The sequence below is a fragment of the Zingiber officinale genome, chromosome 6A (genome assembly GCF_018446385.1).
Source record: "Zingiber officinale cultivar Zhangliang chromosome 6A, Zo_v1.1, whole genome shotgun sequence".
NCBI lineage: Eukaryota > Viridiplantae > Streptophyta > Magnoliopsida > Zingiberales > Zingiberaceae > Zingiber > Zingiber officinale.
The window spans coordinates 112,333,287-112,403,854 of record NC_055997.1 but is presented as its reverse complement, the minus strand read 5'-3'; the positions used below and the strand labels follow the sequence as shown (position 1 = coordinate 112,403,854).

Genomic DNA, 70,568 nt, shown 5'->3' with positions numbered 1-70,568 from the left:
AATTTCTTTCTCTTTCTCAATGTTTATATTTATTGTAGTTTTAAATCATCTAACTAGAATATTTATTAATCATATAAATACATATTTATATTACCGACCTTTGGCCGCTTGACTCGATCTAAAACTATAATCTAAGTGGAAAGATGAACCGAAAAGATATCATAGCCAATTTTAACTTGATTCCGACTGCGATCCGATATTCAAATTACGGAAGGGACTAAGAAAAGATCAAAAATTATGGACCAAAGGATCTGGACTCTCGTAAATATATCTTTCAAAATTTTCTCTAATAAATAGACATCCAACTTTTCCTTTAATATTTTTATTTTTATTTTTATTTATCCTCCTATGTTTAGATATATTCATTTTTATGATTATCATTTGTGCTAAGTCATAGCCCACCTGTTGTTTTATAAAAATTCTTTTAAAATTGAAGTTATATTTTTTATTTATATATGTTAATTATTGACTAATAGTTTTTAATTTTTATACTAAAATAATTTAGTGGAAGCGATGAATAACTTAATAGAACTTCTTAATTGTGTAGTAGAATGCAAGTGCATGTGATGGAATGGTTCTTGATTTGGCCACCATGCATGTGATGGAATGGTTCAAATGGGTGGTTTAGCATAAAACCCTGTGCTGTGGAATCCTTGTTTTCTGTTGTTTAACTTTTCAAATTCCTTATCAGTTATTATAATTTATAATCTCCCTATTAATCCTTAATTTTAGAGTGGATTGATGAAAACGCGGGGATAAATATATTTATCTTTTTGTCACACTTGTTTATTTTCTGTTGTTTACAATAAATTATTTTTGTCGATCATAAATTAGTTCAATAATTCATCTCTGTAAGCTTCGATTGGATTAAGGAGCAATTGCATGTTTGAATATATCTTTTTCTATATCTTAATTATCTGTATTAATAGTTAGTAGTCATTCATAATTTATTTCCTCTATATTAATCTAGAAATAGATTAATAAAAATGTTAAGATAAATGAATCATCTTTTTACCATGTAAGAATTCATTGTGCACAAAAACTTTCATTAATTTTCAAATTAATCATCTCCCGGATTAAAGATTAGTCGGATTATTATAATCTGCAACATCGACAAAGGTGGCAATCTTAGATTAAAAAAATATCTAAAAATAAAATATTAAATAAATTTACGATAAAAGAAATTAATTAAATTCTTTAGGCATTAGAAGATCAATTGGTTTATTTGATACTCCTTATATTCAAGAAGATGGAAAAGAGGGGAAAGGAATACAAACTAGGTTTATAGAAATGGATAAGAGTTAATTTTTGATAGGTTAAGATGAAAAGAATTCATATGTGTCTTTATAATATATATATATGTTATTATCTACTTTATAATTAAATCCTCACAGATTTGCTCAACATCCTTGACGGTTACTATATATGATATTCGGTCTAGAGTATGACTTTGATACAATTTATTAGGATCAAAAAAATTCATATATCTCCATAATGATATAATATTATCTATTTTAGATTTAAATCCTTATAAATTTATTTTTGAGTTCTACCTAAAAGGAGTCATCCTAATAGAGATATCTTTCATCTTTTAAATCAATGATTTTTTTCATATATTTATAATGTGAGACTTTGATTATATTCATAATACATTAAAATCAGTGAAAATATACTCTCATATGATGGCCTACTCAGTTTATTTATTTATCTTTCTATACATGACTATGTGAGCTGTGTGGGACGGCCATGGTCACATTTGTAACACTAGAAAAATAATCCTAGGTAAAGAATAGAGAAAAAAAAATTCAAGAAAGAAAAAAATTCAAAAGAGAGAAAAAGATGGAAAAAAACATGAACGATGGATCCATCACTCATGGCTATGTGAGGTCTGCTGTCGTAGCCACACAAGGTGACCTCGTGTGCAAGGCCACCGCTTGTAGTCACGCAAGGTTCGTTGTATGTAGCGTGGCCATTGTCGGTGGCAACATGAGGCGGCCTCGTGGTCGTACGAGGTGTGTTCGTGGTTACGAAATGTACCATGAGCTCTTTGAGGGAAAAATTAGACTGTAGCTCTTGTCAGAAGGAAGGAAAGAAAGTTACTTTTTGTCCAATTTAGTTGGATGAAAAAACTATTAAAAATATAATTTGCATATTAAGTAAACGTGAGAAAAAATATAGTTCATTTTTTTTAAAAGTAAAGAGGATATTTTTTTTACAGTTAAAATATTTTCTATAATTTTTATTTCAATCCTCCCTCTCAAGTAAACATAAGCTTAGATTTTGTGGGTGTTGGGTTGGTACTCAATGGAAACATAAGCTTAGATCTTGTGGGCGTCGAGTTGGTACTCAATGGCAGAGTTGTTTTGCATATGTCGTGGTCACCACTAAGATTATCCTCGAGTTTCAACCAGACGATGACTCTAAGGAAGAAGTCTACGCTTTGCATTGCCATTGATCTTGTCCGAGAATGTTAATGAACGAACCACCAGTGAGTTGGTGGGGATGTTAACTTGGTCGTCAATTGCTTAGCGATAATGAGGATTGGCAAGGAGATTTATTGGAGCCTGAACAAAAGAAAATGAAAGAAAGAGGATTAAAATGATAGCTAGGGGTTTTCCGACACAGTCATTCTGACGCTCAAGTAAATTTTCAACGAAAGAATAAGAAGCGGAACAAAGAGGTGTTTAGGGTTTTAGATGCGTGTGTGCTCGTAACTGAGCCCATAGGGGCGAGCTACCTTTTATAGAGCGATGACTGATTCCTACGTTTTTTGTATGTCCTGTAATTCATGCGATTTATTATTTACTTCCTAAAATAGTTTAAAATTCTGAGATCCACATGATCGTTATCTTCTTCTATAATCTCGAGATCCACACGATCATTATCTTCTTGAAATAAACAACGACATTGTCTTCGACTAAGAACGCCATGGAGTCAGGGGGCACCATTGAGTGGAGAGGTGACTCTAAGACACTCAACCTAGGATGGGGAACATCATGAAGTCAAGATGTCGCCAAGTTGGGGGGTAACTCAAGGACGAACAACCCAGGGTTGGGGGCGCTATAGAGTTGGGGACTACTGGTATTTGAGGTCGTATAGATTCGAGGAACGACTCGGCTCTTCCTCTACTCTGCTTGCTACCTTAGCAGGATTGTTGACCTCCTTATCCATGTGGCACCTTCTAATTACCTCCTAGATCATAAGTCTTTCCTTCAAATCTAGTTAAAGGAGGTAAGAGTCTGACTGACTAAACTGTGATGTGTCTAGACAGAATCATTCTTATTATCTCAATTTCCCAAGTTATGTGGCAGATCCCTTGCGTATTTCTAAAGAGATTATGCATTTAATGCTAACACGCCTCCATCATTACACTTTAAATGTAGTCACTCCTTTTAAACACCCCGCATGTGTCATCTACTTAGATCTCCTAGACCAAAATATGCTAGTGTGTCTCCAAGTTAACATCACTTTAATGTGATGTGAAATGCCATAGAGAAGACTAAGCGTCCTCCACCAGACCATGATTACTTGGATTTGACTTATTCCATGTGCTTGATCCTACGATCGAAATTTCATCTTGCTCCCTTGATAACAGCAATCTGATAGCTCCAATCGAACCTGCTAAGATACATATAGGGTTGCAGAACAATGTCCTTACCCATAATCATGTAATCGCTGCTTCTAAGTTCGTCGTTCTTTATCTTTCTCATCTTTAAGTTGTTTGCGTCCTCTCATTTTGTAAGTTACTTTGCTCTTTTTGGTCGCTTTTTGTTTCTGTTAGGTATCAACTATAGGATTGAAAAGACACTAGAGGGAAAGTGAATAGCATTCATCACCTTTTATAGAATAATGAGTTAAAATAATGCATCAGAAAAAAAAAGAAATAAGAGAAAAACATAAAGACAATCACTAACACAAGTCTTTTTACTTGGTTTGGAGCCCTCGGCGACTCCTCCGAGTCTTGTACTCATGGAGTACTTTTCTTGGGCAATCATTATCAATTTAAAATGTTTACAAACTTTAAGTATAAGAACTATTAAATTAAAAAATATCAACAACAGAAAAAGAAATTGATTAAGTGTTAGTTGTCAGAGTAGCCTTTCGATATCATTGAAGTCTTCTCGAAGTAATGCGTGAGTACGAAAGGTGGAGTGAGTAATATTATAGAGTTGCTAGTCTAAGTCCTTTTTTTAGGCCATCTTCGGGCGCCTAGACCACCCCCGGGCGCTTGGAGTGCTAATGTGGTTACACCTCGTTGAAAGTTTGTCTCTGAAACTTGTATCCATCTCCAGACACCTAGATCGATCTGGCGCTTGGACCCTAATGTGTGTCGTCCACTCAATGTTTGCCACGTCAGTTGGTCGCCTGATACCTTCACTCCTTGCCCGGGTGCCCGGACAACCTCTGGTCACTCGGATCACCTCCGGACGGCTAGACCAAGTCCGGGCACCTGGAACCCTTTTTTCAACCTTTTGTTTTCCTGTATTATAAAATAGCATAACAAGAAATAATATGAAAATGAGTAATATATTTGACAGTCTTTGAATTGTCCTGTCCTGACTTTGAGTTTCGCTAAAATGCTAAATCGGACCAATGTCTATTGTTCCCTCAACTGGGAGCGTGTCCTCACTAGATCTCTCCTCTAATTACTTCCTTCCACTTACCAATCGCAGACTTCCTTGATATTAGGTCTCTTTAACCACTAGGACTTCTTACCAAATCTCAACCAATGTAGACTTTAGCCAATTATTAACCCAACTAGTCTTCCTCCTGCTAGATCTCAACCAATTTGAATTTCATACCAGCTATCAACCTAGCTGGACTTCAGCTTGGTGTTTTGGTCCTCTAGACCCATCAAGTTCATATCTTATACACTTGGTAAAAGGATTAGATTACGATATATCTAACATTAACTTTTGTCATACATCAAAATCTGAGATTGATTATTAGTGCAACTTACACTAACATCAACTAAGTGTTCTCTGGTTATAACCTCTATAACCCAGTAGTGTCCATATCACTAATGGGGGAATCCTCCTTTGCTCGATATAGGTTTATTGAGTCAAGTTTTACCAATGTAGCCTTGGATTGATTAAGAACCACCCATAGGATCCCAGCCAACCATCTGATAAGGTTACCAAATGGCAACGACCAGCCAGATCGTCCTCCTCTGGTTTGTGACCTTCTTTAGGAGTCATGTCTTGAGTGGGTTGTGTTTCCCTATCTCGACATTCTTGTCTAGAGTGTCTCGGTATTTTTACATTCCCTTATCTCAACTAGGTCCATATTCGTTCTAGATTCTAACTGGGGTAGTCATTCTAATCCGGAGGTATAAAATTCCCCTTTCTCCTCGCATATTCCATTTCTTTTTTATCCAAAGAAAATAGAGGATGAGATTTTCTTCTTTTCATCTAGGGTTGGGCTTAGCCTTATAAAAAGTCTCTCGTCCTTGCACAAGGGATAATATCCCAGTTTTTCTTTATCAAACCCCCGAGCCCTGTGTCTTGGTCGACTCAGTGGCAGCTCGAGTTATCCGCACCTCTGACTCTGAAAAATTACCACTTGGAGCGTGGTTACTTTGGCGCCTTCGAGAAGCTGCAAGATTTGTAATTTGATAGAAATCTTCTACTCAAGGAAGGACTACTCCAGTACTTTGGGTTAAGCCTTGTCTTAACTCCTCTTCGAACTTCATTTGGTAAGACTTGTCATTTACATCAATCTTGATTTCTAACTGAATATTTTTACTAATACATGCAGATAACACCATGATGAGAGTGTCAATGAACCAAGTGGTGAAGATAACAAGGGTCGAGTTAAAGGCATGTGTCACTGAGATCGTCGACTTAACTGTGGAAACGAGGCCTGATGAAGGGGCATCCCTCGCCTTGGTCCCGACTTCAACTAAGGCAGCACCTTGAATAACCATTACAAAGTCAACACCAGGGAGACTAAGGATGCCCTTGGCTCCACAACCTGCGAATGCAGAGTCTACGCTCTCAAGGGAATCAAAGAAACTCCTAAAGCTAACAAGCAAGAGGCATCATTCATCAAGGACTCCTCCTGGCCCGCCTTCTCCTCGACTAGCCCAAGTTCTAGTCTCTCCCCCCAAGAACTCAACTTCCATCCTCTCCTACTGGATCGAGATGTTCCCGCACCAAGGCCAGGACCCCTAGTGGCCCTTCTCCCGTGCCTGTTCAACTTCCGACATCTCACGCCGAGTCCAAAACCTACCAAGCTGAAGCTAGTTCCTCACACTAGCATGGTCTGATATCTCCACTTAAGGGCGAGACCCTGACTTCTTCAACCAGGCTAGAAGGCTTACGTATTAGGGCCAGTTCATCACACCCCCACCAGGGCCTCAGCTTCTAGTCCAGTCAAGGTGATGCCCTACAAGGGCTTTATTATGCTACCATAAGTGAATGATTACATTGTCAAATAATACAAATATTGATCCCAGAAGGACTATTGATTACACACTAGTTGCGTGTGCACGACTAATTATCTAAACAATTAGAAGTTGGTTAAGAACTTGTAAGCTAGAGATTGAGATAGAGAAGAGAGCTAGAGAGAGAGAGAGAGAGAGAGGAAAGAGAGCAAGAGAGAGAGAGGAAAGAAAGTGATCAAGAGAGAAGAGTTGGTTTAGGGAAATGATTCTAGGAGTCCAGTTTCATTATGATACTAGTTAATGTCCCTATGCATTGGTTATATCCTTACCTCTATACCTGCACTTTGTAGGATTTCTAACTAAAGTTCAGTCCAACCCTGTGAAGATTGCATTGAAGAGTTTACCCAAGTTCTAACATCATTAAATAAAGAAGTAATTTTAGAAAGTCCAGTTAAAAGATTATCCTAAGGCTCCCTGGGTATACAATTCTAGAGTTATCTGATTTACTTCCTAATGATAGATTAATGCAACTAAATAGAAAAGATAACTTAGAAAGTCCAGCTCAAGAGTTATCCTCTATTATAGGGCCCCCGGTTATACATTTGTAGATTACACAAGTCACTTCCTAATATTAATTTGGGAAAAACCTTCTAAACTCTAAGTAGATATTCCTTTGTAGAGAATTGGTCTCCTAACAAGAGGATCGTTCTAGAAAGCCCACTTAAAAGGTTACCCCTATCACAGGGCTCCACGGTTATACAATCTAGCACTTCTTCTCTGTAAAGTGAATTCGCCATAGTCCATATCCATACATCATACACACATTTTATCAAACATCTACAAGGCAAAATATATATAGAACATAGCATAAACACTTTATTAAATAAAAAAATAACATATACATAGTTTATACATCAACATCACATTATAAATACTCTCTATATCTTAAGAATTGGAGAATCTACTCCATTGCAAAGGATATACAGACCAAAGATATAAAATAAATCATTCTTACATTCAAAACATGAGATAGAGAAAAAGAAATGTTTATCGAGGAGATTGGTAGTGTCTTCAAGATGTTTTCTTACTTTGGAGGAGGGATGGTGCAGATCAACAAAGTAGGAGGTTCTAGGGTTTTCCCTTGAGGGGAAAACCCTTCCGGAAGGAAGGGAATGAAGCTCCAAACTAAAGATAATGCCACTCAACCCTCTTTGTTTTCTCCTCCATGGTCGTGCCTTTTGGCACAACCCCCTGGTTCTTCTATGGAGGAGAGGCATGGCCATGTGTGCTGGTGTAGTCTGCTCTTGGAAAGACGCATGGTTGTATCTCATGGCCTTGGTAAAAGACATAACCATGTCTCATTGCCTTGGTGAAGTAGACATGAGCCTGGGAAGTAGACATGGCCCTGATATGACAATGGTGGAGTAGAGGTAGCCATGTCTCATGGAAACATCTTTTATCCCATTTAAACGTGGTTTTCTCTAGTTGACATCTGAAGCAAAATTGTAGATCTTGAGGCTATCTATATTTTAATATCTGGAATAGCTCATAACTTCAACGGAGGAAAAAATTATGACTATTTTACTTTCAATTTGCAGTGTAGAAAAATCACACTATCGTGTTTGAAAAAAGACACGACTGTGCATGCCGTGTGAAACACTGGATTTTGTCATATTTTCACACAGTTATGCCTCAGAAGCATGACCTGGATATGTTGGAAGATCTAGACTCTGTTTTCTGTCAAATTTCTTTCATAGAAACATGCATATGTCAAAAAATATGGCTAAAGTGTATTCCTTGATTAAAACTCCAATTTGAATAGCTTTTGAAAACTTTTCCTTCATGTATGTTTTGTGTGTTTAGCTAGCCTGTGTTGAGCATTTTTTCGCTCCATTTTTCATTCCAAATTGCATCATATTAATCAAAACATGCAAAGAGCATATTTCTTAATAAATAGAATGGAAGTATGACATAAATAATAAAATATGGTACAACAAACATAGACTATATTCATAAGATTCAAATATATATGTGTCAAATAATGCCTAAAAATATATATAACCTACGCACATCAGGCTTCTTCCTTTGAATTAGGCAAAAACACTGTTCCGATTGCAATAGAGGCGACCCCTAAATTGGAGGATCCTGGAGGAAGTAAACTGAATCTTACTCTCTATGGACTAATGGCAGCTCGAAGGTCAAACAGTAAAGAAGCAACTGAGAGCATGCCATTCAAGGTGCTAGCAGATGAGATCTTGCTGAGTGGTGCCAATCATATGTGCAAGTTGGTGGTGTTAGGTCAGTGATTCCCTAAGTAATGGGAAGGTTGTCGAGCCTTGCAGGAGTGAGAAGTTGAGCTGGAGGCCTAATTCTTCCAAGCTCCTTCCGAGCAAGTTGTTACCATATTTCGGACGGAGGTGACCTTCACACGGGTGATAATTACCCGCTTGAAAAAGCTAAGGATTAACCCAACCACAACACAGACAGAAATCAACTAGCTAAGAGAAGTCTTAGCAGAAAAGATGGCGGAGAGACTCCAAGCTATGCATAACTTAGAGGTGATGAAAGAGAAGGTGAGGCTACTCAAAGCAGAGATCAATAAGCTAAATCGGGGAGGAAGAAACAACAAAAGGAGGTGGATCAATTAATGGATACGATAGGACCCAAAAGATGGAACTAGAGGCAACCCAGGTCAAGGCTGTAGCCACCCAAATCGAGCTAGAAGCCAGGTGGAACAAACTCAGGCTTTTGAAAATGGACCTAGGAGCTACTAGAACAGAAATCGAGCCCACCAAAGTCCTAGAGGAAGCTTAATTGCACAAATTGGAGTCCATCCACACTGAGATGGAGGTCATCAAACTTGAAGGCAAGATGTAGGTAACATGAAGAGTCGCCCACGAGGATGCTGAATGGGCCCAGGTTTTAGCAGAAAGTTGGCTACATAAATTAGAGTTAGTCCACATCATGATGGAAGCGACTAGAACTGAAATTGAGGTCGTGACAACTTCCAAATTCGAACTGCAAGCAATGCTAGAAGCTTAAAGAGGCCAACTTATGAACAAAATGATGAAGCTCCAAGAATATCAGTCTAAAAAGGATGAGTGTTGTGCTACTAAGAAGAAAGAGTTCCTGTTATCTAAGAAGTTCTATGATCTACTCGGCGCTAGTTTTGTCTAAATAAGTGTAGCATGAAATCTATGACACTCAAATAATTAGTAGAGAATGGGAATCTCTCTGCCAACTTGCCTCCTTCAGTCATCAGCCTATTGAAGATCAACCATAGTATCTATGATGAAGACACAACAAATTTTTAATATATATTGTATGTTGACGTAGGATCCTCCCTTCTGCAATAAACTTCTTGCATATAATGAAAAAGTTTGAGGTAGTCATGTTATTTCTTTGCCAACACCATAGCAACTCGACATCTCTTTAAATCATACATGAGCAACAAAGTCAAGGGGAATTCCTCACTCGAGTCTATCCCAAGGAGAAGTTGAGAGGTACAGCATTAACCATCGGGAGAGGGAATTGGGAAATCAACTACCTTCAAGTCAAGGGAGTTTGAGCCTTAAAAAGGATATAGTGATACAATACGAACTCGACATTTGTCCAAAGGTGAGGTTGCTATTGGAGTCGGGATTTCAATCCCGACTATATCCAAGTCATGAGAGTTTGAATTCTAAAAAGAACAGCAATATGATACACTTTCGACCCTTGTGTAAATGGGAGGTTGCTATCATAGTCGAGATTTCAACTCCGACTAGGTCTGAGTCTTGGAGAGTTTGGATCCTTTGAGAATAGGAGGTTGCTATTACAATCAGGATCTTAACCCTGACTATATCCATGTCGGAATAATTTAGGCCCTGAAAAGGACATGATGATATGGTACACGTTCAACTCTTGTGCGAAGGAGAGGTTACTACCGCATCCTGGATCTCAACCTTGATTATATCCGAGTTGGAGAAATTTGGACCCTGAAAATGACATGGCGATATGGTACATGCTTGACCCTTGTGCAAAGGAGAGGTTGTTATCGCAATCGAAATCTCAACCCTGACTATGTCTGACTCGGATGAATTTGGGTCCTGAAAAGGACATGACTATACAGTACATACTTGACCCTTGTGTGAAGGGGAGGTTGCTACCATAGCTAGGATCTTGACCCTAACTATGTTTGAATTAGAAGAATTCAGACCTTGAAAATGATATGACAATACGATATGTCTTTGACCCTTTTACGAAAAGGAGATTACTACCGTAACTAGGATCTCAACCCCAACTATGTGTAAGTCAAGAGAGTTTGAGTTCTGAAAAGAACATGGTGATATATTATGTGCTCGACCTTTGTGCGAAGGGGAGGTTGTTACTGTTGGTGCAACCTTAGGTCAAGGTTGACCTGGTTGACCCGACTCGAGGTGACTTGACTCGAGTTGTATTTTGATGTTTGACTTGGGAAGATTGTCGGTGCAACCTTAGGTCAAGGTTGACCTAGTTGAGTTGCATGTTGATGTTTGACACTTGTGAGAGAGTTCTATTCTTGATATGGGACGAGAATAGATGTTTGGGAGGTTGTTGGTGCAACCGTAGGTCAAGGTTGACCTGGTTGACCTGATTCGGGAAAAGTCCAAGTATGGAGACTTGGCACTGGAAAAGTCCAAGCAGGGAGCTTGGCACGCGAAAAGTCCAAGTATGGAGACTTGGCACGGAGAAGTCCTGGTGAGTGAAGCCAGGCAGTGGGAAAGTCCTAACTGGGAGGTTAGGCAGTTGGAAAGTCCTGGTGAGTGAAGTCAGGCAGTGGGAAAGTCCTAACTGGGATGTTAGGCAGTTGGAAAGTCCTGGTGAGTGAAGCCAGAAGGAAGTCCTAACTGATGTTAGGCGGTGGAAATCTGGTGAGTGAAGCCGGTGAAAGTCCCAGTAAGTAGCCGGGCGAGGAAAAATCCAGATGGATCGAGGGTGATCGGACATCCGGTGATGGGAAGTCCAACTAGGTCATAGGAGTGACCCGATACTTGGTAGGAGAGAAAGTCTAAGTGGGTCAAAGGATTGACCGGACACTTAGCGGGAGTCCTAGCAGGTCAAGGAGTGACCGGATGCTAGGCGCAATGTACCAACAGTCGGGATTGACCGGATGTTGGTTTGGACTTGGTTTGGGCGAAACCATGAGTGGATCGATCGGTGATCGATCCGGTGATACTGAAATATTCGATCGGTGACCGATCGTAATCACTGATCGATCAGAGGGGTCCTGATCGATCCGGTGACCGATCGAGCCTCGAACAGATCGAGGCGCAAGAGGGGCTGATCGGTCCGGGGACCGATCAGCCCGATCGGTCCCGGACCGATCAGAGGTTCCTGATCGGTCCATGGACTGATCGGGATGGAACAAGCGAAGCTTCTTTCCGATCGGTCTGCGACCGATCAGATGTTCTGATCGGTCCACGCATCGATCAGGTTCTAGCTGCGACGCAACGGCTAGTTTCTTCATTGTTTCTTCGCTTTCTTCTTCGCAGTATAAAGGGGTCGAGGGCTGATGCATCTTCTTCTTCCTCCTTTCCTCCCTTCTGCTGAAGATTTGTGGGCTGCGATAAGAGCTCTGTTGAGTTCTTCCGAAAGCTTCGCGTGAGCTTCCCCGACTGGAATAGCTGCTGCTGTTAGGGTTTCTTGAAGCTGCTGCTTCATCTGGACTCCAGTCGACGAGAAAGCAAGATTGGTAGAGTGCTTGTGTATTCTTATTGTATTTCTTGCTTATTCTTTGTACTTGTACTCCTGTTTGCTGTTGCAAATAAGTGTGGCGAGGTTTCTCCACCCAGAAGGAGTTTTTATTAGCCGGTTTTCCGGGGACTCATCCACCGACGGATTGATTGGGTTCGTCCACCTTACGGACACGCCGAGGAGTAGGAGCATCATCTCCGAACCTCGTACATAGCTGTGTTAAGGTTTGATATTCTTCCTTTTGTTTCTAGTTTATTTTTCCGCTGCGCTAACGAATTGTAGGAAGAAACGAGCGATTTGGGGCGGCTATTCACACCCCCCTCTCTAGCCGAGTACGAAGGATCCTAACAGTTACTGCGGCCGAGATCGCGACCCTGACTATGTCTGACTCAAGAGAGTTTCGACGCTAAAAGGGACATGATGATTAATTCTTGTTTGGGCCCTGCAAGGAGATTGATAGTTACTTGGGTGACTCCATCTGGACGGACTGGATGAGCTTGTACACTTTCATGATCTTCCACCAGTCAAGATATTAGCATTTCTTAGACAACCTAGACAGCAGTATCTTGAGTCTGACGGACCTTGTGTGATTCGATCCATACTACATCAGTGTAGCATTTTCTCGCTACTGATTGGTCACTTTTTACCTCTTTGACCTGTCTTCCCACTAGGAACTTAATTTTATAATGAAAAGCGGAGACTACTATTTGGAAGTTACTCAGTGTCGACCTTCCGAGTATGACATTGTAGGCAAATGTTGTGTTCCCAATGATAAAAGACGCTTGTCAAGTCTGCATTAGTGGTTTCTCCTCCAAGGAAAGGGAGAGGTTAATTTGACGTACTCTATGAATCCATATAGGGAGTGTGTATAGGATGAAGTTTTTCATCGTTTAGTTGCATTTACTCAAAAGCAATTTTGAAAAGGACGTTGGCATAACTGCCTATATCTATGAACACTCTTTTCACCTAGTAGTTAGCAATGAAAGCTTTAATCACTAAAGCATCATCATGGGAGGCCTCGATGCCTACAAAATCCTTTGGCACGAAACTAATTGTAAGTTCTTTTTCTCTTTCCCGATTCATGCTAACTGTATAATTCTCCAACCTTCTACCATGAGCTTTTAAAGTTCAAATGGAATCCCCATCTATAGGGCCTCCTGAGATCATGTTCACAGTCTCTCAAGGATCGATCATGTATTTTCATTTTTGGTCTTTGTACTCATCTATCTCTTGATGAAATCGGGAGGAGCTTTGGGAATCCTTTTAGAGAGGTGGAGGGACGAGATTGTCGACTCAATAAATGATTGGTATCAATATTGTGATCAGAATGATGACAACGCTTGTAAGGCTCAGGGAATCTTTTGTCAAGATAACTCTAATTGGCCTTCCTTCCGATCATCAACTACCCATCTCAATTCTCTCATATCTTATTGGCAATCCCGAAGAGAATGGATGTCTGATTGATGGTGGACACAATATTGAATTATCTCAGAAAACCCTTGACTAGATTTCAGAGCAAGAGTCAGGAACACATTCACTGCTTGCACCACCTTTCTCTTCTCCAATTTATGAACTCTCAATTCCGTAATGTTGGAGCAGGCAGTCTACGATCTGGCTGAGTAGAGATAGGAGTAGGAGTTGACACTTTTTTTCCCTTTTTACAGTTGAGCTTCATAGGCTTGAACATATTTAATCGTTCGGGCTTGTAAGTCATTAAAGTCAATTGGAAACATCTTCACTAGAGATCTATAAAAGTCTCCATCGATCAGGCCCTACGAGAAAGTACTGACCTGCATCTTGGAGGTGATCAGGGGAGCATCTAGGTCACTCGATTAAACCGTTGTAGATACTCCTTCAAAGGTTCCTTAAGTTTTTTCTTGAGGGCAAATAGATCATGAGGAGTTTTTTGATTCCTTCGACAGGGGTGAAGTGTTGCATGAATAGGGTCTTAAACTCCTCGAAAGTTCAAATGAAGGAGGTGGAAAGACGATTGAACCACCTTTGTGTCGAACCCGTGAGCGTAGTCAAGAAAATTTGACATTTTACGCCATATGTATATTGATGTAATGGGGAGACATTTTCAAATTTATAGATATGATCTTCAGGGCTGGTACTAACATTATATTCCCCGATATATAGTGCCCGAAAGTGTCTTAGCAATCCATCTTTGAGAATGCTTCCTGAGAACGGAGGGCCCTGAGTGGCCTTCATCTCGCTAGATATGAGAGTCTTTCTCTTCAAGGAACTTGATGGGGGTTTTCCCTTGAAGATTCTACAAAAGACTCTTTAGCAATCGATGTACCAACTTGCATCGACGATATTGTCAACTCAATAAATGATTGGTATCAGTATTGTGATCGGAATGATGACAACGCTTGTAAGGCTCAGGGAATCTTTTGTCAGGACAACTCTGATTGGCCTTCCTTCCGCTCATCAACTACTCGTCTAAATTCTCTCAAATCTTATTGGCAATCCCGAGTAGAATGGATGTATGATTGATGGTGGACACAATATTGAATTATCTCAGAAGCCCCCTGACTAGATTTCAGAGCAAGAGTCAGGAACACTTCCACTACCTGCACCACCTTTCTCTTCTCCGATTTGTGAACTTTCGATTCCGTAAAGCTGGAGCAGGGAGTCTACGATCTAGCTGAGTAGAGATAGGAGTAGGAGTTGACACTTTTTTTCTTTTTACAGCTGAGCTTCCTAGACTTTAACATATTTAATCATCCGGGCTTGTAAGCCATTAAAGGTAGTTGGAGACTTCTTCACTAGAGATCTATAAAAGTCTCCATCGATCAGGTCCTGCGAGAAAGTACTGACCTGAATCTCAAGGGTGACCAAGGGAGCATCCAGGTCACTCGATTAAACCGTTGTAGATACTCCTTCAAAGGTTCCTTAAGTTTTTTCTTGAGGGTAAATGGATCATGAGGAGTTTTTTGATTCCTTTGACGGGGTTGAAGTGTTGCATGAAATAGGGTCTTAAACTCCTCGAAAGTTCGAATGAAGGAGGTGGAAAGACGACTGAACCACCTTTGTGTCGAACCCGTGAGCGTAGTTAAGAAAATTTGACATTTTACGCCATCTATATATTGATGTAATAGGGGGACATTTTCAAATTTGTAGATATGATCTTTAGGGTTGGTATTACCATTATATTCCCCGATATATAGTGCCCGAAAGTGTCTTAGCAATCCATCTTTGAGAATGCTCCCTAAGATCGGAGGGCCCTTAGTGGCCTTCATCTCGCTAGATATGAGAGTCTTTCTCTTCAAGGAACTAGATGGGGGTTTCCCTTTGAAGATTCTACAAAAGACTTTTTAGCAACCGACGTACTGACTTGCATGGGAAATATAGCCAACGGTGTTTCTGTAGGCCAAGGCATCTTTTGATGAGACGCCAGTGTTATGTCTCAATTGGAGGACTGATCCCTGACAGGAGGGGTTGTTGGGACTACCATTACAATACCGCTTGCACTGTTGCGGCTACCAACATGTCGAAATTCTTCGTTGCGATGGCGATAACATTAGGTCTTTTGGTGCCTTCATCATAATGTCTAAGTTCAGGTCTTAACTCATTGTTCCATAGGCGATGTTAATTTGATCTTTCCTGAGAACGCTAATGAACGAACCATTGGTGAGTTGGCAGGGATGCTAACTTGATCCCCAATCGCCTAGAGACAACGAGGATTGACGGAGAGATTTGCTAGAGCCTAGATAGAAGAATGTGAAAGAAAGAGGTTAAAATGACAACAAGGGGTTGCCACTCCGACGCTCAAGTATGTTTTTAGTAGAGGAACAAGAAACAAAACAAATAGATGCTTAGGGTTTTAGATGCATGTGTGTGCGTACCTGAGCCCATAGGGGCGGGCTGCCTTTTATAGAGCGATGGTTGATTCCTACTTTCTCAATATGTCCTGAAATCTATGCAATTTATTATTACTTCCTGAAATAGTCTAAAATCCCAAGATCCATACGATGAGTATCTTCTTCTTAAAATAGTTAGAAATCCCGAGATCCACGTGATCATTATCTTCTTCTATAATATCGATATCCATGCGATCGTTATCTTCTTGACATAAATGGTGGCAGTATCTTCGACTGAGAATGCCATGGAGTTGGGGGTGTCATCGAGTCTAGAGGCTACTCGGAGACACTCAACCTAGGATTGGGATCATCATGAAGTCGAGATATCGTCAAATCGAGGAGCAACTCAAGGATGAACAACCTACGATCGAGAGCCCCATGGGGTCGAGGGCTACTGGTATTTGAGGTCGTACGGACTTGGAGAATGACTCAACTCTTCCTATTTTGCTCACCACCTCAGTAGAATTATTAATCTCCTTATCCACATAACGTCTTCTGATTGCCTCCCAGATCTGTCATCATGATACCAATCAATTTGGTCATTTGTTATTATCGTCACCCTCTTTGTCGCTTGGCACTCCTTTTTCACCTTCATCGTCATCTTCTAGATTCTAGTGCTAGGGCAACTACCAGTGGCCAGCACGGCGAGGCCGATGTTTGCCTGCCAGATCACGTAGATCAGGTTTGAAAAATACAAACAAAAACAAATAATAATAAATAAAATGGACAGTCTGTGAACCGGTGGGTGAATTAGTATCGATTGAGAGATTTCAATACAAAATATATGAAAAAAAATAGATGATGACTATTGAGTTTCAACTAAGGAATTTGATTGTACATTATCTTTGGAAGCATAGGTAGTCCAAGTGAGAGATTATTTAATTTTATTTCTCTGTTTGATGAGCTTACATGTAAATTTATAACACCGTATGTGATGGTTAGCTTCAGTTTCCTGATTTACTCCATCTCAATAGTGCGAGGCAGTCATGGGGGGCCATCAGAATGACGGATTTCATCTTTTTGTATAATATAAATTTATAACACATGAATTTGTCCTTAAATATTAAACTCAATAAAGCGATAAATAAATATTTAATTATTATTATTTTTTTATAATCTAGGTATCCCTCTCTTAAATCCGATTAATTTTGGAGATGATTTAATTACTGAATGGATATGAATTATGTATATAAAAACTCGTTAACTAATTTTTTTTTTTGTTATTATTGATGAGTTAATAATAAAAATGATCCCCATAAGATTATGACAATTAATTCTTCTTTTCATTTCATCTGAAAAGGATACAACAGTCGTCACTCTAATTCTTATGGAAGATCAAATCCCACTGCATTTTTTTCTTAATCTTCATGTTGTTTCAACTAGCTAGGATTGTAAACGAACTAAATGTTCATAAATAAGCTTGGTGTTTGGCTTGGTAAGAACTTGTTTATGTTCATTCAATATACACAAGATTAATTAAGCAAACAAGCTTGAACAACTTGATAAACTAAATAAATAATCTTGAACACATATGTGTTTAGCTCATTAACATTCGTGAACAATATTCGTGAACCATATTGATTAATAAAACTCTTATTAATATGTTAAATAAATAATAAAATAAATAAATAAATTTGAATTATCAAGTTCAATAACCAATGAAACAACTAAATGTTTCAAATAATCAAATAAGATTGAATTGAGAGCTCTATGACCGCTAAACGAATCAAGCTCGAACCAAACTCAAGCCAAACTTAAATTGAAAACTTCATAACATCTAAACGAATCAAACTCAAGCTAACTTTCAAATAAATTCAAGCTCATAAAAAATAAATCAAGCTAAGCTTAAATAATCATTTCAAAAATTTGATTCATTTAAAACTCAACTTAATTTGATTCAGTTATCTTATCAAACAAATTTAAATATCCTAAAACTCAACTAATTTACAACCCTAACCCTAACTTCAGCAACCGCAAGTAAGAATTTATAGTATTTTATGTGATAACATATTCATTTTAAAAATTATCCATCGGAAAGTTCATTCACATTATTTTACACGTATATTCATGTATTTTAGACACTAAATTACACACACACACACACACACACACACACATATATATATATATATATATATATATATATATATATATAGAAAAGTAAAACAAAAAATATTTAACCTGTCGTCGTCAATGTCTTGAAAAGTAGCATAATGTTTATAAATCTGGTTGGCAGCTAAATCAATCGCGTGGTAATCATAAATGACGAAATGAAGAAGGAAACACACTATATAGAATTCGTGCAACTTGATATAGCAGAACGATTACATGCAACAACAATAGCTACAATTGAGTTTCAAAATCTCTCCACCTCAAAATTAGAGCCCTTCCTCAACGAGTACAAAGTGGGGCCAAAACAAAAACAAAGAAGAAGAGATCAACAAGGCAAGGCGCAGGTCGCCACCCACTGCAATAAACAGATCCATGAAAGGAGGTTATGGCCTACACTTTTGTTCTGCAAAACAAAATTGAACGATTGCTGAATGGATAGATGGACGGATGGATAAATGGACAGTCTCCCTTTTCTTTTATCGCTTTACTGTTGTTGGGAGAAATCGATGTGAATCCATGTCGACAGAATTCACCAACGCTCCCTGGAACTCGACCTGGACATTGAGAAATGGCAAAATCAAGCAGATTAGAAACTGAATCAAACCTTCAAAAGAATAAGTTTGGAGTTGAGAGTTTATAGCCCGGATAGAAGAAAATGTTTGCATAAAAACTAAAAAAACTACATCTGTACCAAATTTTGATTATAATCAACCATATAACTAAGATAATTGTGAAAGAAACTTCCCTGGTGAATGAGTGATCAGTAATAAAAGTAAAAATGGAAATTAGAGATGTACCTGTCACTATTTCTACCATGAAAGAAGCCTTTATCATTCCCCCTCTGAAATCCTCTTCTGTTGTTTGCCATTTTCCCCCCTTCGTCTCCAGCCGCACCCCTTGATTGTGGTCTGTCAACAAATTCAGTGCTCCTAGATCTCTCTGACATGCCAGATTGAGATGGCGACCTTGTAGATGAGGTATCACTCCTACCAGCTGCAGATCCTGGTCTACTGTTGGTGGTTGTGTATCTTTGACTAAATCGAACAGCATTGTCCAACTGGTAAGCCAGAAGCTCCAGATCTTTTTCTTTGCTTGCAATCTCATTGTGAAGCATAGAAAGTTGTTCAGCAGGTAGGTTTGAACCCCCATCAGTTTCAATAGCCAGTGACTTCAGATGATTTATCTCTTCTTTTAGAAGCCTTTCTTCATTGGTTTCAGATCTACAATCCAATTGTACAAGTCTCATGTGAATAAAATAAGAAATAATAACACAAACATAGGGACTTTAATGAAGATGTTTTGCCAATAAGAAATACAAGACTGACCGAGCAGGACAACTATAAGAAAAATCATTACACAAGAAGATGTATCAAACCAAATGGAAAAAGACTTCTATGTCATTATTTTTTATTTTCAAACAATGAACAACATACTTTGAATCCGAATAAATAGTTTATGTAGAAATTTGGATATATATAATCCACAAACAAACATCTCCAATAATCGGGCTCTTTATCTACCCTTTCCATATCTCTATCAGATGCCCAAAACTAGGACACAAACACTCCAAGTGGATACACATGAACTTGCACCCATGTTGGATACCGAGTACAAGTTCAAATAATGTAACAAATGTGTACGTGGAATAAATTTGGTTCTTTGAAAAAACTAGAAGTTGCAAATGTTTTGTTGCACCTTCATTTGAGATTAGACAAGACCGCTCAATCATCATATGCGCTTGTGGTCCTATACATGGTGAAATATAAGAAAACTATACCTTTCTTACAAGTAGAAATACTATTTTATTAAGAAATATATCATACTGATATTAATATACAATACGTAATGAAATCTACATGCTTGCATTCAAAAGGATATGTCAAAAACAAACATAATATCAACCAAGGATATGTATTTTGACAATTTGCACATAACCATATTCACATTTCTATTTGTATCTTCCAAAGGGGTAAACAGAATCAAAGACATGGATACAATTCCAAATGCCTGAAATCCAAATCTATTTTAACTATATTGAACTCCAAAAAAACTCATTCTATATAATTGATTTCTTCAGTTTCCATAATTTTATAAGCTCATTTCAATTGCAATAGTTTCTTTCTGACAAGTATCCTTGATATCCTAGATTCATATAATTTTATAACTATATCCATGTAACAGTTGAACAGAGTCCAATCACATTTGAGTCCTCTCCTACTTGATTCATTGTTTCTAATTCTTGATCCACTAGTCATACAATTATATTGACAGGTCCCTCTTAGAAGATACTCTTCTTTCCAGTCCCCAAATCTAAACCTAACTATTTCAACACAAAAAAGGTCCAACAAATTCAACAATACTAAATATGGTTGGGCATAAGTTGATGATTAATTAAGAGCAAGAATGAGGGATCAACAAACATTTGCTTGATGCAAGGAAGTAAAGGAGACATACAATTCCATTAAGTCTATCACTAATTTTATATTATATGAACAAATATTAGTAGTTGTGCAATCATATAACCCATAAATTAATAACAGATGACAAATAAAATATAGTCATTAAGGCCACAAGAACATCAATAGAATTAGATAACACGATATGAAACTTTTAAATTGTTTCACTAAGCTTCTTGGTATTTCCCATCATCTAGAAATAGCACGGTAAGCATCATCACTTGATCATGTTGAAGCAACATTTTGACTTCACCTATTAATTAAGCTTCATAATATGAAGCGCATTAGAAGCAAATAGGAAACCCATCTTCAATTTGTATTTGTGTAAATATAAAAAATTCTAGGTTAAACTAAGCGATACTAATTTTTTAAAAAAAAAATCAAGAGTAGCAATCCAGTAGCAGCCCTAAGAGCTACAGTGATTACAGAAAGCAATCAGTCTCAACAAGGCAAAATATGGCAACTTCAGAAATTTATCTATGAGAGATGGAGAACATATACCTCTCAACCCTATTGTGCTCCAAGTCAAGGTCAATTTTCTTCCAATCGACTCCCTTTTCTTCCAAGATAACCTCGCGCGGTTTTGCATTGCCAAAGGGGTTCACTTTTGGCTTAGATTTAATGACCACCTCTTCCAAGCTCAGACTCCCCTGCCTGCTTGACTGTGAACTGGAAGGTCTGCTGGAATGAGAGCTAGTTGGTCTGCTGGTGTTCTTCATCTCATACTCAGAGTTCATCTGCTTCCAATCCACCCCTTTCTCAGCCAAAACCTCTTCTCTTGGACGTGCAGCACCGAAGGGGCTCGGGCGAGTCTTAGCAGGTTCGCTTGTTGGTGGTGGTGAGTCAACATCCCTCTTCTTTGGAGGATTCAAAACGAGCCTTGGCCTCCCTATTTCGCTGGGAATAGATCCTTCTCTGTCCCTCCCCCATCGATTGGAATCAGATGATGTGTGAGGATCCCTAAACTCTGATCCAAAGCTTGAAGATTTGGAAGGGAGAGGTTTCTTCATAGATGCCCAGTTATCTACCTCGTCAGCCTTCGATGAATTTCCATCGCCAAAACCATATGTATCTCGGCGACCACCATCACTCCGCAGAGGAACAAACGCCTTCTTTCCGGCTCCCCAACTATCCACCTCGTCAGCTCTCGATTGCAGGTCCAAATCCCTATCCCTAGGAGGCGGGCCTCTCCGTCCCTCGTCAAAACCACTGTTACCCCTTCTCCCTCCACCCCACGCACCGTCTCTCTCGCCAGCCCCAAACGACCGGAACCCGCCGCCGAGGCGGCCGTGCTCGAGCTCATCGTGGGATCGCTCCCTCGGGCCAGTGGGGAGGCGGAGCATCTCCTCAGGGGTCAGTCCCTTAGACGATTCAAAAGCAACCGAGGCGCCGCCGGTGGCGACGAACTGGGCCAAGGGTATGGCCGCGTTCTTCTTCTTTTTCTTCTGCTTGGTAGAGGCGGAGGAGGCCGACTCCTTCAGGCTGGGGAAGCTCTGCGCAAGACTGCCGGCGACCGCCTCTCGCTCGCGCTCCTCCGCCTCCTCCCGCTCGGCATCCAGCGCCCATGCGCCGACGCCGCCCCACGGATTGGACATGCTTCCGGCGATGGGATCAAGATCGATTCTAGGGTTTCGATGGGGAGAGGAGAGTTTTCGTGCGCCTCAAAGAGGGGGAAAAAACGGCGGACAGTGCTATTGTGCGCCGGAGGATGGAAGAGAAAGGGCATCAATTAGGAAGGGAAGAGATTGCCATCTCCAATTTATATTATTTTTACAAGGAAAAATAATATAAATTTCTTTCTTAAAAAAAAAACTAGAAAGAGCAACATTTTTTTAAGGATCTAAATTGAAATCCAAATTGTTTGGTAATAACGATTGAGAATTTATCCACACTGATTAGGAAAATTTTGATTAATTTCTTTCCATTAAAGGTGAAATAGGATCACTAATTGTATTTTTAGCAATCAATTTTAATTGTCAGTTTGATAAAAATTCGGTTTTATTTTTAAAAATATTCCTACTTATAATTATACCTCTGTTTGATAAAATTGGATTTTTATTAATTAATTGCATTTATTTTTTGTATAAATACTTAAAAGTTAAAAGTATCTCTTTTTTCGAAAAAAAATATCTGCGTTCATTAATTAATAAGATTATAATTTTTTTATTATGAAATATAGTAAATAATTACATTTGTTTCCTGTTTAACAAATATTTTAAATGTTCAATCATGTTTATATATGTATCAAGCTTTAAATTTTCATATATTTCGAAATTTGAAAATTATATTATATATATAGCAAGCTTTAATTTATATTTAGCAAGCTATAAATTTTTCATATATTTAAAAAATTATAATATCAACTAATAATTTTCTTTAAATTTTCTTATTATTTTTTTTAAATCTTCTTCTTTCCTAAAAGTATTAAGTTTGATCTTAATCCTCTCAATACTTCATATATTTATTACATTAATAAAATAATTTGTTATTTTTAATACTATAAATTAGACTTAGTAAGGTGCGTTAGACTTATACAATAGTGAAATATAAGGACGACGCTCAAAAATCCCAATAACAATCTACTGCAATGTGCTCTACCTCATAAAAAAATTAATTTAATTTTTTATATCAAATATTAAACTGAAAAAAAACATATACTAATCTTAACCAAAAGGTAAAAAAAGATATACTTTCTAATATTGTCATCCTAACCTTCTCCGCTCATATTGCCAATTGTAAAATATACAACTAAAGAAAATCATGACAATACATATTTTTTTTATTTAAAAAAATATATTAATATAATTTCATTTTGAGCTTACTAAAATTAATTAGTAAATGGTTCAGATTCTTAATAAAAATATATATATATATATATATATACTAGTCATAGTATTATAGTAGATAAATATGTGTAAATTAGTATCTCACGACCTTGACAAAAAAAAAATAAAATTATTGCCCAAATCTAATTTGGACAATAAAAAAATTTACATTTTTCAGCAAATTTAACTTTGGACAATAAAATTTTAAAATTATCTTCCAAATATAAGTTTGACCTGTAATAAATTAAAATTACTTGCCAAATCTAACCATAGCCACACAAAAATTAAAATTATCAGCCAAATTGGCCAATAAAAAATTAAATATTCTTGGGCAAACCTAACTTGGCCGGTAATTATAATTATTTTTCGGCAAAAATTTATTTTAGCCGATAATATAAAATTTTAATCACATTTGATGTTAGCCAAAAAGTCAAGAAAGATATACTTTCTAATGTTGCTGGTCCAATGTATTTATAGAAATTTCTCAATCCTATGATATGAGATTAAAGAGAATTATAACAGTACATATTTATATAAAACAACTAGAGAAGAAAGGACATTAACATAATTTCATTTTGGGTTTCACCAAAATTAGTTATTAAAGGGAAAGCTTCTTAATAAAATAGTAAAATATATTAAGATATTTTAGTTATTTGACAGTTTAATCATTTATTTTTTTTTGTAGTCCTTTCCACTACATTATATATTTAGTTAATTACTAAACCACTTAGCTAAAATTGTGGAATACAAGGTAAATTTCAAATTACTAAATCACATATCAAATTTACTTTTGTCCCTCACTATTCACTCTTGTCCACCCTAATAGATTGCTACCCTAATCGATTTAGATATTGTTTATCAGTACAGTAATATTTTGAATTTATTGTTACACTATAACAATCAATTAAAAAAATCAAATTCATGTTCAAAATTGGTCTGAATACCCGATATAGAATCAAGTCCAAATATGATAGGCTAATTTTCATGATTATATTCATATCCTCAAATATTTTTTATATATATCATATTGAGTGCAACAGTTTGTTAAACACGAATGTATATGAAAAATATGAATTCGATTATTATTTTAAAAAAATTGTCACCCTAACCTTCTCCGCTCATAGTGTTGCCAATTGTAAAATATATAACTAAAGAAAATCATGACAGTACATATTTTTTTTATTTAAAAAATATATTAATATAATTTCATTTTGAACTTACTAAAATTAGTTAGTAAATGGTTCAGATTCTTAATAATATATATCTATATATACTAGTCATCATGCACAACGTGTGTGTATGATAGTAGTATCTCACGACCCTGGACAAAAAAAGATTAAAATTATTGCCCAAATCTAGACAATAAAAAAAAATTACATTTTCCAGCAAAATTTAGGACAATAAAATTTTAAAATTATCTTCCAAGTATAAGTTTGACCTGTAATAAATTAAAATTACTTGCCAAATCTAACCATGGCCACAAAAAAATTAAAATTATCAGCCAAATCAAACTTTGGCCAATAAAAAATTAAATATTCTTGGGCGAACCTAACTTTGGCCGGTAATTATAATTATAATTATAATTATTTTTCGGCAAAAATTTATTTTAGCGATAATATAAAATTTTAATCACATTTGATACAAGACTAAAAAGAATTATGACTGTGCATATTTATAAAAAACAATTAGAGAAGAAAGAGCATTAACATAATTTTATTTTGGGGTTCACCAAAATTAATTATTAAAGACTAAGATTCTTAATAAAATAGTAAGATATATTAAAATATTTTAGTTATTTGAATATCAATTTAATCATTTATTTTTTGTAGTTGTTTCCACTACATTATATATTTAGTTAATTACTAAACCACTTAGCTAAAATTGTCGAATACACATATCATGTAGGTAAATTTCAAATTACTAAATCACATATCAAAGTTACTTTTGTCCCTCCGTATTCACTCTTGCCTACCCTAATAGATTGCTACACTAATCGATTTAGATATTATTTATCAATACAGTAATATCTTGAATTTATTATTACACTATAACAATCAATTAAAAAAATCAGATTCATGTTCAAAATTGGTCTGAATACATGATATAGAATCAAGTTCAAATATAATAGTCTAATTTTCATGATTATATTCATGCCCTCAAACATTTTTTATATATATCATATTGAGTGCAACAGTTTGTTAAACACGAATGTATATGAAAAATATGAATTTGATTATAATTTAAAAAAATTGTTGCTCTCAATATAAAACCTTTTATAACGTATAAAACTTAATGTATATACAATCAAGTCCAAATATCAAGTCGAAATGTATATAGAATCAAGTCCAAATATGAATTTTATAACGTATAAAACCTAATTCCATTTCATTACAAACTCTTTAAAGTGTTTTCGACTAATTATGTTCATATTCTCAAACATCATTTTCATACGTCATAATATTTTTTTTTTAATATGAATCGGATTTTTTAAATTGATTGATATAATGAAACGTGTCTGAATAGACTATAGCACTATAGCAATCGATTTGAAGGGATAAAAATGAAATTTGAGTACATGATCTGATAATTTTAAAATTTATGGACGTGATTTAAGTATTCCATAATTTTAGCAGCATTATTTAGTAATTTACCATTTTATATTTTCTATTTTATTTAATTAGTTTGAAAAATCTTCACTCAATTAACTTTTTATAGGTTGTAAAAATATTCAGAAATTGAGAAAAAAATTAAGGTATAAATAAGCTTAACAAAATAATTGAGTTATTTTTGAATAAAATAATGCATTAATTAATACATGGAAGTGGAGCTAAAAATCTCACATCTTCAATCAATGTTATGTACAACTGAAAAATTAATTGAGCATTAACTAAATTTAAGGTCTAAATTCCTATTAAATCATTGATATTTGATTAGAGAAGAAGATCTTCTTCATGGAGGTTTTGCATCTTGAAATTAAATTGAAAGATTAATCTTTGCATAGTTTAACAATGCACGCTACTGCTTTAGCCCAATACTTGATCCTTGCTTTAACTTCCTTTGGATCATCTCCTGTAAGTTACACAAACAAATTTAGAGTTAGATTTCAGTTAAACAACTAGAAATAAATTCAAATAAACGGAAGAAAAAAACATCATAAAAATTGTTTTTTGTTTTAAGATTTCCAACCAAATTCTGATTTCCATGCTAATAATGATTGATCTGGAAGTTGGAAAACCAAAAAGATCAGATAACAAGAAGGAATTTTTGAATCAAAATGCGAATAAGAATTATATGAAGAAAAACATTAGCAGAATTGAGTACTTTTCTTAGATTTTATGTCCAAGAAGAAGAAATTTTGATTGAAAAGGAAGTTGAAACAGGAGGAAGACGAAAAGGCTTAGAGGCTTTTATCAACCAGGACAGAGATCGGAAGAAACGAATGTTTTCCACCAATTTCAAGGTCGAGAAGAAAAAAATCTTGATTGAAAAGAGAAAATCAGTCGATTTTTCAAACATTGATTCCGAGTTTATGGCAAAATCATCGAAAAGATGGGTTTTTTATCATGAAACCGACCAAGAACCCTAAATCGCAGACAGAGAACCAAAAGGCGGCGACTATACCAGGAGCAAGGAACTTCCAATCGGCGACTAGGGGCGAAGCCACAGGCGAATCTCCATCCGTCCTACCATCCCGCTGCGACGCCGATGCCGCCGGCTGGCCCCTCGGGTAGCAGAGCTCCAGCGCCGGGAGCGTAGTGCTCAGCTTCGGGATGTCCTCGTAGCTGAACTCGAACCCTAGATCGACGCACCCCTTGAGATCCTCGAGGTCATCGGACGTGAGACTCGTCGACCGCCCCAATCGACCGTCGCCGACCCCAACGTAGCCCTCGAGCATCACCTTGCTTGGCTTCCGCTCCAGCGTCCTCTCCTCTGTGCCGCCTATCCGGCCTCTTCCCCGCCTCTCCCGAGCCGCCGCCACCGCTGGCACTTCGCAGGCCTTCGCCGTCGTCTCCATCTAGAGAAGAAAAGGGTTTGGAAATCTCAAGCGTCTCGGCCCGCCAATTTCGGTACTTATAGGGTTACGCTTCGGTGGCCGATGGAATGATTTGTTATGTGGGGCATATGGCATCCTACGTGGCATAATTAATAATTTAGCTGGAAAAGGTCAAATCTATTAAACGAAAAAGGCATAACTTGCCGAATATACGATTTTCAAATTAATCGATTTATTAAATTTGATTTTTGAATTTCAATTTGTAAAAAATCTTATTTAAATATGAGGATTATTTCTACCTGAAAATTTTAAATATTATTCAAATACTTCAGTTTTAAATCTTCCCTATTTTTTAAAAACTTTTTCTAGTAAATTTAAAATATCTATAAGAAATATTTGAAGTAATTTCCAAATTTATATATTTACCAAATAATATATATATGTAGGGTATATACCATGTCATTAAGATTCTATTATATAAAAAAAATTTAACATAAAACTAAATCTAATTACTAAATATATAAGTGAAATTGATTGTTCTTAATTAAAATGTTAAAAATTAATGATTATGACTTAGCAGTATATTTGCCATATCTTTAATTAACCTAAAAGTTATATTAGTAAATATATTTATGCATATATTTTCTTTGCAAAATCAATATTTTAATAGTAAACCTATAAGTTATTTGAATAAAAGTACAATTTTTTTAGAATAATATTTTTAAAACTAATTAAATCACGTATTTAAGAAATATTCAAAATGCACGTCTATACATTTATTCTCTAAAGTACTTCTCATGCCTCTTTATTCATTATAGCTCCAAATCAAATTATGAATTTAATTTTCCTTAAATAAATTGGAATAATTAATTAAAGTAAATAAAATTTAAACGTATATATGAACACAAATTATAAATTATTTGTTAATAATATTCATAAATACAATTTATGAATCATATTCATCCATAAATTTTTTATCAAATTTTTAAATAGACAAAAATTCTTAAAACAAATAATTATTGTTATAATTAAAGATTACATATATTATATTATCAAATGTAGTAATATAATCAGATTACATTATATTATAAATTTAATTATATTACAAATTAAATTACATTACACACAGCCAAATGTAGTCATAATTTTTTCTAAGAATTATTTATTTATGAATAGTTACTAAATTCTTAAAAGAAAATAAAATCCGTAGGGAAAGGAGTTACTGGATCTTTTCTTAAACACAGGGTGTATTCAGCGCTTAATATTAAGCGGCCTAAATTTTTTTAATATATATATATAAAGGGGATATCAAATAAGTACAAGTATAAATAAAATTTTATCACATCTATTTTCATATCAGAATATCTGATTATTCAATCAAATCTAAAAATTCCTTCAATATTCTCCTCCGTTTAATTGAATATCAAATTTTCTATTTTGACTTGATAGGAAATTATCATTCCTACTTTTATAAATTTTCGTTTAATTAAATATCAAATTTTCTATTTTGACTTGATAGGAAATTATCATTCCTACTTTTATAAATGAAAATGAGTCCTTGTTATTGAAGTAGTGTATTGTAATTTTAAGAGGTATTTTAAAAAAGCTGTTAAACTTCCACCGCTTAATAATTTTTTATTTTATTATTATTTTTTTTTGAAAATTGGTCCCCTTCTCTTGGTTCATCCCATCTCCTTCCACCACCACCGCAGAGATGGCCACCGTCAATAGCGCCGGCGACGCCAGGATCGTAGTGAGTTTCGGAGAGATGCTCATCGATTTCGTGCCGACCGAGTCCGGCGTCTCGCTGGCAGAAGCCACAGCGTTCTTGAAGGCCCCCGGCGGTGCGCCGGCCAACGTTGCCATCGCCGTCAAGCGCCTCGGAAGGCGGAGCGCCTTCGTGGGCAAGCTCGGCGACGACGAGTTCGGCCACATGCTCGTATCCATCCTCCGCGACAATGGCGTCTCCGACGCGGGCGTCGTCTTCGACTCCGGCGCACGCACCGCCTTAGCATTCGTTACCCTCCGGGCCGACGGAGAACGGGAGTTCATGTTCTATCGCAACCCCAGCGCCGACATGCTTCTCACGAAGGCCGAGCTTAATGTGGATCTCATCAGAAAAGTACACGCCCCTTCCCCTCTTCGAGAAATTAATCGTCTGATTTGTAAATTTTCTCGTATACCTTGCCAAATCTCGCAATACCTCTTGAATCGACAGATCAAGGCCCATGATTGGTCCCAAACTGATCCAAAAGCACTATTCTTCAAACCTGTTGATCTAATACCATAAACTTTCAATTTTTAATTAATTTCCAGATCTTTTCTGATCCGTATTGTCTTTGTGCGTTTGTGTTTACATTATTCAATCATATAAATCACCACAAATTGAATCTTGAGTTTATTGTTCTGGAATGGATGCTTCTCCAGGCTTCAATATTTCACTATGGATCCATAAGTTTGATTTCGGAGCCATGCCGATCTGCTCATCTCAAGGCCATGGAGTTGGCCAAGGAGGCTGGTGCTCTTCTGTCCTTTGATCCAAACCTCCGGTTGCTGCTCTGGCCATCACCTCAGGAGGCTCGCAAGCAGATCCTCAGCATCTGGAACCAGGCCGATATTGTCAAGGTCAGCGAAGTCGAGCTTGCATTCTTGACTGGTCATGACTCTGTGGAAGATGAAGTTGCCATGCGACTCTGGCACCCGAACCTGAAGCTGATGCTAGTAACCCTCGGAGATAAGGGATGCAAGTACTACACCAAGGTACACTGTCTACATTGTTGTCACTGAGGAGAACATCTTTTAGTCAAATGCACCAAGTTGATCAATTGGCTATCTTGGGCAGGATTTTCGAGGACTAATTGGATCCTTTCCAGTCAAGCAGGTGGATTCAACAGGTTCAGGCGATGCATTTGTAGGCGGGATGCTCCGAGGAATCGAAGAAGACCGATCAACTTTGCAGGCAAGTGAATGTGAAAGCTATTGTTGCTCAAGAATTTGCTTGTCATTGCTGACACTTATGCTCATGGAATTATTGCACTGAACGTAGGATGAGAAGAAACTGAGGGAAGTACTAAAATTCGCCAATGCATGTGGGGCGATCACTGCTACCAAAAAGGGGGCAATCCCTTCATTGCCAAATGTAGCTGAAGTCATGCAGTTGCTTGAGAAGGCATAAGTACACATATTTCATGTTGTTGTTTACTCTGATTTACAACAAGCTTACTATATATGCCTTTGGAACCACATGGCTCTTAATTCAGTAGTAGCTTGTTTTGTTTATAAAAAATTTCAATAATGTACTGTGCTTATCTATTTCAAAGGGGTCTTTGAGTATGGTGATATGAGATATAGCTCAATGGCAGAAAAATATCCATGTTGTTAACCAAATAGTCAAGACATATCACATGCTTATGGTCGTTTGTCCAAACTTAAGCTCTAATTGCATTGTGTAGACTTTTCTTGTGAAAGACGAGTAATTAGTAGATAAAATTGTAAGGCTGCAAAGGTAAAGCTTCTAAAATTGTAAGGTTACAAAGGTAGTTTTAGTTTGTTACCCTCTAGCTTCCTAGAGAAAAATTCAGAACCAATACTTGTTTGGTCTACTGGTAAGCATGTTAAATGCAAAACCCTATTCGCCAATGTTGGCAGGGTTTAACCTTATCGTTTCTTCTTGGAACAGAAAATAATCTGACATCCAATGTGATGTTAAGATACCTCGTGGTAAAGACCAAAAATATAGAAGAAAAAAAAATGAACAATTCAGAAGTTTGTTATCAGTGCATGGCATTTCTTACCAATGCCAATAATCAGAGTTTGCTTTTCTGTTTAGTAAGGATTAGATTCTTACTCCAAGTAGATAGCATAGGATTCTCCTCAAGTCCAGGAAGATTTTCTGGGATCTTATAAACAATTAGGTAACCAGACATATTGTTGCCGTATCTTTGATAAAATTCTGCCACATCCCAAGCCTAACAATATAATTAACCATACCTACAAACAAGACTAAACCCATTTCACCTTAAAAAAAACTTTCATAATTGTAACAGCTGAAACATTTGGAGAGAAATCAAATTTTATGGCATTTCAATTTTTTTAACAAACAAATTGAGTCAGGAAAGAACTTGCTAAGGAGTTTGATGTTTCCTGATTGTTGAAAAATAAGCTCTTTGATAAAACAAAACAGAACTTTTTTTGTGGGAACACAAAGCTAGATCTATGGGAATGTGTAAAGTAAAAGCTTCTCTTGCCCCATTTTTTCATGATCATATCTATCCCAGATTCTACAGAGTGCTTGATCCTCATGGTTTATCCCTCTTAAAATCAATGTAGTAGACAGAAATAACTACTAATTTTTAAGTCGCGTCACATTTATTATATACTTGTGAATTTGATCACTTTGGATATGCATTAGGAGTACCCGTTGTTGTTGATCAAAACCAACTAATGATCATTATCTTGCAATTCATCATTCATAATTGCCTTGAGACACTATATTCCTTTTTTATTTTTGAATTCTACCGAAAGTGTTTCAACTTATTATGCCAGTCTTTTCGAACAACAACCTTGTGCCATTATGAATTGTTATTGCCTAGTGTATTGACCCAAGTTTGGTCGGTTGAATCGAAACCCAAAAACCAATGGGCTGATCTGACCTACTCAGTTCGAAAACACTGGAATTTAGGACTATTCTATTTTCTAAATCTGTTAGGATTTGATCCTCGTCTCATTATAACAAATTTATCACTCTCTAATTTATGCATCCTTATATTTAGATAATGAGGACTGAATTTGTGCCTCATACCTTTGTTTTGTAAGAATCAAATTAGGCACCCGCAATGTTAACAGATGTTGGGTTGTGAATTATCGGATACCTAAAAATAAATTAACTATATAATTTTAAATATTAATTTATAGATGAGTTTTGCAAAAAAAATGATTTATTGATATTAATGAGTAAACTTAGTTTTCAAGTTCATTTACATTTATCAATACTAAAATATATGTATAAATTGAATAAATTTAACCTTGGTAAACTTAATTTGTTATTACATAATTTATGACTAAACTATAAAATAATCTAATAATAAATTTAATTATTTTATTTTTTATTCAAATAAATAAACCATTTATATTTTCGGATATAATAATAATAATAATAATAATAATAATAATTGCAAGAGAACTAGAGGGCCGGTAGTTGTCAAACGCTCCTACTCCCTCTGTCTCTCGCCATGGCCTACGAAGATGACAAATCCGCGGTCCTCAGCGACGTCGAGGGCGACGATGATCCCCTCCCTATTGTCCTCCCTTCTTCCTCCGCCAGTTCTTCCTCGGCCTCGGAGCAGCGCATCCGCGACCTCCTCGCCGAGCTCGAGAAGGAACGCAGCGCCAGGAAGGCCGCCGAGGGCACCTTCAGCCGCCTCAAGTCCATGGCTCATGACGCAATCCGTCAGCGCGATGATGCGCTCCGTGAAAGGGACGAAGCCGTCAGGAGGCGCGACGAGGCCCACCGCGAAAGGGACGAGGCATCGCGATCCGCCGAACGCACCGCAGCGGAGCTCGCCGATGCGATCCGACTCAGAGACGAGTCCATGAAGCACAAGGACTCGCTACGGTCCGAGATGGAGACTGCCGCGCAGATGCTCCTTTCCGGCATCGGCAAGATCTCCAGCAAGGTCAGCGGGTCCAAGAACTTCTCCGCCTCCGGTGGTCTACCGACTTCCCAGAAGTACACCGGTCTTCCCTCCGTGGCCTATGGCGTTATCAAGCGAGCGCATGAGATCTCCGAGGAGCTTATAAAGCAGATTGACGCCGCCTCGAAGGCTAGGGATCAAGCCAGGGAACAGGTTGAGCAACGGAATTACGAAATCGCAATTGAAATTTCGCAGCTTGAGGCTGCAATTGTGAGTCTCAAAGAAGAAGTCTCCAAGAAGAGCTCGGAGCTGCAAAACCTGGAGCATGTAGCCGCTGAGAGGGGGACACGGATCTCAGAGATCGAGAGTGAGATGTCCAGACTGGCACAGCTAGGTGAGGATCGTGATGCCAAAATCAAGAATTTGGAAATGAAATTAGAATCGCAGAGACCGTTGATCATTGACCAGTTAAATCACATATCAAAGGCCTATGAACAGATTTGTGAGATTGTTAAGAGTGTTGTTAAGAATGATAATGATTCTATGCTTATTTGGAATGAAATGAATGTTGATGATAATTTGCGCACTTTGTTGGATGGGACTAAGTCTGTTTATGAACTGGCTAAGGTCGCAGCTGATGAAGTAAGGGGTCGGTTGGAGGAAAGTAGCAGTGAAATTAATAATTTGAATGAGAAGGTCTCAGAACTCTTAGCAGAGAAGCAACATATTGTGACTTTGCTCAGGAGTATGTTGTCGTCAAAGACAAATGAAGTGCGACATGTGGCAGAGGAGGGTCTTAGAGAAGCTGGGATAGATTTGAGATTGGACCATTTTGATGGGAACGAGTCTGATCAGAATGAAAAAAATGAAGTGTATATCTTGGTAATCTCGCTACCCTAATCTTGATTTTGAGGTTTTTCCTAGCCAGAAACTATTAGCTTTTATAAAACCACGTAAAACCCTTAAAATGAAATGCACATTATCTTGCAGGCAGGTGCATTGGGAACTACTGTAAAGGAATCACAAAATAAGATCATTGAGCTGCAGTATTTGGTAGAAGCACTCAGGTACTTGTCATGTTACCTTAATAATGATATGAAGAATTTTATTAAACACAGTAGACACTATGAACCCTGAACTGAAAAACATAAATTTTCATTTCTAGAATTGAGCATTTAACCTTGTCTAATTGCTGGTATACCTTACATCGTAGTCATTTGTAAGGTTACTATTTGTAATCTTGATAGATTATAAATAAGTTAACAAAATATGAATATTTATGAATATTGATAAATTTCTAAGATGGCTTGAATTAAGTAGAGTTGAAGGTTTTAGGGGCAAAGAAGATCAAAGAAATCTCTTCTTAGAATAATTAATATGATTTAAATAATCTGAGGATTACTAGTGGTAGAGAATATACAATTCAGTGATGAGATGAGGTCCAAATAACTCACAAACAGAGCTCCTGCTGTAAGAGATGGCCTAGTCAAAGATCAAGGTGCTTTGCACTAATGTACCATAACTTGGCTTTCCAAGTTGTTCTCCTTGGGTTTGAGTCAAAACAATTGATGAACTTTAAACTTGTAGATTTTAGTTTGTCATGTAGGAGTAGGACTCACAACCAGCCATTCTGCCATATCAAAATGGATGAGTTTTTTGGTCAAACTTGATACTGTGAGTGCCACTTGTGGCATGATTAAATATTTTGATACTTTGTGCAATTACATCCAGCATTAATCTTGCACTTGAATATATGCATCGAGCAGTTATTGTCCAATCTAGTTCTGCAGCTCCTGTGATTTATGAGCTTGTCTTAAAATCCTAAATCGATTCATATTATATGCATCTGCTTTTTTTTCCCTGGAGAAAGGGCAGAGTCTGGTCTACTAAAAAACCGTTTGGAAACACAAACGAAAGAGATTGCCCAGCTAAAGCATCATATAAAGGAGCTTGAGGCGAAGGAACTAATGGCAAACGAAAATGTAATCTTTCACTCCTATTTCCAGTTTATACAGTTTTAGTGTTGAAAGTTGGACATGACTCGGACAAGTGTATTTATTTAATTATTAGATATTTTTTTAACATGAAGTAGTAAATGAAAATACACGTCATTGAAAGGTTGAAGGACTCATGATGGACATCACAGCAGCAGACGAAGAAATTTCAAGATGGAAAGCTGCTGCAGAACAAGAAGCAGCAGCTGGCAGAGCTGTTGAACAGGAGTTTCAGTTACAGGTGCAGTGCAAGATGCTTCTAAGATACACTTTTTTTTTTAATCATGATAGTGAAGTTGTACATTTACCTTTTCTTAGGCATAGTAGAATATTTGGTCCACAACTTGCTAATATTATAGAAAGTAATTCAACTCTTGACAGTACAGCTCTGAGAAATCTTCTCGTTCTTCTGGATAAACCACTGAATATAGCTTAACTTTTAGGTTTTTGGTATATATATATATATAGACTTTTTTTTTACAAGTTCTACTTTTTAACCACCAGAAGCATCAGTACTTGTAAATTCAAAATTTTTAACAATCTATAGAACTTAGATGGCTAATATTGCCACATTAGCAATACTAACATGGTAGATATGGGTTTGTAAAATCACATGATCACAGCAGAACATTAGATGTCAGAGATAAAGAAAACTATAGAGATTAAATGGAGGGAGTAGCATCTGTAATTTTTGTGAACTTTTAGCCCTGTTTATATCAGATTGACAGAGTCCTTGTTATCATAATAATGATTTCAGTAGGGGCCAACCATGATTTAGCCCTAAGATATGTAGTTCACTATTAATTTTCAGGCTCAATTGGTAGAATGAGAATTTGATGTAGTGTTACTTGCAGAATCAACAGCAGGCAATGTATCCAGGAATAACCTACCATCAGTCTTATTTGAGAAATTTTCTTGTTCTCATCATTAACACAGTTACCTTTTTGTTCCGCGAGGAGTTATACCCTTCATGGTGTTTTAACAAAAAATAATTATTTAGTTATTAATAGTTGTTAGTTGAGAAAAAAGATAAATCTCAACAGTCCACACAGATCTTACCACTCGTAGACGATATATTTTCAAGAATTCAGCAATAGAGCTTGACAACCTAAAAAGGTGCAATCGTTCAACTGACCCCTAAATTCATGGGACTGTGGGACCTTGATTGTTGTCTACCTTCTGTTGTAGCTAATCCCTACATAATCCCATCTTTCAAACTTTTAGCCCTTGTTTCTTATGTAGCTTAGTAATATAACTTATGATGACATTACCAATTGGTGCAATGATTTTGCAATTTGATAAACTGATGAAAATTTGTGGTGTGTGTTTCATAGTTTTATTGCCTTTTTCTGGCATTAACTTATTTGTTTTCTTGAATTTCCAACTGAATTGCAGTTGTCAACTCTTAGAAAGGAACTGGAAGAGACAAAGCAAGCAACCCTAGAATCTGAGAATAAGCTCAAGTTCAAAGAAGAGACTGCTGCCGCAGCCATGGTTGCTAGAGACGCAGCTGAAAAATCCTTGAAATTGGCCGACATGAGATCCTCAAGGCTGCGGGAGAGACTTGAGGAGTTAACTCGGCAGCTCGAGGAATCCGAAAACCTAGATGATTTCCGGAGCAGAAACAATTATCGATACGTGTGCTGGCCCTGGCAATGGCTGGGCTTGAATGCTGTAAGATACCATCAACCCGATGTACCACAAGGTAACAACGAGATGGAATTGTCAGAGCCCCTAATGCAGGGTACATTATGACCGGTCGAAAGAAAGAACCTGTAAATTAAGAGCTAAGTGTGATGATCCTCCACATTTATCGATCATTTATAGTTCATATGATTCGTGTCATGATTTGGATCCTTTTAGTGTTGGATGCAATTTTTGTTGGGGGAGATGTTTATTCCAACTGAGACATGACCCCATTTGAATTCCTTTCTCAAGGGCATCATAATGTGTAGAAGGGATACAAATAATTATTTTACTATAGTGTTAATATTATTGGGTTTTTGATGGATTCATTGCCAATGTTTTGGCACATTAGCTTCAATGTATGCCATTTTCCTTTACTTGATTTTAGAGAAATTTCTATTTGAGGGAGAAATGATATCTTCTGCAATCTCAAAAGTATGAAATAGAGTATTAATATTTGTTAAAAAAATTATGACTGATAATAAAAAAATTATAATTCCATAAAGATTAATATTCAAATTAATGAATCTCTATTGTTCATTTTTGTAAATGTGATATTGTAAATAAAATAATAATTGGAAGTTGAAACAAGCCTAAATTTATCGCATCTTTGTTCATCGCTCTACAAAGTAAACAACAAAAAAACAAATTCATACAAGTAATGAGGTCTTGTAGACAAAATCCTTACGACAAATATTCTTTTTATCGTTGGTTCTACGAACATCAAAATGCAGCACGTCGTGGCCTCTCCTCTGCGACATTCACTCGCAATGCTCGACCGTCCAAGTTCTGTCCAATTGCCAATACAAAAATAGTTACTAGATGACAAAAACTCTTTTTAGAGTTTCAAATAAGTATAGATCCACATAGAAGCAACTCTTTTATAAAAAGTCGTCATTCATAGAGAAAAATGTACAGCTCTCATCATCATTGTAGCATTGTCATAAGTTGTGTTCGTCCCAATTATCTGAGGTTAACTACATGAATTTATCTCTTAGTTAAACTATATGTAAGGTTATAATATTATAATATTCAAATCTCTTAAATCATTTTGCATTACGATAAATAAAGTTTTTTTTTGTTCAATTCAACCTTTAACTATTGAATATGTTCACATCTTTGGCAGCTGCATTTGTTGTTCCTGAATAGTAGCATTTTTTTCCCCTTATTTTTATCATTTCTAGTAATCCTACACATCGATCATAACAATCTCATCTTCGTTATGCTAATAACCATAGATCTTTGCAAGATGAACTCTAGTCGAGTAGATAATAATGCAAGTAAATAAAGTAGGGCGATCAAAGTATTGTCACCTGTCCATCAAGAGCAGCAATTGCATCATCCATTTCGGTCTGTGATTCCATCTTAACAAAGCCAAATCCACGTGAGCGTCCAGTCTCTCTATCGTACACCACCCTTGCTTCCACAACCTTACCGTGCTCACTAAATATTTGCTCCAGACGACCATCATCCACTTGCCAGGACAGGTTCCCGACATAGATTCTGAAGGAAGGCCCAAAAGTACGCGGAGTTCTCTCTACGCGAGTGCCCCTGGGGGCTGCTTTGTTCACAGCTAAAAGCCTGCCATTAACTTCCTGTTCCCAAAAGAAGCAAACAAGCTAGGCAAAATAATTCGATAATGACGAAACAGTTGCTACTCTAAGCACCAATGGAACTTGAGATATAAGTCAGACGATAGCCCTACTAGCCGGCACAAAAACGATGCAGGTAGGGATTTTAGACAGTAAGGAAGACAAATATCATAGAGTTCCAAATCCAGTAAATGCATTCAAAAATATACATGTAGAGAAAACAAATAGCATTCAAAGAAACAAAAGGGTATGACAAGCAACCTTGCATCATGCAAAACTAACATCAAATGTATGGAAGCATGAAACAATTTCAAAATGAGTGGTGCAAACATGCAACAAAAATCGAATGGTTCCAAATGAATCATCCAATAACAGTCCGAAAGGTAAGAGAGTAAGTAGTTCATTATGAGATTGGCCCAATTCGGCCTAAACAATCAGACACCTTTTTTGCTAACCTTGCCACATTGTGATGCTAAGGCATAAATAATGTTTTGCTACTTCCTCTTTGTTATCAGATTCCATTTATTTTACAGTCGAGTTGGGTTGTACAAGCCCATGAACATTGAGGTGTGCTCCGTTCTTCACTGTCATTTTTCCACCAGTAAATCATTGAACTCATCCCATTCTACTCAGCCCAAGTAGGCCAGTTGAACAAGCGACAAAATGAACACTTGGACAAGGCTTGTAGATAATGAAGGTGATTGAAAATTAGAGTTAACAAGTCTATGTGAAAAAGACCATCACAGGCTTGCAATAAGGTAATCGAATGGCATTACCAGTATACTCTCTGCTTTCAGTGCTGAAAAGCTAAGCTGACAAAGAGGAAAGCAGCAACTTAATGCTTAATTTTTCATTGTGGATTGCAAACTCAGTAAAAGCTAGAAACAGAGTTCTACTGAATATCAGACGAAGGAATATGACTCTAGGGATCAGAGGTTTCCCGTGCTTTGGCAATGTTGACCACATCATATCTGGTTTCCTGTGCCAGTTAGCATTTAAATGTATGCATACTGTGCAAAGTCCGCATAAAGACTATAGAAGCCCAATTGGAAGCTCAGTCTAAGCTAAAATGTCAAGGCACTTATATAATCATATTTAGGCGCGCCCAAGACTTCAAGAGGATTTCACTTAATCATGTGGGGAAAAAAGGAGGCAACTTTGATATTATGTAAAAATCCAACATGAAGATCAAACCAATCCAAATGCCAAAACTCTTATGCGGAGGTGGGGACCTTGATAGTTGAGCATGCAAATAGGAACTTCACTTGATCATGTGTGATTGTAGGAAGAAGGTGATTATTATTACTCGCTCAAAGATCATGTTTACCAGACTCATTGTTACAAAGAATGGTTACATAGAGCACTTGCAAACAAAGATCAAACAAAGAATGGTTACTTTCCTAACATGGATCAAAAAGCATATGTCCACACTGAAAGGTGAGTTACATTACACATCTCTAGCTTAAAAAAACTCTCTCTTCTAGTGAAATAATTCAAATTGCTGCAATGAACAAATAGTGCAGACAGCTTAAGAAAACATACAGTGTAATTGATGAATAACTAAAATTAACAAACATGTATCAGAGACCACACCCTGCACGGTCCAAACTCAACCCTGATGCAGCAACTGATGCTAATAAAGGAATTGCAATGGGCATTGTGACTCTAGATAAGTAGACAAACGGTTACTGTATCAATTTACTAATCTGCAATTTCAATTTACCAGGAAAAGGAGATGTAATAGGGGAGACCGTAAAAACCAGTAGTTTGAAGCTCCAAAATATTCTCCTCAAACGTTTGCAGTGAGCACATTGATTACATGATGACATTTTATATTTGACATAGGAGACACTCTAGGGCATATTAAGTCTAATTAAAGATAAGACAAGTAATAAACATGATGACCTCTTGAATTAAGAGAAATATTCATCAAAGCAATGTGCTTCAGTAACACGGACAAAAAATCACAATCCCAACATTCTAAAGAAGACAGAGGAAGAAAAGTTGTATAAGGTCCTAATGAAGGAAAACTAAAATTCCAAAAATGCAGAAGAAAAAGATACTGAAATGTTGGGCATGATTCCTGCAATCAAACCTAATTGGTTCGCTGAACATCAAAACTATTGAAACAAACTAAAATTGAACTATTCAAAATTGCTGAAAAAACTATTCAACAGTCCTTGTTGTCTTTATGCAAATCTTGTATTATGACGCAAGTACATGGTGAATCATACAAACATCCATCTATGTTCACAAGACGAACTATCCACTGCATCACTTCAAGCCAGATAAAATACAAATGCACCCTTATGCCCATACAACAATTATAAAGATAAAACACATGAATTGCTTAACAAGATTTACTACCAAAGTACACACCAACAATCCAACAATGTTAACATACACCACAGCCCTGTTGTTTATTCACCTTTCCACAACAGAACGCAAACAAACTATATGTTCCTACTATACGGGTTGGTTTGTTGTACACCTTTCTCATTTAGAAAATTTGAAGGCCCAAAATTTTGGTACCTTAATCTAGAAACTTTAAGCAAATTTTCTTTCTATGTATGTCCAGTTGGCCGCTAACTATAGTCCAAGAATTTCCAGTTCCATTCTGTATAGTAATGTGTCAACAATGCAAAATAGCAAATGAAGGGGTAAGTGCTGAACCAACACACAATCAATACAAGCAGGGTACTTGATGGATGCAAAAGAACATACAGCATAAATAGGTAATTTTTTCACTAACTTGGATAGCTTTTCAGCATTAACACGGAGAATTCTTCTACCCAACTGAACTAGAAAGAATAATCAACAACTAAATAAACAGGATAGAACTTACATATCTGTGGAACGTTTCTACTGCTTTTTCTGCTTCTTGAATGGTGCTCATTGTCACGAATCCAAAGCCACGACTTTGATCTGTCTGCCGGTTGTAAACCACCTGCAATACCAGATGAATAGCTTAGAACGGAACCAAAAAAAAAAAAGAAATCCCATCTAGTTTACAGTATCCCTGGAAGACCATGAAGAGTTCTGCTTTCTCACCTCGGCAACCTCGACAACGCCAGCTTTCCCGAAGAGCTGAGCCAATCGCTCGCTGTCCACATCGTAAGGGAGGTTCCCGACATAGAGCTTAGCCTCCTCAGGCGGCTCAACATTCTCCTCTTCTTCCCCCTCGACAAATCCTCCGTCTCCTTCGGCGATAAACCCACCCTCCAACGCCTGGTCCTCATCACCCTCGTACTCCTCAATCCCAGCAGCGGTACCCTCATCTTGGAGAGCCCAGTCGGAGGTCTGCGAGACGAGCGGAAGAATAGGAGGGTTCTTTTTGAGGTAGAAAGAAGAAGCGGAGCGAGAGAGGTGGAGGAAGGGCTTAGAGGAGAGAGGTAGTGACAGGAGAGGGAAGGACGGCTTGGAAGAGAAGACGACGGTGTGAAGTGAGGGAAGAAGGCCATCCGCCATCGACACGGAGTGGAAGGTCGTCGCGGCCGCCGCCATGGATTAGGGAGGGAAGAGATAAGGAAGAGAAATAGAACGAGAAATGGGTAGTTTCTCAAAACAGCGCACAAGATTTATAAATTTTCATAATGCTCCCAAGATTTGATATCTAATTTATTCTTAAAATATCTCACGCAAAATACCTATTTACCGTTTAATATTACCATTTACATTATTTATTCATTACAAAAAGAATAATTTAATAATAAATTAAAATTTTTAGAGCACTTTGATATTGAGCCATTTTAAAAAATTATCTTTTTTAAAAAATTACGAGACTTAATTATTCTTAACAATTTATAAGTCATCTTTCATTATTATCATAATATATTAATTTATTTTCTATCATGTCGTCTATTCATTAAAATTATTTACATTCTTTTCTTAAAAAAATTCTTCCTATTTTTTTTTGTTGAGTTTTTGTCATTTTACTCCTCAATCAATAATAATTAGCATAATCATCATGAACATTGCTAACATTTTCATCCCTATAAATATCTCAAATTACATAATAAATGAAATATGATACAAATTCAAGATTAGTGGATTATCAATAACTATACAAATCCAAGATAATTAAATAAATATGTAATGAGTAATTGAATTTGAAGGCACTTTATACACCATATAAACCACAATTGATAACTTTTAAAAATTATGCTAGATTTGATAATTAATCACTTGTTTATATGAAGAAAGATCCATGTATACAGAGCTCAAGTAGAAGCTAATTCTTTTTATTTATTTTTACATTATCAACTATAAATTGAACACTTTTCCCCCTTCTTTGCTCACTCAAGTAAATTGTGCTTCAGCCATGGCTGCTCCTGGTCTTGGAACCCTTCTTGCCTCTTCCTCTTGGCCAAGCAGGACATGATCCTTGCAGAGACCACCTTCTTCACCAGCAGCCTCCACTTCTCATCCTCTTCCTCGTCTTTTCCATTACTCTGATCCATCTTCTGCTTGAATTGCCTGCAGATTAAGCCACATAAAATTTGAGCATTCATTTATAAAAAATATATAAGTTTGAAAATTTTAATCTTTCATGCACAGAGAAGCAAGGATTTGAGTGTTCATTGAGCAAAAACAAAATAAAAATTCAATCTTTGTAGCGGAGATGTAACGATTTGAGTGTTTATTGATAAAAAAAAAAGAGTGAAACTTGGATTTTTGGGAGCTTACGAGCAGAGGGGAACCTGACAGTGATCAGGCTGGACGCAAATCGAGGCGTGGAGGCGGAGGAGCTGCCACAGGCGCTTGCATCGGCCGCAGGAATGCCGCTTCTTGCGATCGCAGAGGGCGAGGTGGTTGACGAGCTGCCGGAGGCCACGGCAGGTGGCAGAGTCGGGGCAGTGGCCGGTGGCGCAGCCCTCCGTGCAGATGTGTTGAAGGCAATCCATGGCCTCGCTCAGCTCCGTGTAAACCCGCTGCTCCTCCCTCTTCCTCCGCCGCCGCTTCTGCCTCTGCACGAATCAGGCGAGGCGCGTTAGTCGTTTGATAAAACGCCGAAGCGAAGGAGGGATGAGCGAGGACGTACGCCTACCAAGTGCGCGTCGTGGAGAGACTGGAGGATGTCGAGCTCGAGGCAGGGGTCGTGCTCCTGGAGGAAGCGCCACGCCTCGGTGCGCTCGACGGCGGCGAAGTCCTTGGCGATGAGCTTCATACAGCGGAGGTGGAGCCAGGCCGCATCGCACCGCCGCGCGAGGACCAGAACGTCCACCACGGCCTCCGAAGCCAGGCGCGACGCCAGCGCCCGCTCGCACGCGCGCTTCAGCCATCCCACTTGGTACACGTGCGACAGCACCAGCAAGTGCACCGCGTGTTCCGCCATCTCCGCCGCCGCCTCCTCCCCCTTCGCCTCCAGCATACCGCACCTTCACTCGATCGAAAAAAAAAATAACAAAATTTGATTTTAAACACGACAAATTTAGCAGTCATTAATGAGCATTCCTTACCGATGTTTTTGTTATAATCTTCGAGAAATATTGATCGAGTAGATCGACCAAAAAGTTGGAATTCGAAATAAATTTACGAAAACCAAATTAAATTAATGGAAAAGGAATCCAAACAACTGCGCGTCTACAAAAAAATTTTTTACCAATTTTTTAACAATGTTTTCTATTTTTTTCTTCATTTTCCGGAAATGGCGGAGAGGAAAAATCGTATAAGATCAAATAAAAAAATAACTTTATAAAAAAGATAAAGAAAAAGAGTAACCTGGAGGGAGAGTAGAGGAAGCGGAGGAAGGCATCGACTGCCCCATGGGGGACGCCAAGAATGGAGATACTAATCGCTCCGCCGCTGCCGTCGATGCGCTTCTCCGTCTGATCCAGCAACCTCTCAAGCACCGGCGACGCCGCCGCCTTAAATCAAGCGCATCCGTCAACAATCCCTAAAGTCCTAAACTGATTCGCTAATACCAAAAAAAAAAAAAAAATCCGCGCACAACGACGACAGATCCAGGCGTCTTACCAGGACTCGTGAATGAGCCGGGATCCTGCTCTTGCTGGCGGTGAGAATCAGAACGTCCGCCGGCGAGGAAATGGTGTCGCCGACGCCGCCGTACATCGGGGAGCTCATTGATTGTCACGTGCGTCGTGCGTGTAAGTGCGGGTACGAGAATGAGTGGTTTGTTTGAATGGTTTTAAAGCGTGTATATATAATAGGAAGACAACATTTCATTTAGCCCCACATACTTTACAAAACATCATTTTACCTCTATAATTTTCAAAATTTATTTGTTTACACATCCTAGCATGCTTTTATATTAATATCTATCATTAAACACATACGTAAGAGTGGTGAACTAAAATGAATTTGAGAACTCCATAGGGCAAAGTGTTATTTTCTAAATATGAGGAGGTGAAATTAAGATTTGATACTCGAAGGTTCACGAGAATTTAGGGAGGAAAGAGATGAGTGCGTCATTAATGACGGCATAATTAAAATAAATAAATAAAGGTCTACAAAATGGGTTTTGGTTTTGCCTAGTGTAGGCGTTTTCTTTTCTTCTCTTTTTTGTTTTTTGACTTTTCTTTTTTATTAATTTATTATCTAGAGTAAATGATTAATATACGTTTATTAGAATAATAATTAATTTGATTTTATGGGTCGGAAACGAGCAAACCAAATCCAAAATTCATTTTTTTTACTTTTTAATTTAGTTTACTTTAAAAAAAAAGCAATGTTTTTAGGTTTGAATTAATTTTCGTACATTCTGATGGAACTCATAAAATCAAACTAAACCGATTACTTTAACCATATTAGTTTTAATATTTTATGAATGTATTTTATTGTCTAGGATAATCAATAAATACTATATTTTATTATTAACTATCAATTAAAAATATATTATATAATAAATTATTTTTTAAAAAAAATATTTATTATAAGTTGAGGATATTATGATATTATTTTTATGTTGAACTATAGATAGTGCAACCACAATACTATTCTTTTTATATCTTTTTAAAGGATCAAACAAATTAGTAGATCAAATCAATTGAATCAAAATCAAAGTCGATTCACACGAATCTTGGAGGGGATAGATCTTTTTATAAAGCAATGGCTCAAAGATTGATAAAAAGCGACCCATCACTTGCCTTTCCAAACGTGAGATAATTTTTATTTGGCGTCGAGTTGCCAACTTTCGTTATATTTTTTTATTGGAAGTAATTAATTGTGGGCTAAATTCAATGTGCATCAACCACTTGCCTCTAAATAATTTTCTTTATTTTTTTTCTATAAATAGTTTTCTTTTAGATAAAAAAATTATTTATGTTGTATTTCTAAGTAATTATAAAAAAAATATTTTTAAATAATTATAAGAGGATGGTTTTATTTTTCATTTTTATAATTTAGATATATATTTACACCTCCAATTAATTCTAAAAATGGACGATTTTCTCCCTAGTAAATATGAAAGCACAAGGATTCCTTCCCTAACTATCAATGTCCCAAATTTTTTATTTTACTTGAAAAAATTATCTATAAGACGCTGGTTTTAGATTGTTATACTGGAATCCAATTTAATATATCATCTTGTGTATCAAATTAAAGATATTATATGATTGATAATTTACATAAAAGTTTAATTATCTAAGACCTAAGGGAAAATCTAAAGGTGTCATAAATAATTTTTATTATTAAAAGGATATCCTATTTTAATTTTCATTCTAAAAATATCTTTATTTTTAATATAAATACTGTTATATCAAAATTACTCTTTAATATCTCAAGAATATTATTATTCTAACATTGTTGTACTAATTTTAGTTGAAACTATTACAATATGCTAAAAAAACATTGAAATAATCTAGTCTTTCAAATTAGTCAAACTCGTTCAAATATTTATTAAACTGCTTTAATTTATTTAAAACGAATGAGACTTAATTAAAACGGTGATTTCTCAAATCATGTATTTGGTTTTGTGTATTACCAAAAAAAAGAAACATACTCATTTTTATATTTTTATATTGACCATTTATGTATTTTTTTTCCATTCTCTTTTCCATAATACCCCCTATCTCACTGTTCATTCTAAAGAAAAAAAAACTTTAACCACTTTATTTTTTTTTAAAAAAAAATAAATCTTCATATTTGTCTTCATTGAAAAATTCACTTACATGGCACACTGATGACTTACTATCTCACATATCAAACTCTATCTTGGAGTCTGTAATTATCATGCGAGATAGAGCTGCCATCGCCGAGGATGCTACCGTGACCAAGAAGATGTTAGCATTGGAAAGGCCACATGAATCACTAACACCATCTTTCTCATCCTCATAGTTTCCTTTATCATCGAGATAGACCATGAGTTGCAGTCGTACAAGTTGAAGATGTAGCAGTCGACCCTTCTCGACTCCCCCACCACCCTCATCATCCTCATAATTTACCTTAAAAAGGAATGAGATGATTGTAGTCTAATCTTATGCTTAGATAGATTGTAGCAGTAATTCCTGTTTAAGGTAATCATATTAAATTTGATAAATTAAAAAATGTTTCAGTATTCTTATCTAATTGAATCTTAGATTTCATGAGAATTGTGAAGGATTATCCTATTTTAATTATTTTTTGTCATTCCTTCTGCTGAGGTTATACAAAGTGTTTAAGAATCAAGACAAATGAAAACCTATAATGATCGACCATGGTTGGTGATCTCTTAACAATTTTCAATATTGCTATGCATCTTGTGTTACAAAATTGATATTACTTAGTTATTGGATGTGTTGGGCTTCTTTTTCATTTTACATCTTTTGGTGATGAAAGATAGGTGCTTAAATTTTCATATATATACATTTTACATAACCAAGTCATCATTGTAGGATCGTAAAGCGCTAGAGGGGAATGAATAGCTCTAGTCACTTTTTTACTTTTTCATAAAATGAGAGAAAGCAGTGGAAACTAAAGATAGAAAATCAATCACTAATATAAGTTGGTTTTACTTGGTTCAGAGTCTCCGATGACTTCTACTCCAAAGCCTGCACTCGATGAGTATTTTCGTTGGGCAATTCACTATTAGCTCGAATAGTTACAAAGATTTTAAGTACAAAACAATAAGCAAATTATACCGACACAAGTAAAGTAGTAGCTTGAGCGTTGGTTGTTAGAGCAGCTTTTCGATGTCGTATAGAGAGCTTCTAAGAGCAGAGTGTGAGTATGAAAGTCGGAGCAAATCTTGTATTGATGTTATTGGTCGAAGCTTCTTTTATAGCCTTTCTGAGCTCCTAGACCACCCCCAGGCATTTCCACTGAAGCCTATTTGATCCTACTTCGACACTGAGTTATTCAACTCTGGGCACCTGGATCGCAGACATGGCTGCACTTCAACGAAGCTCTATCTAGTAGGCATTTATCAACAATCGGGCTCCTGGATCAGCCCCGGGTGCTTGGATTCTGACGTGTGCTAACCAATCAGAGTGCATCACCTCAACTGCACATATGGTTGGGTTCAATCGAATCCAAGTACTTGTACCTTTCCAAGGCACTTGAAAATCCTTTTTCTAGCCAACTTAGAACTTCGATTTCCTGTAAGAAACGTTATTCCAAACAATAATAAAAATATCCTGCAAAACAGAGTTAACACATTAAAAACAAGATCAATTTATAACTTAGATCATGTCTCACCAAGTCTAGGATCTAGTTACGGTCTCAATTGAGATTTCCAAAATGGATCTAAATTGGACCAACACCTATAACCCCACTAGGCTCGTCCTCACTGGATCACCTCCTCCAGTGCTTACCTCACTTGCCATTTGCTGACTTACTCAACTCTTGGCACATTAGGTCTTTTTGCCAGATGCTCCATCTAGACTTTAGCTAGTTGTCAGGTCTCGTAGACTTAAATAGACTTCCTGCCATATATCATCCTATCTGGTCTTCCTATGCCAGTTATCAACCTAACTGAACTTCAACCTGGTGTCAGGTCCTATTAAATCTTTCAGTCCTGCACACTTCATAAATATGTTAGAAAACATAAAATCTAATTTTAATAATTTGTCATTAATCAAAACTTGAGTTTAACCATTGGTGCCAACTGCACCAACAATCATGTCCTTCCAATTGTTGTTCATTGAAAAAAAATACAAGAAAGGTATTATTTGGTATCACAATTCTGATTACTTGAGATTGATTAAAGACTATTTTTAGCTATTGCAACTCACATCTTCAACTAGCTTATTTTTCTCTTGTTTTGTATTATTACATATGAAATTATCTTGATTTATAATTGTAGGTCCGTATTAGGCTGGCTAAAGGGGGGGGGGGGGGGATGAATAGCTCTAAAAATAAGTTAGAAAAATCTCTTACTATTTTAACTAAACAAGGATACAATATTAATTAAGCACACAAATAATTAACATAAAAATAATAACTAAAAGTAAGAATACTAAAGAATTTACTTAGTTACAATCTAGGTAGTTATTAATCTAAGACAGTTGAAAACTCACTAAAGATCTTCTTCATTGAAGGCGAAGAATCCTCTTACAGACTTTAAGAGTTCAAAAATAGCTAGGAAGATTAGTACCATTATTGTTATTAAATTTCTACCTCCAGGGGACTTTTTATAATCTCCTGGAAAAAGTTATCATTAAACTGAGGCGCCTCCAAAGACATCCAAGGCACCTCCAGTGTGGATAATATTTTATCCATGAAACAACAGTCACACAATAGCTACTATTCATTGGAGGAACCTCTATCGAAGCTCCAGGAGTGCCTCCAATAGATGTGTGAGGGCGCCTCCTTCCAGCAGGCCACTTCCTTCTTGAGGCATGAGGGCGCCTCCATGCTCCTTGGAGGCGCCTTCACTCTGACAGCTAGGCACCTCTTTCTTGAGGTGCGAGGGTGCCTCCAATCCACTTAGAGGCACTTCCATCACTGTTCATCCGAGAATGAACATCTCCAATCGCTTGGATGATGCTCTAATCATCCAGAGTTGAGTTCACTGAACTCAACTCCGACCTTCTCCTTAAGCAGGCTTCCTCCCCAGCTTCTCATCCCTCAGATGCGTCACGCGCTTCCTTCTCATTCGATGGTGTACTCTTCTATATACCTCATCCCTGAGATGTACCGAGTCCGTCAACTCGCTTCCTATGTTATCATTCTCGCTAGCTACATCTTCGGTTCGACTTCTTATGTTCCTAAGTTCTTGCACACTCGGACACAAGGAATCAAAATCGTAGGACCTAATTTAACCCGGTTGACCACATCAAAACTAACCCGGGGTACTTATAGTAATTTTTACTTATTTGAACTACAATAATGTATTATGACCTATAGCTTTAATAAAACCAATTTAGAATTTACAAAGATTTCGTAGGGAAGATAACTTCCATTATTTATTTTATGATTCTCTTAAGGTTGACTGTAAATTATAAATATCCTCCTAACTTATTTACTCTAAGAGTATAGTTTTAAGTTGGCTTAACTTTTTTCATATAACGATTGGTTTGTTGGACTTTTTATTATTACTTTGATATGATATTTTGGTAACTAGTTACTTAGCTTGTACTGATTTTCTTAACTTATGCAAAAGTCTGATTAGTAATATGTCAATTGTTCAACTTTAGCTTTTTTTTATCCTTATATTTTATTGTTCTTATTCATCAAATCTTATATCTTTTGAAATTAATGCGGAGAATGATTTGATTGTGGAATAAATTATGTTATGAAACATTATAATCTTGTACTAGATTTAAACAATAATACTAAAAGATTATTTTTTTCTTATAATTAAAATAGCATTAAGCTTGCTCTATTCCTTTTTCGTCTGAATTAACATAAATCTCTTTAATTGTTATTTGAAGAATAATTTTCTTTTCTGACAAAAGACTAAGGATAATGAAAAGATCTAAATCAAGAGGCATACCAAGGAGGACCACTTGAGTTAGCTTTCTTACTACAAGGGATCATCTGGGATACTTAAAAAGACTGGAGAACTTGATTTTTTTGTTGGATGATGTGGAGAACTTTACTCTTCCTAGCCAATATGATCGCAAGCTTGATTGGTTTGCTATGAATCTTGAAGAGAAACATTTACAATATTTATTGTTGTTGTCTACATAATTATTTTATTATATACTGCTAACTATTGTTTTATCTAAATTATTGTGATCTTCTATTGTATTATTATTAAAACTAAATAAAACTATTGGTTTTGTTATTGTAATTTTATGATAGATAGTTGTAATTTGATCCTTTACAACATGATAGTTGTTTTTCATTAGATTATTATTATTGTTGAAATATTATAGTTTGTATATTGTAAATTGTAAATTGATATTTGGTATGTTATAAAATGATATTGTACTTGTATTTAAAAATATTATTATCTTAATATATATTAGTAAGGGCATTTGCAGTCGTAAACCTCTTGAAGAGGTTTATACTCCGCCACATTACTGTCACATCATAAGTTAAAAACCTTATTCCTTTTAAAAACTTCTCATAAGTTAAAAACCTCTCTCTTTTAAAAACCTCATTTCTTTTAAAATACTCTCTCCATCCTCTCTCCATTATTTTTTTTGTAAACCCGGTCCCAAGATTTTGGTACAGTTTTATAAAAAAAAATATAAACCCCACCTATATAGTGGGGGAGGGGTTTATAGCATAAATAGCATGTTATAAACCTCCCATTGCAGATGCTCTAATGAATTATTGATGAGATTTTATCAAACAACTTGTTAATATTAATATCTTAACAAGTGAGTATGATTGTCATGATGAGTTCAAAAATTACTGCTTTCAATATAGTTTATCATGTTGGTACAATATCCCTAGGTCAAGGTTGACCTGGTTGACTGAGCTTGAATTGAGTCAAGCTCGAGTCTTGATGTTTGACTTTCGATGTTTGACAATACATATAGACAACACATGAAGATTGCAGGTGCAAATGGTTCATGTGGGAAGATTGTGAAGGAGAGTCAAGTAGGTCAATGTTGACTAGATACTTGGCTGGGAAATCCTGGTGAGTGAAGCCAGGTGAAAGTCCTAGTGAGTGAAGCTAGGCAAGATGAAAGTCCTAGTGAGTGAAGCTAGGCAGAAGGAAATCCTGGTGAGTGAAGCCAGGTGAAAGTCCTGGTGTGTGAAGGCAGGTGAAAGACCTAGTGAGTGAAGCTAGGCAGTTGAAAATCCTGATGAATGAAGTCATGCACAGGAAATCCAGATGGATCAAGGCTGATCGGACATCTGGTGTTGAGAAGTCCAAGTAGGTCAAAGGGATTAACTGGATACTTGGCACGAGGAAATCCAGATGGGTCAAGGTTGACCAGACATCTGGTGGAAGTCCAAGTGGGTCAAAGGGATTGACCGGACACTTGGTAAGGGAGTCCTAGCAAGTCAAGGGTGACCGGATGCTAGGTTTTACGTACCAACAAGTCATGGTTGAGTGGATGTTGGTTTAGGGGGCTTTAGACTTGATTTTGGGCAAAATCATGAGCTGGATCGATCAGCCGATCGATTGGTTCATGCCCAATCGACCAGCCGATCGATTGGTTCATGCCCAATCGATCAGCTGATCGATTGAGTGAGTCTTCGCGACAAGTCTCCTCCCAATTGATCAGTGGATCGATTGGGACAAGTGCGCGATCGCATAGAACAGCGTTGGATCGATCGGTCGATCGATCCAGAGCCCCCAATCGATCAGTGGATCGATTGGGAGCTGCGATTTCGCGCGATAAAGGCTGGATCGATCAGCCGATCGATCCAGGCAATTCCCGAGAGCACAGAGGCGCTCTGGATCGATCAGCCGATCGATCCAAAGCCTCCCCGATCGATTGGGAGCAATCTGATCGATATGGATCCGACAGTTGGCATTGATTAAAGCCGTTGTCGAGCTCTTTCTTCGCCAACTCTTACACTGTTTAGCTCCGATCTTCACCAGCGACTCCACAACATCTCTCTGAAGTTTAGATTGCCAATTCTTGAAGGTTCTTGGAAGTTTTCCAAGTCAAGAGGCGGATCAAAAGAAGAAGGAGAAACTAGGGTTAGGGTTTTCACTTGTACAAACTTATAAGCTTTTGCTTGTATTTGTTTTCCCCTTGTCTTCTACTTGTACTGAGAGTATTGTAGGGCTTCTCCGCCTTTGGTAGTTACCATAAAGGAGTGTTTTCATAGTGGAGAGTGCATGAGTGTGTGGATCCTTGGATTAGTCACCTCTTGTGAGGTGGATACCATGTAAATCCTCTTGTTAGCGTTGTGTATTTTGTTTCTTTATATTTTCCGCTACATATCTTGAAGAAACAAGCAACGAAGAGCAAGACGAGTACACTGAGCTATTCACCCCCCCTCTAGCTACATAATCGGTCCCAACATATCACATTGTTGTTTGAGGCATAAATATATTCAGGAGTATTAGATGAGTGCATAGGTCTTCGTTTGAAATTATTTTGAGTTCTCTAGGTCCATCAGCTACTTTTGGATGAAACTGGCTGATGGAACTTCACTATTCAAAAAATTAAAAATTTGATATGTTTAAAAAAATGGCTGATGGAACTTCGCTTGGACCCCAAGTAGCTCTTCAGGGGACCAAGCGAAGACGTCACTATTACGAGTTAGGCATTGAACTAGGTCTGTTTTGATCTCTACAAGTAGGTCACTAGATATGCAGGTGATACTCTCCGGACGCTCGAGATATACCTGAACCTCCTCCCAACGGATGAGCTCCTCTGCTGTGGGGAGTGGTTCTTCTTGAATAACGTGGACACCGCCATCCTAGATTCTCTGCGCTTTGCGGGCCTCCACCCTCACTATATCTACGTAACACCTGCGGGAGACCAATTGCTCACCTCTGACTTCCCTGACTTGATCTCCCACAGGAAACTTAATCTTCTGGTGAAAAGTGGAGACTGTCGCCCTAAACTCGTGCAGCGCCGATCTACCCAAGATGACGTTGTATGAGGATGGGGAATCCACCACTATATAAGTGCTCCTCCGCATCCTTACCAGGAGTTCGCTTCCTAGAGATATGACCAACTTGATCTGACCCATAGGCCTCATTTCATTACTAGTGAAGCTATACAATGAAGTGGCCATAGGCTGCAGTTCATTAGTGTCGATCTGCATGCCTTCGAATGTAGTCTTTAACAACACGTTGACAGAGCCCCTGGTATCCACGAAAACCCTGGCCACGCGACTGTTAGCTATGACAACCTTAATTATTAAAGCATCATCATGGGGAAGCTCCAGCCCCTCCAAATCTTACGACCCGAAATTGATGATGAGCCCAACAACCTGTTCCTAGCTGCATCCTATGGCGTGTACCTTCAGATGACGCTCATGAGATTTCCGGGCCCTAGTTGCATCTTCATCGGTGGGCCCTCCGAAGATCATATCAATCTCTCAGATGCCAGCATTGCCCCTGTTCTCCTCCTTCCGGGCTTCTCCTAGTTTTTGGCCTCGACCAGGTTGCTGAATACCCTACCCGGCATGGTCCGGTCGAGGTCCACCTGCCTAACCTGCTACGACCCATTGGTCATCTACCAACCTCTGGAGTTGAGGAGCAAGCTCAGGTGTAGGTAGGCCCAGCTCAGCTGCGCACTAGGAGTCACGAGCGAACTGGAAGCAGTCGTTGGTGGCATGGGTGTGGGACTGATGGTAAGTGTAGCAACACGGACCCCACTGACCAGGCCTAGGGGCCTGGACAGCTGCTACACATTGGGCTGGACGGGCATCCTAACCGGGCGGGAAAGGTGGTTGGGCCTCCCGGGCACGGGGAAGAGGTTGAGCTGACCGTTGGGGTGGCCTCTTCTTTGATTTATTAACAAAAGCTGGCGCCTTGTCTGCTTTCCTTCAAGCCACCTGAGCCTCTTACACATTAATATAACTAGCGGCCTTTACTAGCATCTCATCGAATTTTTTCACCGGGTCTTGGATGAGATCTCGGAAGAACTCCCCTTCTACCAATCTATGGGAGAAGACGCTCATCAATATCTCTGAGGTAGCGGACGAAACGTCCTGTGCCACCTGGTTTAAGCCTTTGATATAGCTCCTCAAGGGCTCTGTAAACCCTTGCTTGAGGGCGAAGAGACAGTGGTCTGTCTTTTGATACTTCCGGCTGCTAGCAAAGTGACGCAGGAAAGTGGTCTTGAAGTCCTGGAAGCAAGTGATGGATTCATTTGGCAATCCATCGAACCATTTTATGTCAAGCTAGACAGAGTGTTCAGGAACACTCAACAGTTGATGGCATCGTTGTACTAGTGCAACAACGTCGCGTTTCAAAACTTCCAGAGGTGATCCTCCGGATCCTTGCTACTGTCATATTCTTCGATAGCTGGGGACTTGTACCTCTTCGGCAATTTCTCCTCGAGTACCCTTAGCGAAAAGGGCACTGGCTCCTCGAGCTCCACTCAAGGCTCCTCCCTTTGGACTATGACCTTTCCTTTTTTGGAATCCTTGGGCGGGGAGCTTTCTGCTATGGAAGCCTGCGGTTGCTCTTTCTTGTTATAGCAATCCGGGCCCCGACGATAATAATCCAGGTCGGGCTCTCTATAAAAGGTCGGGGAAACTCCTTAGGCTGCTTTCTTTTAGACCCTCTATTGAAAATGTCGTCCGATCCTTAGAAACTTCAGGCATTTTGTGCGGTCATGAAGCGGTGGTTCATTTGTCAGAAGCTGCTCGTCTCTTGGCTTCCTTGAACAACTCATATTCCCCTGCCATCATGATAACGTTGATTCTTCCAATGTCCTTCATCTTCACGCTTCGGAACAGGTTAAGGAAGTTCCCACATACAACGCCAAATTGATCCTATCCAGAATCTGAGTTAGATGAAGGTCGGACGAGCTGTCGCTGGAGTTGATGGAGGGGTGACTGGGATGCTTTTCTTGTATGCACCTACCAACACGGACCCTCATGTGACAATGGCTGACGAGGATGACCTAACTGGAGGTACTTGAGCTCTGCACACACGCAGATGAGCACACGAAACATTAGAGGCAAAAAGCTAAGGGAAAAGTCCCCGGAGCAGAGCCTCCGACACTCAAGTCAGGTATTTTTTCCCCAAAAGAATAATGTACGAAAAAGGAAAAAAAATAAAAGACAAGTACGAATAGGTGAGAGAGCGTACCTGCACAATGGAGAGGACCTCCCTTTTTATATGACAGTGAGTACCTTTGAAACCTGACTGATGTCAGGGAATGTCGAGTGTCAGAACCAGTCTAGTAAGGGAGGACGCGTGACACCTTTTTGTGGAAGGAAAGAAAGTTCCACTTGCGGATGTTTGTTGACCATTGGAATATTTCTTGGCATACAATAGTTATTCTCTCTACCAGGCTATTACGATTCCTGTCTATGTTGTTATGTAGTGCCCTTTGTCCCTCCTGGGTGTGATTAAGGAAGCTTGGACTAGAAAGAACTGGCCTACGGGGAGGTCCAAGCCGGGATATGTAGGCTGAACTGAGAGAAAACCCGACCAGTTGGAGTGAGTCAGGCAGTAGCCCGATTGCCCTTGCACTTCCACCCTAGATATTGCAACTCTGGAATCTCGGTCTGTGAAAAACCCTATCGGGTGCCCTGTCCTTGATGTCCTCCGCCGGTCCTACCTAATTTTCCGAAATGTCACGTCCCCTTGGCTTCTGACTGCCACATCCTCTTGACTTCCGACTGACACGTCCTCTTGACTTCTGACTGCCACGCCCTCTTGACTTCTGACTGTCATGTCCCCTTAACTTCTGACTACCTAGTTTTATCGGACCCCGCCCTTATATGTCCTATCATTCAGTTCCCATGTTTTTTCCACATAGAAGCATTCTTAGTTTCTGCGACATGAATAATTAATTACAGATTTTCCTATAATCAACACACATGTTGAACAATAACAACTAACTACCTCCAAGTCTTTTTTTTTAAAAAAAATGTTTGGATTTAAGATTTTGAGAAAGTCGCATGCAAATTGTGCTATCATAACTTTCTTTGTGCTTCAACTCATTCCTGTACTTGCACTTGCACTTGCAGGGTCCTAGGAAAAAGATACTATTGGCTCTCAAATCCAAAACCTAGGGTTGCTAGTAACAATTTGGCGATCCCAATTGGAATTAGATGTTCTTGTTATTGGAACCCCAAAGTGTTTTGATGTGATCAAACAAGTTAAGTTAGGTTATGTTTGGTTTAACCTTTGTGTCTAAGTGTGCAGAAGCTTAGGAGCACAGGAAGTCGAGCAGAAGATGCGGCTAGCGAGAATGACGGCACGGGGAGAGAGCCGACGGACTCAGTATGTCCGAGGTACAAGGTGCCACAGAAGAGTACACTGGTGGACTAGAAGAACGTACGCGACGTTCAAGGGATGAGAAACTGGGGAAGAAGGCTGCTCGAGGAGAAGACCGGAACTTGGATTCGAGTGAGCCCTTTTTCCGAATGGCCGAGATTACCCAAACAAGTGGAGCCGAAGAGGAAGACCCGGATTGAGACGAGCTGAACCGGAGTAGAGGGCCCGGACTGAAAAAGTCAACACTATTGACTTTCTTAGTCTGGGTGCCCGGACCAGTCTGGGGCGCCCGGAACCCTTCCGGGCGCTCGGACCTGGGTTTTATTTAGATTGCGGTCAAACGCGATCTATGCGTAAAGGGATAAAGTTTTATCCCCTCCCAGGCGCCTAGAACCCTTCCAGGTGCCCCCGACCAAGGCTATAAATATAGTCTTGGTCCAAGAAGCTGTACAACAACTTGTAATCCATTTCTGTTTGTTCTACTTTTCTTTGTATGCTGTTAACGCTGTAAGAGGCTACTCCGCCCGAAGGAGATCTTTAGATAGTGTGCTTCATTCTCCTTAGATTAGCAATCTTTTGATTGCAAACCAAGTAACTCCTTTGTGTCTATTTCCTGTTTAATTAGTCTCCTTATTTTTTTATTACAAGTATTCTTAATTTAGTTATAAGTTGAGAAAAGGTTAATTTTTTTTTCAGGGCAATTCACCCCTCCCCTCTTGCTGGCCTCCAAAGGGATCAACAAGTGGTATCAGAGCGAGCACACTTCAAAAGGACTAACCGCCGACCAAAGCAAAGCAACCAATGGTCGGACCAAGCATTGTTCCACCAAAATTCGAGGGAGACTTCGCACACTGGAAACGTCGTATGGAGGTATTTCTGAAAATAGATTTTGAAATTTATTTAATAATAAAATATGATTTTGTAGCTCCTACGAATGAAAATGGAGAGGAAAAAGAAGAAAGTCTTTGGACGAAGAAAGAACAAAATGATTCCGTAGCAAATAACTGGGCGGAATATCACTTGCTGAGCGTGCTGCCGCCTCCAGAAGTCAACCACATCAGAAGCTACTCGTCGACCAAAGAACTCTGGAAAAAATTCCTGGAACTCCACGAAGGCACATCCGAAGCTAAACTTGCAAGGAGAGATATACTTCAGAACAAATTGATAAATATTCGTCTGGAAAAAGGTGAGAAGGTAGCTGATCTACACGCAAAGGTAAAAGAACTAATCACCGAACTCGAAAACCTAGGAGAAACGGTAACCAATCGGGACACGATACGCTACACACTCAATGCCTTTCCCAAGATTCCATATTGGACCTCAATAATCGATACCTACTACATCTCAAAGGACCTGGAGGTAAGTACCCTAGAGGAATTTTTTTCAACTTTAGAATTACATGAAACCAGATGTGCAGGACAACAAAAGAATCAAATCAGATTATGGCGCTAACTACAACCAAGAAGGATGAACCCGAGTCAGACTCAGAAGAAGATCAAGAAGATTATATGGTAAGGAATTTCAAAAAATTCTTTAGATCTAATAAATTTAAAGAAATACAGAATAAGAAAAATCCAAGAAATAGAAGAAAGGTTCGTTGCTACCAGTGTCAAAAAGAAGGACATTTAAAAGAGGATTGCCCAGAACTCAAGAAGGATAAAATTAAGATACCCAAGAAGCATAAGAATCTGGAAGCTACTTGGGACGATAGTTCATCATTTGAGTTCGAAATACAAGAGTATACCGGACTAACACTGATGGCGAGCTATGAAGGACAAAATATATCAGAAGCTAGCATCGATGAAGCAGGAGCGACTTCAGATGAATGCAGCGAAGCAGGGGGAGAGTCAGGCTTCAAGTCTGATATGATAAGTGAGGTATGTCTCTTACCTCCTGATCAGCTTTATTATGGTATTAAATCTATGGGAAAATTTATTTACAAATTAAAAAGTAAAAATAATAAATTAAATAATGAAAACTTAAAAATAAAAAGAATTTTAGCAAAATCATGTCTGATAGAAGATTTTGATAAAGTAAGACTTGAAAATGCTAAATTAAAAGAAGAAATAGAAAAGTTGAGAAATTCTACTTATTAAAATATTTCTGCTTTTAGAAACTATAGAGGATTAAACTGGTAATATAGGTTTCACAAAAGTCAGATCAGAAAAATATCAAAAGCTTATGTACCTAAAAAAATACCTGATTAACCCTGTAGGAAGGAACCTCTATTGGATTCCAAAAATGTGTTTAAATTAAAAGAATAATTAATTAAGACTAAGGGCTTTCAGGTAGAAAATTGAATATTTGAATTCATTAAAAGCTTTGTCTAGAAGTGGTTGATAATTCAATAACCAAGAAGGTCTAGTGTCTCGCCACAACCTGAAAGCTGATTTCTGATTTAAATATTTAATTGACAAACTGATAATCATAAAATAATTAATTATTTTCAATATTTGTTAATGACTTAACACTTATTGAAATTTATTCTAAAAATTTCACTTATAAAAATTCAATATTTAAATTATTTCTGTTAAAAATATTTTTTAAATTATTTATTTCGTTGCACAAAAATTTTATTTTTAACTCAGAAAATTAAATTGTTCTTACTTAGAAATTTTCTTAATTAGAATTTTTTTTTCCAGAAAATTTTCTCACTTAAATTTTTTTAACACTTAAAATTTTCTAATTTATTGCAAATTTTTTTAAGTGTTAAAGTTAATCTTATACTTGTTAAGAAACTCCATTTTTTATGTGATCAAAGGGGGAGAATGATATATATTAAGTCTAGGGGGAGGTATGGTATAATCTAATTTTTCAATTGAAAAGTCTTTTTACACTTATTTGCAAATTATCTTTACATTGTATTAGTTTACTCTATCTTAACTTAGGTTGCTCACATAAAAAAGAAGGAGATTGTTGGAATCCCAAAGTGTTTTGATGTGATCAAACAAGTTAAGTTAGATCATGTTTGGTTTAACACTTGTGTCTAAGTGTGTAGGAGTTTAGGAACACGGGGAGAGAGCTGACGGGCTCGGTGCATCCGAAGGACGAGGTGCCGTGGAAGAGTACACCGATGGACGAGAAGAACATATGCGACGTTCGAGGGACGAGAAACCGAGGAGGAAGGCTGCTCGAGGAGAAGACCAGAACTCGAGATGGGTGAGCCCTTTTTCTGGATGGCCGAGATCACCCAAGCAAGCGGAGTCAAAGTGAAAGACCCGAATCGAGGCGAGTTGAACCGGAGCAGATGGCCCGGATTGAAAAAGTCAACACTGTTGACTTTCTTGGTTCGGGCGCCCGGAACCAGTCCGGGGCGCCCGGAACCAGTCCGGGGCGCCCGGAACCCTTCCAGGCGCCCAGACCTGGGTTTTATCCAGATCGTGGTCAAACGCGATTTATGAGAAAAGAGATAAAGTTTTATCCCCTCCCAGGTGCCTGGAACCCTTCCGACGCCCCGACCAAGGCTATAAATATAGCCTTGGTCCAAGAAACTGTATAACACTCGGAACCAGTCCGGGGCGCCCAGAACCCTTCCAGGCGCCCGGACCTGGGTTTTATCCAGATCGTGGTCAAACGCGATTTATGAGAAAAGAGATAAAGTTTTATCCCCTCCCAGGCGCCTGGAACCCTTCCAGACGCCCCGACCAAGGCTATAAATATAGCCTTGGTCCAAGAAACTGTACAACAACTTGTAATCCATTTTTGTTTGTTCTATTTTTCTTTGTGTGTTGTTAACGCTGTAAGAGGCTACTCCGTACGAAGGAGATCTTCAGATAGTGCGCTTCATTCTCCTTGAATTAGCAATCTTCTGATTGCAAACCAAGTAATTCCTTTATGTCTATTTCCTGTTTAATTAGTCTCTTTTTTTTTTTGTTTACAAGTATTCTTAATTTAGTTATAAGTCGAGAAAAGGTTAATTTTTTTTTCAAGACAATTCACCCCTCTTCTCTTGCCGGCCTCCAAAGGGGCCAACACTTGTAATCTTATCAAGCCTCCAAATCATCCTCCTGGTTGCTCTAGCTGAACACACAGATAATTTATTCAGGACGATTCAATTGAATTCCACCTCGACACATTGCAAATATCCCTCTGCGGCAGCTCTTTGTTGATGGATCCTTACCATTTATGAAATCAAAAACTTGTTTACAAGCAACGTGCTTAGACTTGTAACGTAACTAGGTAAGCTTTCAGTTGTAACTCACGATTCAAGCAAGTTAGCAGTTTTCCTTGTCAGTGTTAGATTTCTGTTCTTTTGTTGTTTTCGAATATGTATGAATGTTTTTTTATCCCAATTTTAGTAGGGCACATATATAAAGGGTGCCTTATTGACATTGATGTGGGAGGATAAAACAAATTAGTTCTCAAGTTCATGATTTCTTATTGAAAAAAGTTTAATTTGAATTTGCTAATAGATTAGATTGTCCTGGCTTTCTATTCTTGTTTGTAACTCATTTTGTTTGATATAAAGAGAACACTAGAAAAGAGAGGAAGTAAAGTAGAAGTATTCTCGATATTTCTTTATTTGCTTAGGTGGAAAGTTAGAAGTGGTGGAATTAGGAACCAATGTGGGAGGACAAGATGAATTAACCCCTAGGTCATAGTTTTTTTGATTGGATTGTGTTGGCCTCTGATTCTTGAGTAGTTAGTTTGGTTAGATTTGGAAAACATTAGATAATAGAAGTGAAAGTATTGTCAACTTTGTTTGCTTCGAAGAAAGGGAAAAAAATATCCTCATTCAAATTGAGGCTGAAGAGGGGAAGTGACAGAAACTACAAAGGAAAGAATGAAATGAGTAAGAGAAATGAAAAATTAGAACTCTATTGATAATGAAGTAGCCAGCAGTGAGATACTAAACCCTAAACTTAAATTTCAATTGGGCGCCAGAATAATTGCTTGGATTTTTAACCTTCAAATCACCACTAAAATCTTCTATAGAAACAACTGAAAGAAATTAAATGAACTATTATCAGAGATGATAACAATTAAAATGATCGCTTATTTACCTAAACCCAGTCAACAAAAGAATCTATATATAGGATAGGAACAAGACCTCTCCATGAAACAGGAATAGACATAGTCAAACTAAACCTCTAAGTCAACATAGAAAATAGCAGCTGAAGTCAAACATGAAAAGTGGGTCTCTCCTTAGGTTTCCCAGACTTCCTTTTGAGAACTATGGTCCAGGTGATGATCTCCAAGATCAAGGCCACGCCCCCCAAAATACAGATTGCCACAATATACCCTGTCCTCCATTTTTGCTCAACTGCTAATATGTCCATGCCTTTGAAAATATTGACGATGCTCAGGATGATTACACTATATCCAATGGAGTGATGGTAGATGTTCCAGTATAATCTATATTTGTGATCCTTGTTTGGTCTCAGAAACAGTGCAAAAACCTGAAAAACACACAAGTTAGAGTTGTAAGGTGGTTACAGGGAAAGAATCTAAAATGCATAGCTAAATTGATCTCGACATTCACCAAGGAAGGAGATCTTCTTGCAGAATTCGTTCCGATCAGCTGAGCTAATCCTTGTTGTTTGCAAACAATAGGGATTAACTCAATGATGGATCTTGCGACTTTTAAGGGGCATTTATATGTGTTTTTTTTTAAATCGTGCAAAAAAAAAAAAAATCAATTAACAAATGTGTATCTTGAAACTTTGTGAGCATGGAATCTCTTGATGCATTCACTTTTGTTGCAAAGTTAGTTTTGTAACCAAAGGTTGTTTAAGCTTGAACGAAAATAGATGGTTGGTTTATGCACTCATTTTCTTAAAGAGGATAAACTGAGACAGAAAGGAAGAATATGTAGAAAGATGGAAAGGTGGAGAGGAGAGATGAGTTATCTTATTGAAGAGGCTTTTTCATTCAAAGAAATAGATCCTTTGAATGAAAACACAAAGTGCAATGAAATGTTTTTCCTATGCCTTCAAACAACAAGTCAAAGTTCTTTAAATATTTACTTTACACAAAGGAAAACAAGAATATATTTATTTCTTCGTTCAGGCGGTAAACTCCAAACAAATAGAGGCTACATAGAAAAAAAGACTACGGTGAAATGTGATAAATCCTTTTCCTATTTCTTCAAACTCAACAACTAAAAGATAACAAATCTTTTTAGAAAATTAAAAAAAACAACTAAAAGATAACAAATCTTTTTAGAAAATTAAAAAAAACAACTAAAAGATAACTTAAAGATATTTCATTCACCAAAGTTAAAAATATGTGTCAAAACTCAATTGATTTGAGAAGGAAAAGGCATGAGAGTTGTGGCTTACTTGTAAAGTGCAAAAAGTGAAGAGAGTGATGCCAATGTTCCTGTGATTGGTGTGCACAATGCCCTTGGATTTGTTTCCAAGGACCAGACCAGTAGCCCAACCAACAACACCAATGACATAGCCAAGCATCTGGCAGGAAATATGGAGGTAAAACCATGCAGGGTCTGCCGACTTGAATGTCTTGAGATATCTGGCAAATATTTGACCCAGTGGAAGCAAAACACCCCAACTGACAGCGCAAAGAATTCCATGGGTCTGCAAAGTATGGAAATCACAATCAAATCGATGATCAAAGGTTTATAAACAACTAAAAAGATTGTGAAAAACCTGTTTTCTATCATTGATCAGCAGATCCTTGACAGAAATTCTCGTGCAGATTGTAAAAGAATGAAGAAATCATTGGGTAAAGGTGTTCGGTCTAAAAGGAAGTTATTTTTACTAGCAGAGAGGAGTTTTTGAGTAAATAAGGAGATGGAGATCCCTAAAATCTCACTCACATTTTTGTTTCTAGATGCTGAAGACCCGGCGCCGGAAATTCCTCCGCTGAGGAGATCCACCGTCCCCATCGACTCCAAATTCTCCGGCTTGAAATCGTGCTTCTGGGGCACGCCATCCACGACCTCCGCCCCCACCTGCCACACCTGCTTCACCACCGTCGTCCCCTCTGGCAGCTTCACCTTCCCGAACATCCGCATCGCGCCACCGGTGAACTCCGCCGCCAGATCCGACGTCTCGTACGCTATCGGACCCTCGGAGACGGGTCCGTACCCGGTGACGTTGTAGGTCTTCACCCCCATCGCGCCGTCGGGCTGGCGGAAGGCGATAAGAGCCTGGCACCCGATCATTCCGCCGCCTGACGGGTTAATCGCCCACGACACCCACCCCGACTGACTCGGAGGCGGAGCCACGAAGGCGAAGGAGAGGCTTCCGAATCCTTTCCCTCCCTCGTATGTCCAGTGCAGCGAGGAGGAAAGGCGAGGGAGGTCGCTGCAGGCGGCGTAGACCCGGTTCGACGGGAAGGACATCGAGGAGCACGATCCCGCGGCGTTGCCTCTGACGACGCCGGAGAAAAGGAGTACAGCGAGAAGAATAAGGAGGGCAGCTCGAGCCGCCATGGATGGCACGAAAAAACAGAGCGCTTTTTTTTTTTTTCCTACGTCGTCTTTTTTTTCCGGCAAGGGTGTTAGTGCAATAAAAAGGGAATCGAAGGGGTTGCAATCTATACATGGAAGGTTTCCTGAACGAAGACCGAATATGGAAATAATAATTTGTTTAGAGGTTGGATCGCTAAAAAAGGAAGTGACAACTCCCCGTTAACGAGAAAAGAGCGGGAGAAGGAAACAACGAAGAACGGTAGGTTGTTCTCCGGAGTGAGTTTCATACAAAATAATGTGACACGTGTAATACGTCTATTGGCGACGATGCAACGAAAAGAAGAGTTCTGCAACAGTGTTCCGTGGAGCGAGTTTAATCCAAAACTAGTGTAAATTATTTGAGTATTTATATAAATTATTTAGGTATTTGAAAATCTGAATTATTTAGATTTTCTAGCGTCACCCTTAGCAGATTCGTCAGACCCATACAATAGTGATGCTAGAGAATCCCAATAATAAACTAATGTAACGGACTTCCCTACGCAAAAAATTAATTTAATTTAATATATTTAATATTATACTTATCTTAGTAAAAAAAACTAAGAAAATTATATTTTTTAACATCGGTGACCTAAAATATTTATAGAAACTTCTTTGATCCTAGTGTTGTCAATTCTAAGATGTGAGACTAAAGAGAACTATATATATTTTTTTATATAAAACAATCAAAGAAAATTAATGATGAGAAAAAATCATAATAATACACCGCAGCTGAGTTTCGAACTCTAGATCAATGATTGTTTCGCTTGTGGAATTACTAATAAATCTTGAAATTATTTTTAAAGTGAATAGAAAAAAGGATAATAACGTAAATTTATTTTAGACTTCACCAAAATTAGTCAGTAAAGGGGGGAGATTTTTAATAAAATAGTAAGATAATGTGACACGTGTTAGCTGCCTATTGGTGAGGAAGATGCGAGGGAAGTAAAAGTGCTGTAACCGCGTCACGAGTTTAATACCAAAATAGTAACGCATGCTTCCCTAGGTCGCCACGTGTTCAAAACGGTGCCCTTAAGTCGTAACCTAAATCGGCTCTAAACTATATTTAAATAAATTTTAAAATTATTAATTTATATCATATACCTTTTTTATAAAATATTTTTGACATAAATGGCTCAAGCCATATTTTGTAAGTAAATTAAATTAACGTAAATACTTTTCTAGTTAACGTGTAGCTAGAATATTACTCGACTTTAATGCCCTTTTCAAATAGACTCTTTTTTTTTCAGTACTATTGTAAATGTTTTAATTAATTGATAATTATTGGTTAATATATTGAAACAATTATATATAATTATGATTCAAATCACGTTATTCATTCTAGGAACATTCTCATTATTTAGAGATGCTTTTGGGTTTTGGCCATTATAAATTTGTTCTTTAAACTAATTTCTTAACTTATTTAAATAACAAAATTTGATTTTAAACACGACAAATTTAGCAGTCATTAATGAGCATTCCTTTTTTGTTATAATCTTCTAGAAACATCGAGAAGATCGACCAAAAAGTTGGAATTCGAAATAAATTTACGAAAACCAAATTAAATTAATGGAAAGGAATCCAAACAACTGCGTCTACAATTTTTTTTTTTTACCAATTTTTTAAGAATGTTTTCTATTTTTTTATTCATTTTCCGGAAATGGCGGAGAGGAAAATTCGTATAAGATCAAATAAAAAAAAAACTTTATAAAAAAGATAAAGAAAAGGTGTAACTGAAGGGAGAGGAGAGGAAGCGGAGGAAGGATTCGACTGCCTCATAGGGGACGTCAAGAATGGAGATACTAATCACTCTACCGCTGCCGCCGTCGATGCGCTTCGCCCATCTGATCCAGTATCCTCTCCAGCACTGATGACATTGCCGCTTTAAATCAACGGTCAGCTCAAGACATAGACCATTAAAGTTTATACTTAACGCCTCTATTATATTGAAACCCACCGATATATATATATATTAGAAATATATGAGTTTGATTAGTAATATTTAAAATTATGATTAAAATCAGTTTTAGATTTATTTTCATCTGTAATTTTAATTTTTTATTAATCAAATTAGATTTATTTAATAATTTTTATTTTTTTATTTGATTATTTATTTTATAAATTAAAGTTAAATTTGGTATTTTTTTATTTTTTACTCATTAAATTTAGATTTGATTTAAAATTTAATTTTTTTACATTTGGTTGTTAGTTTTTATTATTTTTATTAAAATTTTATCTAAAATTTTTAATTTTTTATTAATAAAAAATTAATTTACTGACAAAAATTAAGTAGATTAATAAATTTAAAATATTTATGCGTTATACTTATATTTTTTTTTATAAAAATACTTTTAAAAATTAAAATCATATTTAATATTCTACTATTATTCCTCTCTAAATATTATTTTCTTCTTCCTCTTTCTTTCCTTTATTATCATTTTTATATTGTTATATATTTATCAGCTAAATTTTTTAGCTAAATAAATTTGATTTATAATTTATCCAAATTAGAATTGATAAAACGACAACTTGATACATAAAACTCTCAATAATTTTTATTTTTTATTGGAAGTAATTAATTGTGGGCTAAATTCAATGTGCATCAACCATTTACCCCTAAATAAATTTCTTTGTTTTTTCTATAAATATTTTTCTTTTTAGATAAAAAATTATTTATGTTGTATTTCTAAGTAATTATAAAAAATATTTTTAAATAGTTATAAGAGGATGGTTTTATTTTTTACACCTCCCATTTTGCTCATCTAATAAATATGAAGCGACTCCTTTCCCAACCATCAATGTTCAAATTTTTTATTTTACTTAAAAAAAAATCTTATAATATACCATAATTAAGATTCAAATCATAATTAATCTACTAAATATCTTTCTATTGCACCACCGGTGCTATATAATAAGACGCTGATTTTAGATTGTCATACTAGAATCCAATTTAATATATATTGTGTATTAAATTAGACAGTATGATATGATTGATAATTTACATAAAAGTTTAATTATCTAAGACCTAAGGGAAAATCTAAAGGGTGCCATAAATAATTTTTATTATTAAAAGGATATCCTATTTTAATTTTCATTCTAAAAATATCTTTATTTTTAATATAAATACTGTTATATCAAAAATATTCTTTAATATCTCAAGAATATTATTATTCTAACATTGTTGTACTAATTTTAGTTGAAACTATTACAATATGCTAAAAAAACATTGAAATAATCTAGTCTTTCAAATTAGTCAAACTCACACATATATTTATTAAACTGCTTTAATTTATTTAAAACGAGTGAGACTTAATTAAAACGGTGATTTCTCAAATCATGTACTTGGTTTTGTGTATTACCAAAAAAAACATACTCATTTTTTATATTTTTATATTGACCATTTATGTTTTTTTTCCCCATTCTTTTTTCCATAATACCCCCTCTTCTCACTGTTCATTCTAAAGAAAAAAACTTTAACCACTTTATTTTTAAAAAAACAAATCTCCTTATTTGTCTCCGTTGAAAAGTTCACTTACAAGGTACACTGATGACTTACTCTCCCACATATCAAGCTCTATCTCGGAGTCTGCAATTATCATGCGAGATAGAGTCGCCACCGCTGAGGATGCTACCGTGACCAAGAAGATGTTTTGTAGCACTGGAAAGGCCACATGAATCACTAACATCATCTTTCTCATCCTCATAGTTTCCCTTATCTTCGAGAGGGACCATGAGCTGCAGCTGAACAAGTTGGAGATGTAGCAATCGACCCTTCTCGACTCCGCCACCACCCTCACTGCCCTCATAGTTTACCTTAAAAAGGAATGAGATGATTGTAGTCTAATCTCATGCTTAAGTAGGTGGTAATAGTAAGTCATGTTTAAGGTAATCACATTAAATTTGATAAGTTAAAAATGTTTCGGTATTCTTATCTAATTGAATCTTAAATTTCATGATAATTGTGAAAGATTATTCTATTTTAGTTATTTTGATCATTTCTTCTAATGAGATTATAAAAAGTGTTTAAGAATAAAGACAGATGAAAATCTATAAATGATCGACCATAATTGGTGATCTCTTAACAAGTTTCAATATTGCTATGTATCTTGTATTATAAATTGATACTACTTAGTTGTTGGATGTGTTGGGCTTCTTTTTCGTTTTATATCTTTTGGTGATGAGAGATAGGTGCTTAAATTTTCATATATATATATATACACTATACATAATCAAGTCATCATTGTAGGGTCGTAAAGCGTTAGAGGGGAGCAAATAGCACTAGTCACATTTTTTCTTTTTTGTAAAATGAGAGAATGCAACGAAAAATAAAGATAGAAAATTAATCACTAATACAAGTTGGTTTTACTTGGTTGAGAGTCTTCGATAACTCCTACTCCAAGGTTTGCACTCGGTGAATGCTTTCATTGGGCAATTCACTATTAGCTCAAATAGTTACAAAGATTTTAAGTGCAAAACAATAAGCAAATTATACCGACAACAAGTAGAGTAATATCTTGAACGTTGGTTGTCGGAGCAGCTTTTCGATGTCGTATAGAGAGCATATAGGAGAAGCGCATGAGTATGAAAGTCTGAGCAAATCTTGTATTGATGTTGTTGGTCGAAGCTTCTTTTATAGCCTTTCTGGGCTCTTAGACAACCCCCGGGCGTCTCCACTGAGGCCTATCCGATCCTGCTTTGACGCTGAGTTATTCAACTCTAGGCACCTGAATTGCAGACATGGTTGCTATTCAACGAAGCTCTATCCAGTAGCATCTATCAACAATCGGGCACCTAGATTAGCCCCGGGCGCTTGGACTCTGACGTGTGCTGACCAATTAGAGCACGCTAACTCAACTGCACATATGGTTGGGTTTAATCGAATCCAGGCACCCAGACTTTTCCAGGGCACCTGAAAATCCTTTTTCTAGCCAACTTACAGTTTCGACTGCAAAATACGTTATCCAAACAACAATAAAAATATCCTACAAAATAGAGTTAACACATTAAAAACAAGATCAATTTATGACTTAGAACATGTCTCACCAAGACTAAGATCTAGTCATGGTCTTAATTTAGACTTCCAAAATGGATCTAAGTTGAACCAACACCTATAACCACACTAGGCTCGTCCTCACTGGATCACTCTCCTCCAGTGCTTACCTCACTTACCATTTGTCGACTTACTCAACTCTTGGCACATTAGGTCTTCTTGCCAGATGTCTCATCTGGACTTTAGCTAGTTGTCAGGTCTCGTAGACCTAAATAGACTTCCTGCCATATATCAACCTATCTGGTCTTCCTATGCCAGTTATCAACCTAACTGAACTTCAGTCTGGCGTCATGTCCTATTAAATCTTTCAGTCCTGCACACTTCATAAATATGTTAGAAAATATAACATCTAACTTTAATAATTTATCATTAATCAAAACTTGAGTTTGACCATTGATGCCAACTGCACCAACAATCATGTCCTTCCAATTGTTGTTCATTGAAAAAAAAAATACAAGAAGGGTATTATTTGGTATCACAATTCTGATTACTTGAGATTGATTAAAGACTATTTTTAGCTATTGCAACTCACATCTTCAACTAGCTTATTTTTCTCTTGTTTTGTATTATTACATATGAAATTATCTTGATTTGTAATTGTAGGTCCGTATTAGGCTGGCTAAAGGGGGGATGAATAGCTCTAAAAATAAGTTAGAAAAATCTCTTACTATTTTAACTAAACAAGGATACAATATTAATTAAGCACACAAATAATTAACATAAAAATAATAACTAAAAGTAAGAAGACTAAAGAATTTACTTAGTTACAATTTAGGTGGTTATTAATCTAAGACAGTTGAAAACTCACTAAAGATCTCCTTCATTGAAAGCGAAGAATCCTCTTACACACTTTAAGAGCTCAAAAATAGCTAGGAAGATTAGTACCATTATTGTTATTAAATTTCTACCTCCAGGGGGCTTTTTATAATCTCCTGGAAAAAGTTATCATTAAACTGAGGTGCCTTCAAAGACATCCAAGGTGCCTCCAGTGTGGATAATATTTTATCCACGAAACAACAATCACACAATAGCTACTATTCATTGGAGGAACCTCTATCAAAGCTCCAGGAGTGCCTCCAATAGATGTGTGAGGGCGCCTCCTTCCAGCAGGCCACCTCCTTCTTGAGGCATAAGGGCGCCTCCATGCTCCTTGGAGGTGCCTTCACTCTGACAGCTAGGCATCTCTTTCTTGAGGCACAAGGGTGCCTCCAATCCACTTAGAGGTTCTTCCATCACTGTTCATCCGAGAATGAACATCTCCAATCGCTTGGGTGATGCTCTGATCATCCAAAGTTGAGCTCTCCCGAACTCAACTTCGACCTTCTCCTCAAGCATACTTCCTCCCCAACTTCTCATCCCTCGGATGCAACACGCGCTTTCTTCTCGTCCGCTGATGTACTCTTCTGCATTACCTCATCCCTCGGATGTACCGAGTCCGTTGACTTGCTTCCTATGTCATCCTTTTCGCTAGCTACATCTTCAGCTCGACTTCTTGTGTTCCTAAGATCCTGCATACTCAGACACAAGGAATCAAAATCGTATGACCTAACTTAACTCAGTTGACCACATCAAAACACACCCGGGATACTTACAGTAATATTTACTTATTTGAACTACAATAATGTATTATGACCTATAACTTTA

At 37.3% G+C, this 70,568-nt stretch overlaps 7 protein-coding genes across 8 annotated transcripts; 2 read left to right on the top strand and 5 right to left on the bottom strand.

Annotated features, from left to right (window-relative positions):
• Positions 1–18,256: 18,256 nt before the first annotated feature.
• On the bottom strand, positions 18,257–22,259 carry LOC121997475 (eukaryotic translation initiation factor 4B2-like). The gene is made up of 3 exons (XM_042551892.1): positions 21,036–22,259; positions 18,876–19,298; positions 18,257–18,632 (listed from the first exon to the last, which is right to left on the bottom strand). Exons 1-3 carry the CDS (start codon positions 22,127–22,129, stop codon positions 18,608–18,610), a joined length of 1,542 nt encoding a protein of 513 aa, XP_042407826.1. The 5' UTR covers positions 22,130–22,259; the 3' UTR covers positions 18,257–18,607.
• Positions 22,260–26,345: 4,086 nt separating this feature from the next.
• Positions 26,346–27,374, bottom strand: LOC121995161. Its single transcript, XM_042548977.1, has 2 exons — positions 26,981–27,374; positions 26,346–26,428 (listed from the first exon to the last, which is right to left on the bottom strand). Exons 1-2 carry the CDS (start codon positions 27,372–27,374, stop codon positions 26,346–26,348), a joined length of 477 nt encoding a protein of 158 aa, XP_042404911.1.
• Positions 27,375–29,001: 1,627 nt separating this feature from the next.
• Positions 29,002–30,694, top strand: LOC121997474 (fructokinase-1-like). The gene is made up of 4 exons (XM_042551891.1): positions 29,002–29,475; positions 29,781–30,113; positions 30,196–30,312; positions 30,400–30,694. The coding sequence occupies exons 1-4, from the start codon at positions 29,068–29,070 to the stop codon at positions 30,526–30,528; spliced, it is 987 nt and encodes a 328-aa protein (XP_042407825.1). The 5' UTR covers positions 29,002–29,067; the 3' UTR covers positions 30,529–30,694.
• A 1,840-nt stretch (positions 30,695–32,534) lies between these two features.
• LOC121997472 (uncharacterized protein At3g49055-like) lies at positions 32,535–37,043 on the top strand. The gene is made up of 5 exons (XM_042551890.1): positions 32,535–33,868; positions 33,977–34,053; positions 34,857–34,968; positions 35,105–35,221; positions 36,376–37,043. The coding sequence occupies exons 1-5, from the start codon at positions 32,585–32,587 to the stop codon at positions 36,733–36,735; spliced, it is 1,950 nt and encodes a 649-aa protein (XP_042407824.1). The 5' UTR covers positions 32,535–32,584; the 3' UTR covers positions 36,736–37,043.
• A 195-nt stretch (positions 37,044–37,238) lies between these two features.
• On the bottom strand, positions 37,239–41,788 carry LOC121997471 (28 kDa ribonucleoprotein, chloroplastic-like). The gene is made up of 4 exons (XM_042551889.1): positions 41,310–41,788; positions 41,104–41,205; positions 37,980–38,261; positions 37,239–37,455 (listed from the first exon to the last, which is right to left on the bottom strand). Exons 1-4 carry the CDS (start codon positions 41,760–41,762, stop codon positions 37,390–37,392), a joined length of 903 nt encoding a protein of 300 aa, XP_042407823.1. The 5' UTR covers positions 41,763–41,788; the 3' UTR covers positions 37,239–37,389.
• Positions 41,789–42,408: 620 nt separating this feature from the next.
• LOC121997470 (BTB/POZ and TAZ domain-containing protein 2-like) lies at positions 42,409–44,388 on the bottom strand. Of its 2 annotated transcripts, none has more exons than XM_042551887.1 (5): positions 44,235–44,388; positions 43,980–44,125; positions 43,300–43,636; positions 42,945–43,225; positions 42,409–42,734 (listed from the first exon to the last, which is right to left on the bottom strand). In XM_042551887.1, exons 1-5 carry the CDS (start codon positions 44,340–44,342, stop codon positions 42,554–42,556), a joined length of 1,053 nt encoding a protein of 350 aa, XP_042407821.1. In that variant the 5' UTR covers positions 44,343–44,388; the 3' UTR covers positions 42,409–42,553. The 2 variants fall into 2 exon arrangements, with proteins under 2 accessions (XP_042407821.1, XP_042407822.1); XM_042551888.1 differs by having other exon boundaries at positions 43,306–43,636.
• Positions 44,389–54,068: 9,680 nt separating this feature from the next.
• On the bottom strand, positions 54,069–63,856 carry LOC121995159 (cytochrome b561 and DOMON domain-containing protein At3g25290-like). The gene is made up of 4 exons (XM_042548976.1): positions 63,239–63,856; positions 62,742–62,996; positions 61,587–61,859; positions 54,069–54,407 (listed from the first exon to the last, which is right to left on the bottom strand). Exons 1-4 carry the CDS (start codon positions 63,854–63,856, stop codon positions 54,069–54,071), a joined length of 1,485 nt encoding a protein of 494 aa, XP_042404910.1.
• Between the last annotated feature and the right edge of the window lie 6,712 nt (positions 63,857–70,568).

Excerpts from the sequence above, each read along its gene's own strand:
- LOC121997474 (XM_042551891.1), top strand. The coding sequence starts at position 29,068 with ATGGCCACCGTCAATAGCGCCGGCGACGCCAGGATCGTAGTGAGTTTC. Across the intron at positions 29,476-29,780 it reads ATGTGGATCTCATCAGAAAA|GCTTCAATATTTCACTATGG; the intron begins GTACACGCCCCT and ends ATGCTTCTCCAG. Across the intron at positions 30,114-30,195 it reads GATGCAAGTACTACACCAAG|GATTTTCGAGGACTAATTGG; the intron begins GTACACTGTCTA and ends TATCTTGGGCAG.
- LOC121997471 (XM_042551889.1), bottom strand. The coding sequence starts at position 41,762 with ATGGCGGCGGCCGCGACGACCTTCCACTCCGTGTCGATGGCGGATGGC. Across the intron at positions 41,206-41,309 it reads GCGTTGTCGAGGTTGCCGAG|GTGGTTTACAACCGGCAGAC; the intron begins GTGAGAAAGCAG and ends CTGGTATTGCAG. Across the intron at positions 38,262-41,103 it reads TAGAAACGTTCCACAGATAT|GAAGTTAATGGCAGGCTTTT; the intron begins GTAAGTTCTATC and ends TTTTGGGAACAG.
- LOC121997470 (XM_042551887.1), bottom strand. The coding sequence starts at position 44,342 with ATGAGCTCCCCGATGTACGGCGGCGTCGGCGACACCATTTCCTCGCCG. Across the intron at positions 43,637-43,979 it reads TTCCTCTACTCTCCCTCCAG|GTGCGGTATGCTGGAGGCGA; the intron begins GTTACTCTTTTT and ends GATCGAGTGAAG. Across the intron at positions 42,735-42,944 it reads TGTCAGGTTCCCCTCTGCTC|GCAATTCAAGCAGAAGATGG; the intron begins GTAAGCTCCCAA and ends CTTAATCTGCAG.
- LOC121997475 (XM_042551892.1), bottom strand. The coding sequence starts at position 22,129 with ATGTCCAATCCGTGGGGCGGCGTCGGCGCATGGGCGCTGGATGCCGAG. Across the intron at positions 19,299-21,035 it reads GAGCACAATAGGGTTGAGAG|ATCTGAAACCAATGAAGAAA; the intron begins GTATATGTTCTC and ends ATTGGATTGTAG. Across the intron at positions 18,633-18,875 it reads CATGGTAGAAATAGTGACAG|GTCGAGTTCCAGGGAGCGTT; the intron begins GTACATCTCTAA and ends CTCAATGTCCAG.
- LOC121995159 (XM_042548976.1), bottom strand. The coding sequence starts at position 63,856 with ATGGCGGCTCGAGCTGCCCTCCTTATTCTTCTCGCTGTACTCCTTTTC. Across the intron at positions 62,997-63,238 it reads CAGCATCTAGAAACAAAAAT|ACCCATGGAATTCTTTGCGC; the intron begins GTGAGTGAGATT and ends CATACTTTGCAG. Across the intron at positions 61,860-62,741 it reads TCACTTTTTGCACTTTACAA|GTTTTTGCACTGTTTCTGAG; the intron begins GTAAGCCACAAC and ends TGTGTTTTTCAG.
- LOC121997472 (XM_042551890.1), top strand. The coding sequence starts at position 32,585 with ATGGCCTACGAAGATGACAAATCCGCGGTCCTCAGCGACGTCGAGGGC. Across the intron at positions 33,869-33,976 it reads AAAATGAAGTGTATATCTTG|GCAGGTGCATTGGGAACTAC; the intron begins GTAATCTCGCTA and ends ATTATCTTGCAG. Across the intron at positions 34,054-34,856 it reads TATTTGGTAGAAGCACTCAG|GGCAGAGTCTGGTCTACTAA; the intron begins GTACTTGTCATG and ends CCCTGGAGAAAG.
- LOC121995161 (XM_042548977.1), bottom strand. The coding sequence starts at position 27,374 with ATGGAGACGACGGCGAAGGCCTGCGAAGTGCCAGCGGTGGCGGCGGCT. Across the intron at positions 26,429-26,980 it reads TTGGAAGTTCCTTGCTCCTG|GAGATGATCCAAAGGAAGTT; the intron begins GTATAGTCGCCG and ends TGTAACTTACAG.